This window comes from Perna viridis, chromosome 7 (assembly GCF_037379345.1).
Source record: "Perna viridis isolate PV_CMFRI_1.1 ecotype Kerala chromosome 7, ASM3737934v1, whole genome shotgun sequence".
NCBI classification, from domain to species: domain Eukaryota; kingdom Metazoa; phylum Mollusca; class Bivalvia; order Mytilida; family Mytilidae; genus Perna; species Perna viridis.
The window spans coordinates 15,558,976-15,631,064 of NC_142451.1; the positions used below are offsets into that span (position 1 = coordinate 15,558,976).

At 33.2% G+C, this 72,089-nt stretch overlaps 3 protein-coding genes and 2 long non-coding RNA genes across 11 annotated transcripts; 3 read left to right on the forward strand and 2 right to left on the reverse strand.

The window, feature by feature from the left end:
• The first annotated feature begins 5,671 nt into the window (after positions 1-5,671).
• On the forward strand, positions 5,672-19,304 carry LOC148611509 (uncharacterized). Of its 2 annotated transcripts, XM_088592112.1 has the most exons (3): positions 5,672-5,768; positions 11,831-11,893; positions 15,262-19,304. In XM_088592112.1, the coding sequence occupies exon 3, from the start codon at positions 15,370-15,372 to the stop codon at positions 18,712-18,714; it is 3,345 nt and encodes a 1,114-aa protein (XP_088448238.1). In that variant the 5' UTR covers positions 5,672-5,768; positions 11,831-11,893; positions 15,262-15,369; the 3' UTR covers positions 18,715-19,304. The 2 variants fall into 2 exon arrangements, with proteins under 2 accessions (XP_088448238.1, XP_088448237.1); XM_088592111.1 differs by lacking the exon at positions 11,831-11,893.
• Positions 10,553-25,480, reverse strand: LOC148611510 (uncharacterized). 4 transcript variants are annotated; one of them, XR_015924143.1, is made up of 9 exons: positions 25,321-25,461; positions 23,956-24,069; positions 22,574-22,732; positions 22,018-22,085; positions 21,526-21,766; positions 21,123-21,224; positions 20,646-20,770; positions 12,134-12,273; positions 10,556-10,781 (listed from the first exon to the last, which is right to left on the reverse strand). XR_015924143.1 is itself a non-coding variant. In XM_088592113.1 (8 exons), the coding sequence occupies exons 1-8, from the start codon at positions 25,451-25,453 to the stop codon at positions 14,755-14,757; spliced, it is 990 nt and encodes a 329-aa protein (XP_088448239.1). In that variant the 5' UTR covers positions 25,454-25,480; the 3' UTR covers positions 14,740-14,754. The 4 variants fall into 4 exon arrangements, 1 of the variants encoding a protein (XP_088448239.1); XR_015924141.1 differs by having other exon boundaries at positions 10,568-10,781; positions 23,936-24,069; positions 25,321-25,480; XR_015924142.1 differs by lacking the exons at positions 23,956-24,069; positions 25,321-25,461 and adding an exon at positions 23,350-23,436 and having other exon boundaries at positions 10,553-10,781.
• On the forward strand, positions 25,466-37,710 carry LOC148611511 (uncharacterized). 3 transcript variants are annotated; one of them, XR_015924144.1, is made up of 4 exons: positions 25,466-25,597; positions 31,250-31,356; positions 35,676-35,780; positions 36,827-37,710. It is a non-coding gene; the product is annotated as an uncharacterized LOC148611511 (long non-coding RNA). The 3 variants fall into 3 exon arrangements; XR_015924146.1 differs by having other exon boundaries at positions 37,525-37,710; XR_015924145.1 differs by having other exon boundaries at positions 25,498-25,643.
• Positions 37,711-44,430: 6,720 nt separating this feature from the next.
• LOC148611512 (uncharacterized) lies at positions 44,431-61,832 on the forward strand. The gene is made up of 2 exons (XM_088592119.1): positions 44,431-45,080; positions 61,460-61,832. Exons 1-2 carry the CDS (start codon positions 44,725-44,727, stop codon positions 61,521-61,523), a joined length of 420 nt encoding a protein of 139 aa, XP_088448245.1. The 5' UTR covers positions 44,431-44,724; the 3' UTR covers positions 61,524-61,832.
• On the reverse strand, positions 50,022-51,896 carry LOC148611513 (uncharacterized). Its single transcript, XR_015924147.1, has 3 exons — positions 51,342-51,896; positions 50,584-50,620; positions 50,022-50,090 (listed from the first exon to the last, which is right to left on the reverse strand). It is a non-coding gene; the product is annotated as an uncharacterized LOC148611513 (long non-coding RNA).
• Positions 61,833-72,089: the final 10,257 nt, after the last annotated feature.

Consider the following 72,089-nt stretch of genomic DNA (forward strand, 5'->3'; position numbering starts at 1 on the left):
TCTACCGATTGATTACTTCAAGACCACTGGATGCCAGGACGTGCATATGCGCGTGCAATCATCAATTTGATAATAACAGACGTACTTAATGATAATATAAACATATATCGCCCTTCCATGTTAATCTCCTAAGAAATGCATCACATTCTTCCATTTCTTAGGCAAATATGCTTTGGCAAAAATGCTGTTTTTCGACTGGATTAATTGATAAAATATCGCATAATAAGGAAACAATGGACTTGGAATAAATTACCTTTCATTGCAAGGTAAGTGGCAATTCTTTATTTGAAATTTGAAACAAAGACAGAGCTTTGTAAAAGAGCAAGACAAGGATGAACTGCGAAAATTGGCGTCGGCTATGCACTCTCTCCGCAGATTTTTTTTAAATAAATATGATTGCAAATATTAAATATGGCGCTTAACTACAACAATGCGCATATTAATGCAAAAGCTTGTACTGTAATAAAGCGTCGCCAAGGTATAAGGAAATGCATAATTTCACAATATTGCAGAGAATAGTTTATGATTTGCGTATCTTGATGTCTTCTCGGCAAAAAAGCAAAACAAAACAATGATACGTAATTTATTGTGTATAAAAAGTTTAAGAAATCACTATGTATTTTTTCTAAAGAGAAATGTTCTTTATGAATCTAGGAATTTTTTTCCACTTTTCTCGGTTTCGGGGGCCTGGAGGCAATGAAATATATATTTATTATTAAATTTAAAAAAATGGTTTTAATGGTTCAGCTAATATTTCTTTAGAGTCCCATAAATAAGATTTACGTTTCAATCTCGTTTTTCAGTTTATCCCACTTTGTTTATTCAACTACGTTGTGTACTGTACGTAATGCTGTACGAATCATTTGTCTCCATTTTGTTTTGTTCTGTTTTTTGTTACTATTTTTATTTGTGTCTATACTACATCAGGGACAGTATATGTTTGATCTACCTTCATAGTAAGAGAAATATGCTCTTGTTAGTTTTTTTTCTTCTTTTATTTTCAGTGTGCCACTTTCTTTTAAGGGTGTCACTGAAAGCTTAATTAGGTAGCGAGTGGCACATGCAATTTTTGTTTAAATCATCCGTTAGACGTTAAAAAATCATGTTTTCATATAAAATGAATGGTTGGTTATGTAATTTACTGAAATGGTAAAATTGAAATAAATTATATGGATAGCATTAGAAACTTTTAAGTAAAAAGAAATACCTATCAGATTTTTTTTCATTATTTTATTGATTTGACAGGGAACTTTGAAAATATATTTTATTTCATCCACTTTTGATACAGAAAAATCCATGTTCTCTCTGACATCATAATGATCATGATAAAAGGCTTAGTCATACAAGCTTTATATAACTTGTGATTCATCAATGTTTTTGACCTCAAGAATCCATTTACAATGAAGAATTTAATAGATAGTTTTAAGCTGTTAGATAATTGCGTTAAATCTCTACATCATTATTCTACCCTTTTATATACTTCGCGATATTATGTTCTAACTGTAAAACATACTACAGACTATTTGTTTGCGCCTGTCCCAAGTCAGGAATTTTTGGCCTCTGTATGTCTTGTTCCGATTTCACCTTTAGTTTATTTTTATGTTACTTGACTATATAGGGGTAACTCTTTCGCTGTACCTGTGTATAATGGTGTTTTGTGGCCAGATGCAGCCTGCCCTGTTGTGTCAGATTTCCTTGTCGTTTACTGAAGATGAATGGGGGACCTTGGGCTGACATCTTCATCCGGTGGGGTTGTTGTCTCTTTGACATATTCTTCATTCCTATTCTCGTTATACAAGTATAATACTTTATTCACCAATCATATGACGACTAAGGGCACACACGCACTCCCGAAATTATGGTAGATACATCTTTATCATGATGAGTATTTATATGTATTTTCATATTGATATTACTGTATAATTACATGTTTTACACAATACAAAATGCAATAAATATTTTTCACATTTTCATAAAAAAATGCCAGAAAAGTATGTCTCATGCCAGACGAAATATTTTAACATTTTCCAACTGCGATTTTCTGGAACACATTTAACTGCTCTTTTGCACTAACTTGAAATAAATAAACTCCCTAAATTAGATAACAACTATAAACACAAATACACAAATATCTTCAGCCATTGACAGGTGTGCTTCAACTGGTTATAATTGGAATACATATAGAATTTAGACGTCATAGTTGATATCTTTACGCCATATGTTACCTTTATACACTAATACCATTCACCCAGATCAACAGATACACCAGTGTTGCCTGTTGAGAGATTAGAAAACATAATCCTGCACAGTGTTTTGTAATGACATGGTATGAAAAAAATAGAAGTATCATTGATAAGCGGAAACTTGTACAGTAAAGATTAATAAGTTTTCACACACAAATCAGTGACGTAATAATAAATCGTAATCGAAAACCACTATCTGATGTAGGGCTAGATATGTATTTACATAATATATTTTCATAATTTATTCATTTATTTCACAATACATTTGTAACTTGTAAAACATAAAATGTTTCCAAACTGATAAAATGTTATACGATAGTACACCTGACAGTGCTAATGAAAACAGCATACGTTTTTGTATGTCATCTTCCTTATACAGTCACCTCTTTCTAATATCTCGTTGTTGAATTCTTCTTGGAGTTCCCTTTATTGGTAACGAATTTCTCCATTATCTCTGTTCGACAGATATATCAAGACTGACGTTTTGTGTTCACTTTATTAATAACACTAACTAAAACTCGCACCTTACATTTTACACTTATTTTATTTTTAACTATACAATGAACAAAACTCAGTATCATACAAACGTATTATGAAAGCAAAATTTATGTCAGTGGGCCCAACCGTTGAACAATATCTCAGATAAATCTGGCGCAAGCGTGCAATCTTTTTTTGAGTGCACAAACGTAATTCACCCATTAGAAAGCTTGTTGTAACAAATCAAACAAAATTATTTGCATATATAGATTAATTGTAACGTCATTAATTGTTTCTAATTTAAAACACCGATTAAAAAAAAAGAAAAATGTCATGTAAAATTAAAATCCAGGGAAACAGTTTATTTCGAGATATCTTATCTTCCTTTTGGTAAAAAGATCATGGTAATTGATTGGGAGACAGCTTCATATTTTTTTCTTATAAAAATGTATAACATTATGGTAAAAATAACTAAAAGTTTGTGTTTGCATCACATTGCATTTTCCCTACTGTGATGCAGGATAATAAGAAAATTACCGAACTGATAAAATCTATACAGTAGTCAAAAGGAATAGTCTTAAAGGAAAGTCTGTTATCGGGGCAAAACCCGGAAAGTTGAAAAACAATCGCAATTGTCCTGACATGGAATAGGCATTTCAAAATCAAAGGTGGGTTAAACCAGGTTTTATTGCCCGCTAAACCTCCCGTTTCCATTACTGTTCATTATTTCTGGTATATTTCAACATAAATGCTACTGTTTTTTCTATTCTGTTCCAAATCGGTGTAATCATTGAACCTGATTTCCTTTGCCTTTATGGGAAAATGATTTGGTTTATAAATATTCCTCTCCATATTTCATCATAAATTCAGATTACAGGATCCTAATCGAGGGGTAAGTTGTGATGTCAAAATACGTTTTAATCTTCCAATGTAAAAATCATCATATGACTTACTTTGATTAAGTTTTGCATAACGTTGTAATAAATAGATAAGAGCTTATCACTTTAAAGGCTACCTGGTGCTATATGTTTATGAATTATTGGATGATTGTCTCGTGGACATGTCATTCTATCTTTGCTTCAATAACATAAACCTATGTATGTTGAATTTTTATTTTAATATTAACATTGTTCATTTTTAAAAGCATAATACAATTTTTAAGTGAATGTTGTATAGTTATTGTTATCAGAATTTAAGCATTTGTTTAGGTAAATCATGAATGTTAGTTCAAGTTTTCTACGTCTATTCCAAATGCATAAAGCTTACTATGATGATGGAACTTTTAATGAGAAAGCGTGATTTTATCATATCGTAAGTTTAAGGAAGACCCAATGCATAACAAATATGCATTATCATATACGTATCGATTGGGAAATAATAAGTGTATTGTACCCGTAATACCCACTATTGGCCCAAGGGTAGCTACAATTTCCCCAGGCGTACCAACTATTGCCCCAGGGGTAGCCACTATTGCCCTAAGGCAAACTTACTATTCTCCGAATATCCAGTCAGTATAGGAGAAACACGAGGGACAAAATAAAGAAGACAACACGACATACCATAATTTGACCAAAGAAATAATATGTAGTCGAAAATATTGTGTAATTCTTAACGAAAAAAATTCTGTAGCGAAAATTTATTCTTAACAACAAATAATACATTGTACATGTATGAGTAACAAATAAAAAGGAAACAGTGAAAAAAATAAAAAAAATTCAAATCGAGATTCTTGAGGGTTTCTAGAAAAAATGTTCATGCTTATTATGTAAATCCACAGGAATTATCACATCCTTATTTGTAAAACACAAAGCCCAGGTTTGGAAATTTAAACCATTACTGCTTTGAACATCTCATTTGCAGTAGCAAAAGTTACACTGTTAATGATATCAATATCCCTTGATTGCATGAAATGTTTCTGGAGACCAAAACGGATGGTTGACATTGATTTGTATGCGTATAGGTACCATAAGATTTCCGTATTTCACTGTAAAATCTTCTAAGAACATTATTCATCACGTCGAGTTTAAGGACGCAATTCTACCTGCTATCATTTCGAGGCTTAAAATGTGTCGTCTGATGAAGTTTCGAAACTGCATATCCAAAATTGCTGATTATTCTTTAGCCAATCCCGGTACAGCATTGAAAAAATCCGGGAAATAGAATGACGCGACGATTTTCGCGTCGAAAAAAAACGATCGATTGACTGGTATTTTTTTTTATTTTGAAAACTATTGACCGGGCAATATTTGTTTGCGATAAATTCACCAGTATAGTAGCTATTTTATAAAATTTTATATAGAAGATTATATGATAAAACAAAACTGTGATCGCCAGCAGTAACCAGTGATTATAATTCAAAACGTGCGTTTAATAATAATTTAACCAGTCTTATATGACAGCGCAAACTGCCTAAATCAACCCCTTTTTACCTTACGGTATAGACTGGTGTTCCATTAACTAATACATCTTAACTAATATAGGAAGCTTATGTTTCATGAATAGTAGAAAAGTAGAAATTCACCACTTAAAGTTATACTTTACTGCAAATAACCTCTTTACCCTCCCAATTAATTTGATAAAGCCTGACAAAGCATAATATCTATTACCAGGGAAACATGGAATTATAGTTGAAGTTCTCCACAGGTACACTAATACTCGGTCGATAAAAATCATATTCTTATCAATGTACATGTTACCACCATCTCAAATCTAATATCTTTTATATTTATCAGCTATTTGCGCACTATGCGAGTGCCAAAATAAGCCATCTCGCTTGAAGACGTCTGGAAGATAATGTAAGTTGCTCAATACCAACTAAACCGTTCGTCTATTAACTTCTTTCAACAATTGAACGGTGAAATTAGCTTACTGTCCATCAAAACATTTACAAGGGCGTACTGATTCAACCCTTTATTTATTAATTACAGGAACTCCTTACGCCAAAATAGTTCACTACAGATTGCTACGTTTCGCTGTAGGATGTTTTTGGAGAAGTAAGGAGGAAAGAATGTCAGGAGAATTTTCTTGCAAATCACATCTAATTGAAAGGTAGGTTACAATAATTCTTTCATCATTGTAAAACAAATTTAAATAAAGACCCGTGAATGACAAATAACATAAAATATGCTTTGAAAAGTTATCCAGGATAATCTTTTAATGAGACAACATGTTGATTATGCAACAGGCTGTATAATGAATCAGCGCACACATATATACATTAACAAATCAAGTATGAGTTTGCACGAATTTAGTTTTACACATGCAGATTATATTGCATATTGTGCTGAAAGAAAAAAATGAAATATGCAATGAGTTTCCTTTTTGCATCTTTCGTTTACTTTACAATGTCTTTTGAATGTCATTGCATACATAAAATGTACATTCTTAATGCAGAATTGAAATTTGGACATTTTCATTTAAACCAAGGTAAGAATTTGATTAACACTATATATGTGTATAAGCTCTTACAACAAAGTACTATTTTATACAAGGATGTCACTTGTGAGATGTAACATGTGCAACACTTTAAATTATCAATCAGGAAATCTCCAATTTTAAATAATCATGACGCGTCCGTTATCTTTCTATGTTTAAAGATACTTCTTCCAACCAGCATTATACACGGCCTGCCAAGTTCTTTCACTATAACTGCCTTTTTATCATTAAGAAATTGACATGAAAGTGGTGCTCTTGATGAATTGTTTTAACAGCTCTTGCCGATTTCATCCGTTCAAAATATTTTGTTTACAAATCGTAACCACAGCAACCATGACGAAATCATTAATTGTGTTTGGCAACTGTGCAGAATGTTGCTGTTTATACCATAATTTTTGACATTATCGTGATATGTTGCATAATTCGAAACCTGCTATATTATGGATTTTTTTCCCTTTGCATTGTTTTTAACAGTTTATAAACGATAACTGCGTCTTACAAACCACCGTCAAAGATTGAGTGAACTGTGATGTCTATAATGCAAACTCGTCAAATTATGATACTTGACCAATCGTCGTAAAATCTTATTAAAACCATGTCTCATGGGATACCTGTACCAGTTTATATGCTTGCTTTGGTTTTTACATTTTTTTATTTTTTCTTTGTTAAGTTGAAGCCTTTGTTTAGTCCTCCGTTGTTCATTGTTCTACCAGCCCAACGAGATTTTATTAACTAACACGTTGTTAGATCTCGCACCAATTGCAATACTTTAAAAGGAGTACAATCAATTAACTGATGAATGTATATTTTATATACATATTTAAATCCTTGGAAGTATCCCCATTTCTAGAACTTTGCAAAACTTTGACCAAGTTGACAGAACACTAACGAAAAACCAACAATTTAGTTCTCTATAGTATAAAAATATGTCTTTTCATATTTACACCCCAAGTTTGATTAGGAGGCGTCCATACTTCTTTCCGTTACACAGAGGAATATCAATCTCGTATCCGTTGCTATTCCTACACTAATGAATAGAATATAATGAAACTTTTAAAACATATGTACTACATGTTCCCATTGCACACACAGATCCAGACACTTTGAAAAGGAGGGGTGCCTGCTGGGGTTTGTAAGAAAAAGGGGTTGGTAAGACAAAATTTACCATTTTTTGTAAATTTTACACATAAAGATGGCCAATTTTCCAAATTAAAACCTATGCTTTTACGACACTGTTTACTTCTATTCCACATACTCAGTTACAATCCAGACTTAAAAAATTATACATCGTTGTTTTTCCAAAAAAAGACGGTACAAATATATAGTTCTTGTTAGAGATTCCTCATACTTTGTAAGAAATATTTCCAATTCATCTTCCAAATATACAGAGTAAGATGTTTATTAAAATGCTGGAATTTTTAATCGACAACATATTTGTCCAATGTGGTGGACGCGTTTTTCAATGGGAACAAATTGTGCTCCTCTACTTGCTGACCTATTCCTTCAGTCTTATGATGCTGACTTAATAGCTGATTTGATCCAAAAGAAAGAATATCGGTTAGCTAGATCCTTTAATCTCAGCTTTTTCCGCTATATAGATGACGTATTATCTTTAAATAATCCTAATTTCGGGGATTTAATACATCGTATCTACCCCAAAGAACGAGATAATTTATACGATAGACACTGTGAAGTCAGCCTCATATCTTGACATACTCTTAGAAATTGATGGTTAAGGAAAACCATTGACCAAACTTTACGACAAACGTGATGATTTTTCATTCAGAATGGTCAACTTTCCTTTCATATGTGGCAACATCCCTTCTGCACCTGCGTATGGAGTGTTCATGTCAGTACTCGTACGTTAAGCCAGAACTTGCCAAAACTACGCAGAATTTTTGTATCGCGCTAGAATTCTAACAAATAGGCTTCTGGAACATGGTTATGTTGCTACAAGATTGAAGTCATCACTTCAGAAGTGTTATGGTCGCCATCATGAACTCGTGGATCTTTATGGTGTATCCATCTGCGTCATGAAAACTGATTTATTCAATGTGTTATAGTTTTCCTTTCCTCGATTGTCTATCTCGGACTTGACTTTTTATGAGCAACTCGGTGGGTGTTTCCAGAAAAACAGAGTGCACCTGCTCCATGCACCCAGTTTTTAGTGGAGTCCGAGTTGCTCATTTGCTTTTGTTACTTTGTATGTATGGTTTTAGTTACTTATGTTGTTTGTTGTGTATATCTGTTTTCTATGTCTGGTCTTTGTCCCTGGATTACATTCTTTTGATTACCCTACTACCTTGGTTCCCTTGATTATTCTTTCCAATTAAAAGAAGGGGTGTCATACCCAATCCTACTGCATTGTGCACCTTCTATTCAAGATTTTGGTTCGATTTGCAGGTCAAAAGATTCATGTTGAAATGGGGTAGGATATCAAGATTTTTCTAGCAAGAGGTCGTGTTTATGGTGATTAAAATGACTCTTTCACATTGAAGCTTTGCATATCATTTAGAATGGAACGCATGTTTTTTTATATTTAAAAAAATGTGATAAAATACGAATTAAAACTATATATATATATATGATCGATACTCTTAACAATTTTAATTAAAGCATCATCTAGTTGATATATAAAGTTGTATCATTAACAGTTAAAAGCAGCATTCAGAAAAATAAAAATTTAAAACCATTTTAAACGCTTTTATTGAATTAAGAAATTAAAGCAGTCATACCTTGGACAAGAGTAATCAAGGGAACAAAGGTTCTAGCGATAATCAAAAGAATGTAATCCAGGGACAAAGACCAGACATACACAACAAAGAACATAAAGTAACTAAAATAATACATACAAAGTAACAAAAGCAAAAAAGCTGGGAGCATGGACCAGGTGCACCGGTAGGGTAAGCGTCATCTTTTTATTTGCAATTCATGCTTTTTAACGACTACAAAAAGAGTGCTGTTCCTACCGCCGTCATAATCCGTGGGCACTTGATTTCCGTACTAAAATTTGAATATATGTAGGCTGATCTCTTTTATATCAAGGTTCCATACACAAAAGAAAAGTATTGATCTTGCGGGAGTGGAACTTTAACCTTTTAAGAATTAAGGACAAGACTTTCACAAAGTTAAACTATGTATTTCAAGTATACGTGAATAGCTCAAGTAAATAGTAACACAATGTTCTATACCACAGAGTTCAGACTAGATGTGATTTGGGGGTTATGACCTTATGTATCAAGGGCTAAACAGGTAATATCCAAAACGATTATTTGGTTTGGTTTTGAAAGAACAGTACGAGTAAAAGTACTCTAGAAATTGTACCACAAGGCTCCATACCACAAAGGGATAATTTGGATCTTTTGGAAATTGTAACTGTTTAGGAATTAAGGCTATAAAGGACCAGAAACAAGCATTTTATACCTTAATGATACAACTTACGCGAATGAATCACTAAGAAATTGTATCATAAGACCTATTCCACTGAAGTCAGAGTGGAAAAAATTTTGGTCTTATGACTTGAATAAAGAACTATGATCCATAAACAACCATTTTCCTTGATTCGAGGCAATTACCCAAGTTAAAGCGTATGAATCTTTTGGAAATAGTACTGTAAAGTTCAATACCAAAAGAAAAGGAAATTGGAGCTCGGGAATATACTTTCACGAGGTCGGGCTTGACTGGAACAAAAGAATTTGTATGTGTATGATGCGCATGTTCAGCATTCAGCGGAAGTTAACCTGTCGGGTTGAATGGTTACTCCCTGTTGCTCAAAAGTTTTAAAAACGAAGTCAAAATTGGGAATATGAAAAGAGTCTGTTGACAAATGACTTAAGGGTGCACTTTACATTTACATTAAGGCGAGCTGTTTCGCACACCAAGTTACCCCCGTCAAATTTTGTAAAACTTAAAATTAAAAGTTGAAATTTAGTGGATATATTGTTTAAATGTTGTTAAGCATTTATACACAGACAGAAGTAATGTATGTAATGGTAATCAGGTGTAATTTAAATGAAGAATGGTATCTGGAACGTTTGAGTCCCATGCCATATTAGGTTCTATCCTCAGCATCAGATGGCTGATTGTCAAAATACCTTATTTCGCACGAACCTTTGGGACTAAAATTGTGAGAGAATGAATAAAGAAAGGTCTTATTATTTTTACCATTTTTTCACCTATTCCTGTGGTAGTGTCTAGGTGCCTGATATTTTATAAAACAGTACTTACATATTTCTGTGCAGACTGCCTCAAAACAGCTTTATATCAACAAAATGAGACCAAATTTTCAGAAATGACCTAACTGTATTGTACTATCTAAAAACATAGACTTAATATGCCGGTTTTAATACAATTTTTTACACACTTAAAATAAGTTATGGTCGATGCATTCCACAATTTGTATCACCAACCAGTTTGCTTTTCCTTAATTTCTCCATGTTTAACAATCTCATAACCATCTGTTATTTTTGAAATTATTTGATCAGAATAATGAACAATCTTTCTTTAGTTCTTAATTTGTTTGGCAACGGTTAGCAAGAGGAGTAAACATTCTGATGTTTTGCTTGGCAGCCATAGGTATTTTCTGCAGATCTCCTTGTTTATTCCGCTGTCGTACACGCAAAAACACTAGAAAACAAAACAAAATTGTGTTCTTTTTATGGATTTACATTTGCTGACCAAAGTAAAAAAAGGAGGTCGCTTAACTTGTTAGTTAACCTGGTCTATATTCAAGGAGATGTTTGAGTCACTTAGCAAATTTAGCTTTTGCTGGCATTTTTAATATAATTTGTCGTCCTACGACAAAACGGTATAGACAGGAAGTTGCAATTTTCATGTTAAAAAAATGGAATAATGACGGGTACACAAAACGGACAAAAGAATAAAAAGTAAGTCACATAACCGAAGGAACTACTAGGTATACACCGAAACGAGCAGCATAAATTAAGGTCGAATGCTGTCCATTGAAGATCAAATTAGGATGAACTTATTTATTAAGGATGGAAGATGTTTGTCAAATTGAAAGAGTAATCAAGGAAACCAAGGTTATAGCGGTAATCAAAAGAATGTAATCCAGGGACAAAACCAGACATGGAAAACAAACATACACATACACAAGAACATAAAGTAACTAAAATCATACATACAAAGTAACAAAAGCAAATGAGCAACTCGGACTCCACTAAAAACTGGGAGCATGGACCAGATGCACCGGTAGGGTAAGCGTCCTCTGCTTTTCTAGAAACACCCGCCGAGTTAAATCAGACACGTTATGTCGGCAAAAACGTACAAGATAAAATGTCCATATGCCACAGCACATGGAGAAAGGGTAGTTGACAATGGAAAGTTTTTGGATTTTTTCATTTAGTTAAGTGGAAAGCTTTCATTCTTTTTTGCCAATTTTAGATAAAGATCAAGATAAGCGACATAAATCAGTGTGTCTTAGAAAATTCGTTGGGGACAGGTGTTCCAACATACCAGAGGAATACACATGGGAACAAAATGCGCGTAATTTTAGTCCAGTTTTTAATATAGTCGTTTTTACACAGGCTACTACAGAAGAGTAAAAAAAAAAACGACAAACCCATTCCTTTAAAATCAGTTTACGTTAAAAATATGAAGTTTCTTGCCTCTGTATGTTTCGTTTTCACCTTAAGTTATTTTTTATGCTACTGAAGTATAGGGAGCTTTTTCGCTGTACCTGAGTATAATGTTTTGGACCAACTTCAGACTGCCTTGAGGTACGTGGATTTCTTCATCGTTTATTGAAGACCAATAGGTAGCCTTGGCCTGACATTTTCATCCCGGTGGGGTTGTTGTCTCTTTGACATATACACCATACCTATTATCGTTATATTTATTGATTATGGGGATAACAGCCAAAAATCATTAGGAATAAGGGACCAATAAGTGGCAAAAAGACAAGCATCCTTAGAATACCTGAATCATTTATATTACTTATAAAAGCACGTTTTCCTCACCTTTAGTTTAGTCATATAATTCGTGTTTATGATGATGATGGTTATGACGCTTTCACATTGAATCCACTTCTCACACGTTTGAGACACATGGTTGTGATGTAACAAGAAACATTCTGATTAAACACGAATATGACCTATAACTACAAGATATATTTTGTAAAAAAACATTTTTAGTAGTAATAATAGTACAATATAACAATCTGATAAATGGAATAAAGAAGAATGTCAAATTTCACAAATAACAGAATACTTTTAATGTGTACAACAAGACCAATGGCAATGTAGTGAATTTCTACATAAGGGTTCATGCACTGATTTCATTTTGTTGAATGATGACAATTCTTTTTTTCCACTGTGAAAAATAATTGTATCAAAGTTAACTAATTATATCGCATACGTCACACACGCCACTTTGGGGGTAACTTTCTTTTGATTTCCCCTAGAACCTTGGTTCCCTTGATTACTCCTTTGCCCAAAGTCTGTCACGTGAGAGTAAATATTAGTTTGTTCTTAGGAAACGGTGGAAACTTCTATCACGAATTAGCCATCACATTTGTGTTATGCAATTTATGCTATCTGCATTCACTTGCATAATTACTGACGAAAACATTCACAAAACAAAAACTTATTTGCTTACTCGAGTTAAAAAAATAAATTCTAAAATGGCGTGATACGTTCGTTTTGTAAATAAAGGAAGTCTCATAAAAGCGTAAAACTCTCCTCGCACATGTGTAATCATTGTAATGAACTTGTCACTTTCCACTGTATTCATTGATCGTAATAATTTACTAATTATGAAAGGAACAAAGCAATTGATACTTCTCAGGATAGGACTCCTCTATTACGATCTTAGCGTACTACATAAGAACAAATAGAAATGTCAACGTGTTCAAAATACTAGTTGGCTATATGACGCATGTTAATGTTTCGTCCACATTGATATACATATTTTTAAAATATCAGGGGCGTAGCTAGGCCTGTTTTAGTTGTACGCAAAATTACGGCGAGGGGTCTTGGGGGGGGGTCGCTCAAGGCCCCCAGCGAGTCTGGCAAGGCAAAGCCCTGAGGAAAACTCCTGAATTTTAACGATTTTGGAGCCTGTTTTTCAGAGCCTATACTACGTCATGGTATGCATATGTGATAAATAACCTTTATTTCGTCTTTAAAATGTGTGGTTTTTTTTGTTACTTTTTTCGAAAGTACACAACTGCGTATTTGCGTATAGGCAGCTACGCCCCTGCATATTACTGTTGAATCGGTTGTAATAATTGTACTTTGTTGTAAAAACTAATATGGCGAGGAATGACTAAATGTTTTGTTTCCCAAAGGGGCGCCTCACTGACAAAAATGAATTTATTTAAAAAAGAAATAATTCCAAAATAAGCATAGAGCAGTAATTATTTCTTAGTTCGTGTTTATGATGATATTAATAACGCTTTCACACTGAATCCATGATATCATAATCGTGTGACGAATGGATTGTGATTTATCAAGGAACCATTCTGATAAAACACGAATTTTAAAACTTACATAACGAGTTCTTTTTAAGTATCCACTACATGTATTAAGGTAATTTCAACTGATCTTAACATATGTTTTTTGTAATTCTTTATAGCTTAATTTTAATTCAAAATTAAACGAGTAGTTTTTCAAACAGCGATTATGACGTCACAATCACATGACATAAATGTTTCTAAGAGATGTTAATCGAACAGATGTCAACAAATCAGATAAAATTTATGTATTTTGAAAAAAAAAAAAAAATACAATTATATCATTTGAAGATTTACTAAGATCAAGAAATTAATCCACATTTTCATAATTACCTGCAGTGTGCAAATTGTTTTAAAAGCTACATGGAAATATATAATGATTAAGGAATAAATATTAAATAGTTATTATACGTCCTAACTTTGCGGTTAGAAAGTGGTATAGTGCTGTCCTCGTCGTCCGTAGACAATCGATGTCCAAACTTGAATATATCTGTATAAACATCCATGAGATTGTTTCAAAAGGTGCCATACCACAACATGGAGGCCACCATTAGTTTTGGAGGGCTTGATATTGGAAATGTTTAGAAATTAGGGAGAGAAAACAATTATTGTCTTTATCTAGATTTAAGTAAAGTTGAATAGATCTCTTTAAACTGATACCAAAGGTAATATTCCACAAAAGGGAGGCTAGTATTTATAATCAGGGTTTGAGATTTGCATTATTTAGGAGTTAGAACCAAATAGGATGCAGATTTTTTTAACGAGTGAACAATAACTTTAGTAAAAGTTTATTGATATCGTTGTACAACAAGTGCAATACCACATAGGCATGCGTGGTTTGATTAACAGGTTGTTTCCTGAACCGTTTAGAAGTTAGGAATCAAAATTCTTATCCTGTGGAAAACATTCAATCACATTCCAAATTATGAGATTAACCAAGCTTGAATTAAATGTACATGCTTCAACAACTGTAAAGGATTTTGCGGTTGTGTCAAGCTGTGTTCAGCAAAGTTACTTTGAAAATATTGGGCAAAAGATATAAATATACTTAAATAAGCCAAAACCTATTCGACAAGTCCAGGTCAGCTATGTATTTTTTTTAAACTTCGTTGGACTTCTGTGTTTTCTTTAGCACCATTTGACTGTACTCTTGCGTCTACAATTATACTATCGTTTTGAAAAATATTACAAAGGATTATGTTATAGTTTATTTATTGCTTGATATCTCTTCTTGTAATATTTTTCCCATTTTATTGAAAATTTTGTTGTATTATCTGGACAGCAAACGTTTTAAATATAGAGGTACTATTTGAAAGTTCGAATTCGGGAACAATTTGGTTTGCTTTAATAATGCATAACTTCTTATGATACATAAAAACAATATCTGAACAATACTATTAGTAATGGACATATTTAAAAGCATTTAAGAAACAAAATCCTCATAAAGCAGAAAACTTTGAAACTCTTCTAAAAGGTACGAACAATATAAATCGACATGATTTAAAAATATTACTAATGCAACTATTGAGAGTTTACTCCTTGAAACATGTGTTCAGCATATACATATGCCATACATATGTTTGGTATTTTTAGTAATATTTGAAACTATTATAATAATTTCTTTATGTTTCACAGATAAAACATGATTATCACATGGCAAGAATACGGATGAAGTGTAAGGCTTGTTGGCGGATACAGTAAGAAAATTCAAATCTAAAACGAAAAAAGTTAATTCCCCTAAAAATGGGAAACTTGGGTTCTAAAAAGAAACAAAAAGCAGATGACGAAACGGTAACTGATGATGTATGGATAAAGTTAAATGATGGACAGCAAAAGTCACCAAAATCGAAAAAGAAGAAAAAGAAAAAGCGCAAAAAGAAAAGTAAAGGAGATTCTCCTGACAGAGAAGATGGAGATGCATCGCAATGTGACAGTTATTCCTACTCGACACTGAGTAGCCGAAGGCTGTCTGATAGTACGATTGCATCGACTGGTACTGTTACACAACAAAACAGCGATAAAACTAGCACTGTAAAACATATGCCTTACTATGTCGATGACCAGTCTAATGGGAGTATTGGATATGTGACAGCTTCTGATACATTTGCTACCCCACCGTCACCTAGAAAGGGCCATAAAGCTAAATTCTCTCCAGTTATTGCTAGAGATAGCCCAAGAGTAGTGAGAAGACTTCTTCAAAGTGAGAAAATTGTTGAGGCAAAAGACGAACCGAAAGAATACCTATCTCCGAGAGCAAAATTCTTCCTCACAACACCTGAGTTGATTAGTAAGAACACAGGATTTGAAAATCGGAAGTTCAATCGGCATAGTAGTGGTAGTTCAATAGAATCAAAAATGCAACTAAGACAAGCAGACGAGAAACCAAGTTACGAACACTCAGGCGAGAAAATACATCATGGTAACTTAGGCGAAAAACCAAAGGAAGTGCCAGTATTAAATTCGCGTGGCAGCGAAAATAGTTATATTACGAATGGGTCGCTCAAATTGAAATCTAGACAGGGAAATAAAAGTAGCTGTGATAGCAGAATTTCAAACAATAGTCTTGAAATGAGTGATAGTACACAGGAAAATCTCATACGGACTGGGGAAAAAGCAAAATGGGTGAGATATGACAGTGATAGTCTTTCGCCTTCCCAGAGAAGAAAATTCAAGTACGCTGAGTCAGAGCCCACAGACAAAAATACTGGCAACCAATGTTTCGACCAAACTTCTGCTTATCGTGCTGTTCCCGTTGTTCAGTCACCTTCAAAAACCCAAATAAGGTTTAATGATCCAGAGTTGAAGAAAGCAAATAAAGAGAATTTATTAAATGTTAACCAGACCAAAGAACATGTCCCACCCCCATCTCCTGCTTCCGGTATCACTTTATCCGAAGTTGACGAAAGCGAGGCAACAGTGAGTGAAGCGTCAGGGTCAATTTTGACTAAGGAGGACGAACTTTTCGGTGATTCCGTATGCAAGAGGCTGTCACTTCTTCTTGAAACGGAACATGACAGCTCAAAATTGGAAAGAACAGAGTTTCATGAATTTACTGATTCTCACTCGTCGTCACCTGGAATACCACAAGCGCCAGAAGAATTTTGTGATGAACAGTATTTTGATATAAATCCGGATACTTTAAATCCAGTTATCCATGAATGTCCACCACCAAAGCAGTTTCAGGATGCAACTGTCAAAACAGTCGCTGACGAACCATTTGGTAACGTAAATCAAATCCCTATTATGGTGAACAGACATGACATTTGTTCACCTGTTAAAACTCCACAAGGGAAGGAAAACGCATCTGTACTAGATGTAATGAATAATAACTTCAGAATGAAACCAGTCGGGGAAGCCTTTGCTGCCCATGCGGTACCTACAAATGTTGACTGTGCAAATGTTATGCACAAGTCAACGCATGAACCAAATAGAAATAGTCAATTTGATATTGAAAAACAAATGATAAATGACAACGAACTGAATGAAAAATTAATAGAAGAACAAATTAAAATGCTGAATAATATAATGCCAGTTCAAACTGACTCAAGTAAACGGAGTTCAACTCTATTCGCTGTTAATCACAAACATGCAAATGACCCAGATAACTATATTCTGGTAACGAAAAAAACATATTGTGTAAAACGTGGCATTCTGGTTGAACTTGTAGATGAAGAAAAGGATCTCATTAAGCGCGACGTAGTCAAAACTTTTGACGCCGAAAGCGACTGGATTCCGATTGGAAGTGAAGAAAAATATAGGCCTGAGTATATGGCGGTTGAAAAGGGTGGTAGTGTGAGTTGTCCGTCACTTCCGGTGTTAGAAAAAAACGATTTATCAGAATCTGATACAACTGAAAGTATTACAAGTCGTTCAGAGCCAGATTTAAGTCGCTCTGAGCCCGATTATGTAAATCTGGAAGATTTTGAGCGGCATGAACGTGAGTTTGAACGGGAAGAACAAGCTTTTAAACGTGTATGCTATGAGCTTGAATTGGAAAGGAAGGAAAGCAATGTAATAAAACAGCATCAAGACTACGACGAAATAGCGTCAACGGAAGAAGAAATTGACTACGATAATGTATTAAATAGGAGTCAAAGTCAGAGTGATAGTGACTATTCTGAAACGAGACCCAAACGGGAATCTGATATTCTATGTGATGTTATTCATTCTTACAAAGACGACGATTATTCAGATTACTCAGATTCAGACGGTGAAATACTATATGCTGATGAAAGAAACGAATCTGGGCGGACTATTGGTGTTTTGAGAACACCTTCAAAATTAGACCAATCATTGCAAAAAATATTTCAAGAAAAAGCTAAGCTAATTGCAGCAGCGAAGGAAAAAGACGAAAATAAACTTGAAGAATGTAGTGAAAATAGAGATAGCCCTGTCATTGAGGAGTTTGAAAAATCTCATGTTAACGAGGTGCATTCTCATTTTAGTGAATTAAGCCAATATCAACCAGAAGACAATATTGATAACACATGTAATCAAGCCTCAGGATATAGTCCTGTCGACTTGAACGAAAATATGTATGAGAATACTCAGCTAGTGGGTTATTATTCTCAAAAGTCCTCTGACAGCAGTAGACGATCACTAGCATACACCGAGTCGGATCTTGATGCATCGGAGCAATGGGATGACGATGATGCAAGTAACGATAGTATGTTAGCCGATGATGAAGACGATGACGACGACTTTTGTCAAATTATTTATAGTAAACCATATACACCCTGTGTAGACCATGAACAGAAGGTTGATGCCATGTTCAGTTTTAATATGGTAAAAACATTACCAGACAGCCCTGTTGTTTGGGAACCGGAAGCAGAAGACGATGATGTATTTCAAGATGATATTCCGGTTGGACCAAGTGTGTATAATCCGAATGACTCTTTCGATTTAGAGTCCTCTGATGAGGCATTTGATGACGCTAGGAAGCAAATGCAAGAAATACACGAACAATTACAAAGTTTGCGTGACCAAATGCATACTTTTGATGATGGCGACGACTCAAGTCTGCCGACGTCACCCTCGTCACCGTATGACGACAGATTACCTAATATTCCAAAACCTGCAGCACAATAATATAACAGTATAGTTGCGTTAAAATCTTGTTGATAGAAAACAATATACATATGTAGAGAACTTTATTAATTTCAAACCTCACATTCTACTATACTGATATAAGGGATTGTCTGAGGTTACGGAATCCTAATTAAGTAAGGGTTTAACGTATAGATTTTAGGTTTTCACTCCATAATGTCAGCTAGTAGAGATTCTTGTTTCCTCGATGATTTTGTTTTAGAATGTTTTCCTTTAAATCAACAATTGTCTCTTAAATATATTTGAATATTTTTTACAGGTCAGTCGTGAAGGAAATTTACAACTAATTAAAATTTTCTTAATAATAATGTTCCATATTACAATCATAAGATATTATCCATGCAAATATACGTTTTAAAGGATCTATTTCAAAATTCTAAAATTTAAACATCTTTTTCCGAGATATTGATCTATTGTTTGTGGTATATAATTCTCAAGCGTATAATTTGTTTTGTGATAGGGTCATGTCGAAGTATGCATATTCACTGTTGTCTTTCATATTTCATCAATTCATTTCATACACAAGGAGTTTTAATTTGAAGTCAGGGAATTAAAACTATAACAATTTATAATTGGTAGTGTGATTTACTTTGGTTTGAGTCAAGTGGGGTAATTGTCATATCATTTTTTTATCAACAAATAGGTTTGTATGCGAGATGGGAGTCCTACATAAAACAAAAAAAAGACATGATAGAAACGCAACTTATCACTTGTAATGTGTGGAATTCTTAAAAGAAATCTGCCGACAACTGAAACCTGACAAATTACAAATAGTCAATAAATTCAAGTTCCATAGGGCAATTTGCAAACTGATGAAAAATTGTTTCAATGCGTGCAGTAAAGCTACAGACTAGATAGTCATTGCTTATACGCAAGCAGGCACATATCACAGCTTGTGACTTTTTTCTATTGTAACGGAAGTAACTTTAAATTATATAATAAGTAATTTTCAACATTCACATGGGTAAGGGTACATGAGTACCATATTAAAAGACCAGTGATTTTGGGAGAAAGACAACTGTAAAAAGATCACAATGTAAAACATCACCAAAAAAATAGCTATTTAATCAATCAGAAATGTAGTTCAGACCATTGACATGGTGAATTTACCACTTTCATTCAAGAAGTGGAAAAAACATGATATGTGCTCCCACTATAAAAAGTGAGATAAAGGAAAACTGCGATTATAGCAAAAATAAAAAAATAAAGACAAAGACCAGGCAAACGAAAACAGAAAAACATAACCACAAAGAGAAACTGGTAACTAACAGTTAAACCAGATACCTGAAAAAACTAGGAAAATGGACTTGATGCACCGGTATGATCGTCGTCCTCTGCTGTTCTTAAAATTCCTAATGAGTTATCGAGAACATTTTGTACCGTAGCTATACATAATGAAGTTATGGATGTGGGTAACAACAAAATTACCGAACAATAATCCAATTCATAATCATGTCAAGTCCAAAATAAAATCGAAAGGGAACTTACGTCAATCGATATAAACAATTCACAAAAGTTTCAGTAAAGTTGGTGACAGTGTTTTTGAGTTAATGTCCGAAAACTTGAAAATACCCCTTTTTAAGTATAAAAATTCATTACACGGAAACGAAAAATCTGAAATTTATAAAAGTCTATAGGAAACTTATTTCAGTAGATATAGACAAGTCACCAAAGTTTCATAAAAGTAGGTGAAAGTGTTCTTGAGTTATTGTCCGAAGTGTTGACAATGGACGGACAAATGCCTTTTACGGGCAACGGTATACCATAATACGTCCCTTCTTAGACAGACGTATAAAAACCGCAAAATCGCTCCGAAGAAAAAGGTCAATTCTACCTAAACATTAATGCAAATGATTTAAATCAGTTGCACAAAGAAGCAAACATAATACTACTAGCTTTTATGCTTTAATAACAAATCAACCAGGACTTGACTGCTGATATTTCCCCCACAAGACACAATGACAACGTTTTGTCCAGCAAATCTCTGCTTATTTGTCATATATCCTCCAATAGATAAACCTGCAGCCCCTTCCACGGCCTAGAAAAAATATTAATTGAAATTATGAATGTTTTTTAATATACCTATTTGAATTCGGATTAATCGTTTTCACTGTAAAACGAATTTCCAATAATATTAAAAAGAAATGTAAATTATTTAATGATCGCTATGTTCGCAAATTTATGTGAAAAAAAACTTGACATATACATGTACAGCACTAGTAAATTTATATAAGTTTATGAACAATATCTTGTATTCATCTACCATGGGTAGAGACAAAACAATAAAATATACAAAAGCACAGACTAAGATCAATGAAAACATTTGCTACTTCAAAACTTATAAAACTTATAAAACAAATACACAATTACGTTGAAGGCTGCATATATACCTTATGGTGCTTGTCCATCATAAAAACAACAGCTTTAGCCATGTCATCCTCTTCTACCACAATCCATTCGTCAACATAGTCACGGCATAGCTCGAATGTTATCTGTGTATGAGTTAAAAGCATCTCTTTAGTTTAAAGATATCTTGCAGTCGTGAAAATGATACAAGTATTGACTGATATTTTTATAGGCATTGTTTTTTTATCAAGATTAAAAAAATATTCTTCTAAAAAGAGAATTATCATTACTATTTGTTGTTAGCATATTTATTTGAGAACAATTACAATGTAATAAATTTAAAAGTTGTTCGACTTAACATAGTTTTAAAAATCAAATCACTCATTCTTCGCTTATATATATATATTATTCTCAAATCAATCACAGCTGTTCATTTATATAACTTACAGAATTTTCCTCTATTCCACCAGCAGTGGCATCTGCCAAGGTAGGCAAAGAATCTTCCCATATTATCTTCTTGGCCTTTATTGATTCGTACATCACCTTAGAGTTCCTTGGTTGACAACCATAGATCTTTGTTGAAGGTTTTACTTGTTTAATGTATCGGGCTATTCCACCAATCAAACCGCCTCCTCCAACCGGAACGAGAACGGCATCAACAGACGGCAAAGATTCAAGAATTTCAATCCTGAAATGGGAGATTCGTTATCTTAAATCAGTTTGAGTTCATTTCTATTCAGAATAATGACTTCCTAAAATATCAAACAGATTGTCAAGGAGTCAAATATTCAAAAGCCAAATTCAGATTGCGGAAAGATGGTTCCTGAAAAAACGTATGTTCAATGCTATAATTGGTCAATTTTGTCCAACTCTGCACGAAATTTACAAAACCGTTTGATGCCCAGTACATGCACAAATGTATTTTACATAGGTACACACCCTACAGTTCCTTGGCCGGCAACAGTATCTGGATCGTTGTATGGCGGTATGTATTCTCCGCCAGTTGCCTGCAATATTTAAATCATTTTTAGGATACATCTATATGTATCTTCAATATGAATTATAGATCCATAATCTTTTATGTTTAAATAGGTTCGTTATAGTGTGAAATTGTTTCTTTTGCCAATTCAGTTTTCATAACACTTGTTCACTAACTGGAGGAAAGAAGTTGCATGTTTTTTTTCTGCCAATCCGAAGTTCGTAACATTTTTCCAATCGATATATAAATGTCATTTGACTCCTTTATTTCTTGACTTTGAAGTTTGATAATGGTCCATTGACTTTCCAATTAGCAAGACGTGTTATCGTTTGGCGGTTTTTAATCCTAATAAACCACACAGTTCTTAAACCTTTCATAAGTCAGAAGTTAAAATTGAAAATAACAAATTAACACAATACTACGGTATCGTACATCCCTTTAGAGTTCATTTTCATATTATATGTACCAGTGATATTAACTTTGGAGCAAACTAGACTTCTTAACTATCGGATATACCTTAGCTTCTGACCTGGCTTTGGTTTCTGCATGAAGACAATCTGTACCATGTAATCGCAGATTTGCATTTTCGTGCAGCAGGATTTCTTTTTTCTCAGGGTCCATATCTTCTCGGCAGTATATCGTCAAAGGAACGTTCAAGGTCTTACTAGCATGTAACTGGAATGAAAAAAATGAGATAATTATATCGATAAAAAGTTTTGTGCAAGGCAAATTCGTTTGAGTATCTTACAATACTGCAGTAAATTACTGGGGAAACAATTGAGTTTAAGGAGGGAATGCATGGATGATAGTGTTCCACGTTTTGTTGTTTTAATCTTTTTATTTTGAATTTTGTTGACTCAAAACAGATTATTTGTTCCCATTAACATTAATGAGATTCAAGACAAATGTCCTTTCATGAAAACGAATTAACATATTCTAAAACTTCGAGTTTCTGGTACAAACACAAGTCTATAAATCTTGTGATATTTAGAGTTTATATAAAATGATAGCGTTTGTACCTAACTTTTAGACCCTTCATTAAATGCAAAATGCCTTATTCATCTTTAATATGACAGTTCCAAAGCGTTATATATACAACGTTTTCTTATTAATCGTGCTACGAAATAAAACTTTTTTAATAATTGAAACACCATAAAACTTGCTTGTCACGTCACTTTGCTTTCAATTTGTAGCTTTTATATAAATATAATGAGATCAAGGATCAGAGTTTAGAATTGTTCCAGAAGTACATTTTGTAATCGGATGTAGTTTCCTGATCCAACTGTACATACTTTATCGATAAATACGGAAACCATTTCCCACTAGGTACCAGTATCGTATTGCATATCCCTGAGCGGGTGTACGTCAAAACATGGATGCTATAAAAATATAGTGCATTTTCTTTTTGCCTCTCTACAAACTAATATTTTGTCAAAAGATATGAACAATGACTTATAAAATAGAGCAAACATCACACTGTAAGATGAAGAACTTTTTTAAAAGAAAATCTAACATAATATCATAAAAATGTTCCACTGAAAAGGTTGGTTTGGTGAGTACACAACGAAAGTGAAAGTAGGGAAAATGGCTATTTATAGTTCGAGACTACTTTTCTGTCCGATCTTCGTGGACTCACCCTATTTTCTTTGCGGGAAATTATTTTTTCACATGTCCTTAGAAATGCTACATAAGTGAAAGTTTTATTGAATCAATTTACATATTTTTTAAAAAATCCTAAAAATACGCACTTCACTATAGAAGTCTATGGGAAAATTAATACGATACTGAGACCACTAGCAATCCAAACCCTTGATAATTGTAAGCATGCCACTATGGTCTAAATGTTAAACATAGGTGATAATAATTGGTCAAACTAACACAAGCTAATCCATGGTTACCGGAAGATGCAGTGTACGCATTTATCTCGTGACCATCTTTCTTTTCCTCTTTTAAGCGTGTCAACTTGTTGAAAGCTCCGCGAATCTTGAAGGACCCGGTTACTTGCTCATTTTCTAAAACCAAAAACGAATTATTTGACTAGCACTTAATGCATGTTGAAAAAAGGCTTTGTTTTTCATCTAGTCCATGTTTATATTAATTTTCAATGAAAAACAATAATAATAGTATGGCATGGTTGCGCCTTACACTGATTATTATTGTGGATCGGAAGCAAGCCTTGGGATAGCTGATATAAAGTTTGCACTTAAAGAAAAGAAGAATATATTGTAGAAAATCTTCAACTAGAACATTGGCAAAGGTACATATTTTCAATATGTATTTAAACAAAACGCAAAATTTGAATTGTATAGATTCAATAGTGCACTTATTGAGTTACATATTACAAAAATTGTTTTTTTTAAATATATAAAGGCAAAAATATGGCGAACTTCAATAAGCTAAAAAACGTAGGAATTAATATATAAAATTTCTCCATAATACGAGGTGTGATCTGCCACATGTCTATAATCACTGAGCAAAGTTTTAATGATATTGATAAAATAATTTCTGAAATACAGATTACATGTAGGTACCCCTAAGCGTTATAGACAGACGGAGAGAGTAGAGCAGCTACTTGACCTGCTATCACCGTTGGTGATGCCAGGAAGGTTAACTTTGTCGGAGTATGACAGAACTAATGAATGCATGGTCATATTATATATATATATATACATGCATGCCGTTGTCCTTTTCCTACGGATACTAAACTGCTACAATATTCCTTATCACGTAATAACAAAACCTGGAATCACTAAAGGTGACGCAGTTAAAACATATCCTGAGGAAAAGTCGGTTTCCATCTGTGCATCAAACATGTGTTGCATGTAAATCACAGCTTAGTCAGCTGTTTAAATAAAACAAAATAGTTTTCTAGGAACATTTTAAAAGACGTGATTTATACCAGCACGAGCATATTCCCATTGAAGGATTCGTTTTTCTTACGTATATGCAATGCATTTAAACAAGCGAATCGGCACGGTATTCATAATCATAATTGGAAGTACACTTGTTTAGGTATCAGACTGTTAGATTATCTAAGTTCCTACGTACACAATAAAGTCTACCTTGTACAAGTAGTATAGACAAAAGCATATTTATGTAATATATTTGATAAAATTAAACCAATAAAAATAAACTGTTAATTGCTGGTAAGCATTCGCCATGACTTACGTTATTATTTTCTGCAATAAATTGACATTTTCTACGCATGTATTTAAGAGACAAATCCACAACGAAGTTGTATGCTATTTATACATGTAACATACCTAATTTAATATACACGTTACAGTTGTTTTGTGGATCGCTCAAGTAAGAAGAGTACATCAAAGGGGTTTGCCATATATAAGGCCTAATCCGTTTAGCTGCGGCTAATATCTCCTGTGGGAAGTTGTCGTCCATCTTGTCCTATATATTAAACTGTATACACTATCATCATGCAACAATATATCTTTCAGTTTAAATGTTTTCAAGGACAACAACAAACAATATTCATTACAATGGGAGTCTCACAGTGGAGAGTCTAAGTGTGTGTGTGGAAACCAGGTTTGGCGATCATTTCAGGCTGAGTTATTTTCTCACTATATAATGAGTTCGTTTCATTTACGTGACTCTGAAATCACGATTCTTCAAAATGAAACAGAAACATGATTTCTTTTCATGAACGGCAAGTCTGTTCATCTATTTTTTAAATGGTTTAAACATTTTTACCAAATGTACCCAAGGTTAATTGGATGGTTTTCGATTTTCGGTGATTTTGCAACCTCCAAATAAAATATTTACATTTATTTTTCAGGTTTTTTCAATTTTGGATATTCTAAAATGCATGCAAGTGAACCCTGAGTAATATTGCCAAATTTTTTGCTTAACAGACAAAAGAAAACCATGGTTACGCTTTCATAGTTTCATCCAATTTCAATTATCAGTGCTTGTACTTTCGAATTCCTTTTAATACGAAAGCAGCAGGTAGGTCGAATAAACCTGATTTGTATTGATGGTGATAAATGCACAGTATCGCTCGGTAACACGTATTACTTTTGAAGAGGTGACTTATTGTAGTGTCCTGATTTTCAACTTGTGGTGTAGATGGCCTGACCTTAATGACTGACACGTTCATTATTATCATAGACCGTTGCACTGGTAATTTTATTTTGATTAGCCTAATTTGCTCCAAAATCTTATCTCTAGAAAGTTTAACAAGGTACAAAAATGGTCGTATACGGAATAAAGATGTAGAGCCAAGTCATTTTTCGTCAATTCGTATGAATATCAAGACCCGAGATAGACTTAACATATTATGTGGTATACTTTATGGATCTCTGAGAAATGTACGACTAAAGCAGTCTTTGAATTCAATATAGAATATAGAAAACCAGAAATACAATTCGGAAAATCATTTGATATGAAGATAGTCTTTTTGATCTCGGATAAATGTGAACGTTTTCACGTGTTCATTTAGTATTCATTTTATGTTAAAGTTTTTATTAAAAGTCTGCTTAAAAATTACTAAAACAGACAAAAAGAAGTAATCTCTATTTCTGCATCAGTAGTAGGTGGATGTCAATGAGTAAATCCTGATAATTTCTCCTTAAATAAAAAAAAAATGACAATCTTTCGACCTTATTAAATAAGGCTTATGTTAACACATAAAAGGAGCGAATAAAATCTGTGATTGTCTTTGTGTTGATGGACCATTCATCCGTCAAAGTACGTCATTGTACTTGATATGCCCTCAGTCTTTCTCAGTGTAAACAGTTATTCAGAACTCTGAATGAAAGTGTAATTTCGAATTTCACAGCGGGACGAACTTTCAGTTCGATATCACGTGATGCCTGTTCCGCACTAAATTCACATGGCATCGAACAAAAACTTCTGTCTTTCTATGTTAGGTTCATTTATAACTTAATTGAAACCTAATAATATCGTGTTAAGGCTAGTGTGTTTACATTGGGGAAATCATCATTAATTTCAACAATGGACAAGTACAAATATTAATTGAATTACGACCGAATATATGAGTTTCTACAAATTAAACGATGGAATTGTGCGTTATTTCAAATCACAATTTTTGGGAAAATTCAATGGTTTTACTCAAGTTCATAGAACTCAAAAATTGTATCTAAATGTCTATATATTTGTAATGACATGTATTTATGTTTATCTTTCCTGACTGGAAACAATCAGGGGTTGTAGATAATTGAACATGTAATTCAGTCGGTAAGGGAGGCTTTAAGTAATTTCTTAAATCTTTTTTTTTCTATTTGGCTAACTGCATCTCATTCATCTGTAGAAAGAGACAGATATGGTGAAATGCCACAAATGCAACATCGTATAATTTTTATATAAATAGTAAATACTTACAGATATTGAACAAGGATCCAGTTGTTCAGATTTATTCGCTGGACAAAAGCTGTATACTGGATAAGGCATCGACCATTTTTATCATGAAAGAGAGGTGGGATTTGATAAGAGTTTTTTTTTGTTGTTTTTTTTTTTTTTTTGCGGAAGATCAACTATTTTTTGTATCAACAGCTGCCCTTGTAGTAGAAAATCTGCCTTTTGAAGTAATGATGAAAACAAATTCATCATTTTTATTTGTTAATGGATGATTAAAGCATTCTTTTCTCCAAAATTTGGAATATATTCATATCTAAAAAAAAAAAAAAAACATCCCAGGCCCCCTTCGATGCCTTAGTCTAGTACAATCTATTAAGAATACATACGAATAAAATTTATCCAGTGGATATAGTTTTGAGCAACCGAGGCCTGTTTTTTTCACCGGGTTATTATTATGAATTTACTTAGTAGTATATGTCACCATAATGCTTGAGTATATACGTATATATTTGGTTTGCACACTATGTTTCACGATTACGTGAAATGTCTTTGTTCTGAAATGCCCTAGAACTTGCCAGTGTGCTTGCAAATTCGAGTTTGTACGTGATAAATGTACCCATGTAATTACTTTTGGTGTCTTTTGACAAAAAGTGAAAAATTAATTAGAAACTACAATGAGCGGTCGATGTTTGTCTAAGGATTATTGAATGTTGACACAGAATTTTAATAGATGATGGTTTACTTTAATAGGAAACATGGGCGTTGTCGCCTAAAATTTTGAAAACTTATTTTTGAAGGTCATATCACCTTGGGTAAAATTTCAGATTGATACTTTTCAGCGAAACGTGACACGATGACATTAGTCCGTGAAAATTTGCCTAATAGTAAAAACATCATGATATTGGGTCACAGACCTGTTTTTTCCTCTAAATTCTGATTGTTCAGCTGATTTGATAACAGGGGCGGATTCAGGTCATACTGCTCTATACAGTGTACTATTGAGACCCACACATGTTTTAAGATAGATAATGCTGAATCTTTACTAGCATTTCATGTTTAACACGGTCATATATCGTGAAGGCTGGACAATTGGGGTCAATCAACATAATCCCCACAAAAGTGCGACTGTGTTAGATCCGTATGGAAAGTCAAAGTCGTTACTATAACTTTCAGCAAGTCAAGAATTGATACACTTACAAAAATGTAATGCAACCCAGGATTTGAAAGGGATAAAAATAAGATTAATGTTTCAACAATGTTTTACCAAATGATATAAGAAGGTCTTTTAATGATACTTGCAGATCAATTTGTCCTTTTTAAGTTGCTGATGTTGTTCGAGTAATTTCAGTACTTTACAATCGCATATGATTTGAATAATTATATATTACTACTCCACATTAAGCTGCTGAGAACGGAAAGCTTACATTAAAAGAAGAAATGATCGGTTAGCATTTTCTGATTTAGACACAGGAGCTCGTTACAACTGACTATATAGGTCATACCATACATCGTGTACTAAGTTACAACCCTAGATTAATCCTACGAGGAGGAATCACCCGGCCATATAAAGCTATATTTGATATAGCCTACTTGGTCGAGTGGTCTAGGCGCTGGACTTTGTGCTGGTGGTGTTTGCCATAGATGTCACAGCGGCACGAATTCGAGTCCTGCGGAGGGAACGACCAAACATTTGCTCCAAATTTGACAGTTCTAACATCGTTGGGAATTTTCAGACCTTTCTATGCATACTTTATCTTCCCTGCATCAATTTGGATTTTCCTCAAATCCTTCATCAACTCAAAATTTTGACCAATTAGATCACATGAAATTGAAGATTTGAGGAAAACTCATCTTGAGATTTTATGAAACCCATCACAGATGAGTAACTGTATGTCAATCGTTTTAATACCGATTCTTAATGTGACGTTAAAGTGATTATATTCTACCAAATTTAAGAAATATGATTAGATTGAATTTTTCATTCGTCTTTAAATAAATTCCATCAGTACATTTTTTTAGTTAAGTCTCACGTGGATTATGAATCAACATACATTAATGTTCCATATGTTTCCCAATATCTGCAATGAAAAAGGAGAAGAGTAATTTAATTAAAATTTCTAAAGCCATGCTTATTTCACTAGATATGATACACAATGCATAAATGATTTATTCGGATTGCTCCTTATCGACATGAAAACTATGACCGATAAGGGCCCCTTAGGACATATCGGAATCATACATAGTAATTACGTGGTATCATACACATGCAACTTTTTCATAACTGTATCCAGATATTTCAAATGTCTGTAGTATACATTTGAGGCTCATCAAAATAATAAAAAGAGCTAAGATTTTACGATGAACTTCCTACTTGTATGCAGATCCTCTCTATCACAAAAAGGTGCTAAAAACCCCGAACTTTTTTAAACCGTTATGAGGAAGATTTTAGGTTCAGGGAATCAGCTGATGAACCAATTAATCTCTTTACTGTACATACCATTGCTGTCATATACATTTTTTTCTTCGAAAATTGGAACGTAATTTTTTTTTGTGAAAGAAAAGTTCTTAGCGTTAAGCATTGTACTGTTCAGCTTAGCCTATTGGTGTAACTGGTCCACGCACCCAGTTTTTTTGTGGAGTTCGAGTTGCTCATTTACTTTTGTTGTTGCTTTGTATGTTTTTCCATGTCTGGATTTTTGACCCTGGATTACGTTCTTTTGATTTCCGCTGGAATCCTGGTTCCCTTGATTACTCTTTCAAATAAATCGCATAATTCGTAGTCAAATTGAGTGAAAAAGGAATGATAAAATCGATATACGCATAATGGATATGCATTATTACCAACACCAGCTTTGACTTTATTTTTTTTTCAAACATGGCACTTAAATTTTTCGGATCAGTACTTACATATAAACACAAACAAGAAAATCATTACATGAAAGTTCAAAAATTCAACTTCTCATATCCCAAAAAATACCGAAGCGTCAAAATAAGAGGACAATTCAGAGCAATTCGATTAGAATGTTTTATTTAAAACTAAAGAGGAATATTGTAATTAAAGGGTGTATGATTCTCATTTTGAAGGCACATTATATCATAAGGTTTACCTCAAATATCGTTTATCAGAAAGCCTCATTTATCATAATCATTATCCACTCCACCAATTAAACGTCGAAATATCACTTACATAAAAAGTATATAATTATAATAAACTGATTGTTCTATCTTTAAATGTGATAGTGACAAGGGAAAGAAAATTATTAAGTGTAAGTTTTTTGTAAGTTTCAGGCAAAATAGGAACATGTTAAAATTCGGCCGATGTTACAGTATGATTTTATTTACGGATGCTTTCTCTATTTTAAAATGCCATTGTTACCGGATTTGGTGAGAACATTTTCAATAGAATGTGAGAAAAATGAGAATTTTTACAGAGTTATCTTCCCTTGAAATGTTCATTTTCAATGCATTTCAACGAAATTATAACTCATTTTACCAAAGTAATGTGAAGAATTATATTTTTTTTCCCATTCTGATAATGCAAACAATCGAATTAAGCTTCAAAATGGTGGATATTTTCATACCATGTTTCACCCACTGCCCGATTCTTACACATAGAACATTTATTAAGTTGCAGTCTTTATAAATACCGGACAGGAAATATTACATCTCTCTCATGCTTTATAAATATCAGACAGGAAAGTGAAACGTGTATGAAGAGACACAAAATTCACTTTTTTTTTCTAAATTAGAAATATTAGACCACATATTCGTTCCTAGTTTTCATTCGATTGTTTAAATTATGAGAAAAAAGTGTATAGATAAAAATATGGACTTTGTAAGAGTTATTTTTCTTGATTTCAGTGACATCAATGCATAGTTTCTCCAAAATACAGGTCTGTGTACAGAAGTGACTGTAGTTACGTATAAATACGGCGTAATGTATATCTAATAAAACCACAACTTGCTCGGTAAGTTTTCTTCACCTTGTTGACCTCTTCCAATGGCAGTGTCTAAATATTACATGGATTACCACTTACATATGTATCGAGTTTGAAAAACTGACCATGTTTTAAGTTAATCGTACTATAATAGCCATATTGATCTTTCAAAAAATAAAAAGAGACAAGTTTTGCTTATTTTTGTTGTTTACGCAGTACACTTCATTGACTTATTTAACTATTTAAAAGTATTTTAATTATATTTTTTGTCAATCTAAAAAAAACGCTTAAATAAAAAAATATCTTTGCTCTTTTAATGCAAGGACTGTTATTTTGTGTTTATTGTGCTTTCGATTCAAATGCTAGTAAAACATCTTTCAGTAGTTGTCTATATCTTGCATGTTTACATTCTGGCTTTCCATCCTACTATAATGTTGCTGAAAAGTTAGACACATTTGTTCAGGTGTAGGAGTGATGGGTCTAAGCAACGATAAGTGCATTGATTTTTTTTTGTTTTTCGCTTATGTATTTTAATTACTAACTGGATTTATCATTTAGTCGTTTGTCACTTTTTAAAGCGACAATATCCATTAAAAATCTTCACAAAAACATGTTAAACAAATTAGATGTCAATCGCAATTCCATGCTTGATTGAAAGAATAATTAAGGCGTTGTATACATGCGATATGTTTGTGTTTTAAGAGTTATTATAACAAAATATGCATCAGTAGTTTGGGGCTATAAACACTATGACTTTACAGGCAACTTACATCAAAGGACTTTTATTAACAACTCGAAGGGTGTTTCTAGAAAACAGAGGAACTTACCCTACCGGTGCACCTGGTCCATGCTCCCAGTTCTTAGTTGAGTCCCGAGTTGCTCATTTACTTTTGTTACCTTATGTATATTATTTTGGTAATATTATGTTCTTTGTTGTGTGTGTGTCTGGTTTTTGTCCCTGTATTACATGCTTTTGATTTCCGCTAGAATCTTGGTTCCCATGATTACTCTTTCAATTTTGGAGCGGGCAAGAGAACGTCTTTCACAAACCTGAGTGGAGAAACTGGGTGGCTAAATATGCAGTTACATTGTCAACTGAACATGATTCATCTGTGGTTGAGAAAAATAAAAATGCCGGAGAAAGGACAACCAAAAATGTATTTATGTGGGACAAGATCAACTATCATAAAAATAGCAGGCCAAATAAAGGGAAAATACTGTACTAACTTAAGGTGATCAAATCGAATGCTTCCAGGAAAATGCAACACTTGGAGTATGTGATCAGACATCAACTTTGTTAAACGAACACTTGTAAATCACAATCTCAAAATAGTCTGATCGATTATTTTAATTAAAAATTTCTGATCGAAGTCTGATCAATCAGTGATTACTTTGGAAAAAAATTGAAGTTAATTAATTTTGTTGATTAAATTGCATTAAAATGTATATTAAAAAGTATATTTTTAGACATATTGAACCATTCCTGACTACTAAACAACAATTTAATATTGTAATCGATCATTTGTCAAAAGAACCGACCGCTTTTTAATCATAAACAACATCGATCAATCGCTGTATGGAGTTCGATCGATAATTGTTCGATTAACAGAGCTAATAAATCAATCACCATTCGATTTGTAACCGATAACTGATGATCAGTTTGATCGATTAGTTATGTCGGGAAGATTTATACTTTCTTTGGTTGTATGATTTGATATGCATAAGAAATCTAATAGGGTGACTATGTACTTGATTTTAGTTCATTACTGTAGATTAAGCCATTAACATTTTAGAATCAGGTTTTTGTGTAGCATGTAGTGGAATATGAATTTTGAAGATAAAATATACTTGAGACAACTACTGATATTATAATCAACTTACAAACAAGAATCAACACACCTATACATTTTTTCAAAAATAAACCAAACATATTGGCCAAGAAGTTGATAATCACCGACAGTTTAATTAAATGTACATTAGACAACAAACGTAAACTCAAACTTTTCAAATAAAAATGCACAAAAAGATGACCAACTTAAACGGTAAATAGTAAAATATGAAATATGGCTAACAAATAATTATATATGAAAGTAACTTGGCCATTTTATCTAGAATTTTAATAATTGCGTAAATGTCAAAATTGTCTTTACCTTCTTCCCCCACCCCACAAAAAAAAAACAAAACAAATTGTTTAAAAAAAAAACAAAAATTAGCAACAAAAATCGTTGAAATACAATGTAAACATTTTTGCTCTAAATTCAACACTTTAAGTCGGGAATATCCGAAGAAGCATCAATGCAACCATTTCAGTGTCTAGTTTTTCTTTTTCTGCAGAGCCACCTGAAAACTCGAATCTTGCCCCTGGATATGAGGGATTTCTCTGTCTTGCACTCTCAGCGGTGTCGGATTCTTAATATCACGGATTGTTATATGACTCATAATTAGTAAATTCAACAATAATGACTTACAATGTGAAGTTATTACTACATTGTTATCTTTTCCCATTTATAAGATATTTAAGACTAGTGTAGGTGACGTGTGTAACGACTCAATTACATATATTCCATAGAGACGTATTAAGGATAGACACTGGTAAAGCAGAAAGTACGAAAAATAGATATTACGTCATTATTTTTAGTCATTTAGCTAACGTTAACTCGGTACATAAATGTGTCATGAAGCATGGGTTACCAATAACAAATATATAAACTTGATATTCAATTACTATGGCCGAAATGTTAAGCAAATAATCATTTTAAAATATTTTTTTTATACTAACCAGTTTGGTAATCAACATGTACATTTAGAGAGACAAAATGTTCGATTTGCATAACAGAACACACACTTCTACAATACAAACCATACTGGAACAACATACAAATAATGAAATTTGGATTTTAAAACTGAATTATGAAAATGCCCGATGGTCTGTTGCACCGGGTTCATAACGTATATAAATGGCAAAGGACACTTTAGTTTGTACCGACAAAATGAACTTAATAAATATTAACAAAGAAAAATCGAATGAGAATCTTTGTGTCTGAGCACCATTTTTGTGTGTTTGTTTGTTTTTGTTTTGATTGTTTTGCTTTGTTTTGTTTTGTTTTTTGTTTGTTTGTTTTTACTTGGTTGGTTTTTCTTTTGGAGGAGGGCATATTATCGCTTAATTTTATGTAATTTTATGATTACTAATCTACTAATCCGGTCAATCTGATTTATCTTTTTGTATTTAATTCATGCTTATAATACCACTTAATTTTCCCATCAAAAGCTCAATTAACACTTAGTAAAAACATATGGTTGTTTTAATGCTAATTTATGTACTTCATGTAATCGTTTATGGAAGGAAACTATATTCTCTAAAATGCCTCTTAGGAGTTCATATGTTCACTTGTGTAGTGGTTTAAATAATGCTTTAAACGAAAATTTAGTTTCTTGTGTGCACGATCAGTGCATACTGATATGATTATTATACTCGTCAGAACAAAAATTTAGAAGTCGAAGTAGACTTAGCACTTTATGCTAGTTGTTCAGTTAACTTTGAAACAAAGTTAATACACATTTTGGCCCTGAATCTTGCCACTGTCATCAGTACGTCAATGTCCCTATATAAGTAAGGCATTGTTTTAGGATTAAGATACTGTCCATTTAGAAACCAGGTAGTTCCTATGACATGTATGGCACATGGCAAATTTTATTCCACGAATTTATTGTTCCAATGTAATGTTTATATCATATATATGTCCAATAGTACAAAGATCTCTTTTGAATGGGCAATCGATGGCTCAGAAAATAATTTTACAGTTCCCTAAGAAAGAAACCAAATTTGACACATAATGAAAGAGTTATCCCCTTTTTTTTCAATGAATTTCATTGCTTTCTATTCAAATTATTACTCTTTACTTGCTGTAGTTAATCAAAAACCAACATTCAACTTCGAGAAAGGATGCATTTGCGATATGAAATAGATGAATAATTTTGAAAACTAAATTTTTCATGTGCCACTCAATGCCTGTTTTTGCTTAGACGCCCTCCTTAGGTATAATGATAAAGTATGATGTTTCTGTAAATAACACCTTAACGAGAGCTTAAAAATGATACACTGTATAAATTTAAATTAAGCAACGAACTAAGAAATATCAGTAGGCTGCGATGGACGTGTCGAAAGTAATTGTGCCATATGTCAGGTATACCGCAGACAATTAATCTGTGTAAAAAGTAATCTTTTATTGCACCTATATTTTGTATTGTAATTTCAACACTAATCTACTTCTTCCATAAAAGTACAATTTTTTTTTCTCAAACTGTTTTTTTTTTCATATCTAACTGTTGATGTTTACTACTTTTAGTCTTCCGAAATTTTGCCATTGAACAGAGATGGACATTATTGCCACCACTTGTGTGGATAATTGCGTTTGTCTGCAAACATGGATGTTATTTTATGAAAGACCCAGGTAAGATTGACCCAAATATGTTCACTTAGGTTTTAAAATTATACTTTGTCATCAGTCCTTAATTACAATATATTTTTTTCTAATAAAGTATCTTGCAAACGGAAGGTGAATCTCATTTGACAGAAAGTAAAAACAAAAAGAACGCAATTAGAACGAGGATCATAATATCAATGATCCATGGGCGGGACAAAGACGAAACCAAGAAAACAATATCCATGATCCAGTAAAAAAGATGAAACCAAGAGGACAATATCCATGACCCAGGGACGAAGAAGAGACCAATATCAAAATATCCATGATCCTGGGACAAAAATGAAACCAAGAAGACAATATCCATGATCAAGTGACGGGACAAAGATGAAACCAAGAAGACAATATTCATGACCCAGGGACGAAGAAGAAATGAGACTAGGAAGACAACCAAAACACAATAAAGAACACAAAATTTCAAAAGAAAAATGAGTCATCCGGCTTCTATAGAAGTGGAAGTAGGGCCAGCAATGCAGTAAGGTAAGGGTCTTCTGAAGTTCTAGAAACACTGCCGAAGTGCTCGTATGAATTCGGGTTAGAACGAAGGAAATGTTTTCATTGTATACAAAGCAAACATAAGCGACATTAAGTATAAATATGAGAATATGAGTTGGTATGATTGATAAATGTAGTTAAGAGCTAAATATTGATAATGAGATTGGTTCTTCATTAAAGGTGTCATTATTCTTCACTTATATTTTCTAACGCATGCAAGAAGGTGATGTAAATGAACTGCGGTTTCCACAAATTGTTTGCATAATATGTATTATTGTTATATTATTGCTGTGACAAATAAACCCTTGATTGTTCTCACAGGCCAAGCTGTAGGACATTATTAAAAGTAATTCGTTACTTTATCCCAAAATCGAAATACAAACAATGTTAATCTTGATTGCACGCAGTATCCTGTGTATGTACGTGAGTGTCTAGGGGTTGCCAATTCTATGTCGTGAGTATAATCTTCAGAATCTCACAATATATTAAACCCTATATCATGTTTTGAATTTATTTTCTAGCGTTCTAGTATGAGTGTTCGATTACTTTGTGTCTGCTCATTGCATTGTTTTACATCAAGATGTCTGAAAAAAAACCAACTGGTTCTGTGCGTCACTCCATTTACCTAATCCGGTATTACTGAGCACATATTGACATTTATTTTACATCCATTGGATAATTCCATAATCCACAGTATGTTGTTAAAAATATCGAATGATAATCAAAATATCCATCATATAAAATAAATATGATACAAATTTATAGATTTCGGTAAAAATGAATCCTGTACACGTGTTTCATAGCAAAACTTCTCATCTGCATCATTAGAATCCAATACTTAGGAAGTTCAAGATCCAAAAATTACGTATATACAAGAAGTGTTCAAAACATAAAATGTCGAACTAGAAAGTACCGGTTTGTTATATTAAACTAGACTCCGAAATATGTCAACTTTTTTGCTTCACTTTCTATCACATGTTGACAGAATTAAATACGGTAAATGAATTCGGTTCCTGATGGTCTGAATAGTACCTTGGGAAATTAATGTTATACTTTAGCAAATTTCATTCATAAACTGATGCTACTTTAAGATATTTTGTATCTAGAAACAAACTTTAAAACGACAAAATGGCGTGCAGTAACTGATAAAATGGATATTCAATGCATATGGGGTCATTCATTCTACTGTTAGTGTAAATTTATTTTTAATATTTTGTAGGCGTAAAATGTTCTGCCTGGAATAACATTAAATACTAGATTTAAACCAAATGATTGGGTAGTGCTACACTGTATACGTTGGAAACGTACTATTCTTACCCGTTTTATCATAATAACGGACAGCTACGTCCATTTTTGTAATAATTGTACTTTCTTGTTTGCTAAATAAAAACAATTGATCGCTTTGTGTACGGATATTTTCACTTGTATTTAAAACATAATGATAATGATAAAAGATAAACGTGTTTTTTATCACTTTTTTTGAATATGCAAATCAATTCATATCAATTCAATTATTTACTAGCATTCCATAACTATAGTAGTGAATTGGAAACGTCGTGTATTTGCTCTTGTGTACACATCAGCACTCCTATTGTTACTATGCAAACCATAAAACCTGGTTTGACCCACCATTTCACTTTGAAAGGTCTGTACCAAGTCAGGAACGTTGTGGCTTATTTCAATTTCCCTGTCTATCCTTTATTTAATTTCCATGGCTATTATTATCCCCTTCCAGAAAAGTGATTATGAGTTTGGTCATTTTGTTCATTTTTATTTGTATATTGGCTGATCATTATCAATGGCATTGTCATATGCATGTAACATCTTTACATATTTGAAAAATTATAATTCTTATCTTATTTGTATGAAGTAAAAGTATGAAGTAAAGTAATATATTTTTATATGAAAATAGGAGTATGTTTCGATTAAAATATCAAACCCCTCGGTGTATTCAATTATATTTACTTTATGTGTGTGTGTGTGTGTGAGTGTTAAATAATCACATTTCGGTTTTCTTGACGTCACTGTTCGTTTACTGAACTCGGAAGCATGTTTAGAAATGTCAGGCACAATATCCCTTCCTGGAATTACTGCATGCTTAACTCGCCAACGTTATTGTCATCGGTCTGTGACGCTAGATAGTTGATATGTATCCCAGGACTTCAAAACATTGCAACGTTTGTGACGTCACAACAGGAAGTTATATACAGTCATTACAGTTTATCTCTTGTAAATATGCGGTCAATGCAAAACAAAACAAACAAACAAACAAAAAAACAAAAAACGGTTTCAGTATAACCTGTGAAATCACTATGAGTGTGCGATTAATATCATTCTCTATGATTTTGTCGTTTTATCATATTCTCAGTTGCTAGATAAGTGTGATGTCACACCATAGGCAATGTAATACAAACGATATGATGCATTATAAAACAATCGCCAAAGGAATGAATGTGCCGTGCTGATGATTTTAAATGGGTGAAAAAAAAACGTTGTAGTTCACCAGGCGTTCTTCTCCCGTAGTATTCACGTGGTGACGCAAGGTCCACACATCAGCAGTTCGTTTTCTCTCTTAGTAACGTAAAAAAAACGAAATTTTTATACATCATTCAAATCAAATGGAGTTTAACAATCGGATAACATCGCGTAAAATCATTCCTTTTTTCCCGTCTTGCATTTTCTGAGAGGACTGACTGCAGAGTCTAGAGTGAGTTTTGACGTCAAATGTTGTTTGGAGCTAGTTGTGACGTAATTGGCGGACGATCGCAAGGTTTTCTGCCAAGCCAGAGACAAAATGTCAAGTGCTCAAATACTCGAAAGTTTTTAATTGAGAAAATGCTATTATGACTATTAAATACCTTGACGCAATGGCTATTCACTTTCGTTTATAACTCTATTACTGGTAGGGATTAACATAGTATTCTATATTTATTTAACAAGAATCTGTTTATAAAACCAAACGCTACTTGTGGTCATTTTAAAGACTGATTAGATACTTTTAATCGCAGAGTTTAAATACAACCAGTTCTTTTTTCTTCCAAAATATTATAAAGATCTGCATGTGTTTTATGCGTACAGACTTGTAACGATGAGGTAGGGAAAAGGTAAATGTTGGCATTTTCTCTATCCATACGTGGGTTTGTTTTGGTAATTGGGAGCATATCAACTGCAAAGATATGGAAAGGAAATGTTTTTAACATTTTACAAACGCCAACATTTTTTAGTCATTTAAGACTCTATATTTCTTGATGGGGAAATGCAGTCCAAAAATGATAAATTCATACCAATTATGTATTATTTATATGATAATTATATAAATATTAAAAGCAGTTCATGTATATTTTTATAAATATCAAAATCATCTGCAGGTATTAAATGCCTGGGAGGAATATAAATTTAACACAATGGATCACACGAGTTTCATTATGACAAAGGCTCCAACATTCAATTTTGCAATGAAGTCTACAACTACGTGTTGCTATGTAATGGAAATATTTTTTTTAAGTTATGAAGCATTTAATACACCCAGAAAGTCTACTCTCCGTTGCTGCATTTAGATATATAACGGTAAATTATTCTTTTTTTTTTCAAGAAAATATATTTACTAATTACGTTTTGTATTTTTCGAAAATCCAATGAGTTGATAAATCTTTTGAATCACGAAAATAAATGCACTCATTGTATTGCAGATACTTTTTTATAAGTTCCAGGATTTCTTATATAAGTTCGTGCTTAGCGGTAATATTTCTCTATAGTGTCATTAACGTTTTCATGCTCATCCTACATATCATTTCTTTTATTTCGAACATTTATTTCATCCTAGTGAATTTGCTTTATTTATATCTGAAATGGGCAAAGCAATATCAGCGTATTTATTTTTTCTTTTTTGTTTTTATCAAAAAATATTTTATACCTTAATATTCTTCATTTAATAGGTACTATTAGAACTTTTGGTTATGCCTTTGTAAGTCTCGTTGAATTTTATTTTGTCTTTAATACTCTGAATATGTGTTGCAGTAATCATATGTTTTAAATCTCTTATTGAATAGCCAAATATATTCTGTGTTAAATATTTGTTTTACGTTGTATGCTTTCTTCACGTCAAAGTCATTCGGGTGATACACGACTTTCTATGCAACTTCTCAACTTTGATATGGAATGCGTCACAATATTTGAGGTTATGTGTGTTGTATTTCGTGTGCCGTCATGTACCATGGTAAAACATTTATAACACAAAACATTGGGGTTGAGTTTAGACATTTTCAATGACTTGTATACGAGGCAAAGATAACATCTTCAAAGCAAACATTCTCATGGAGCTAGGCAAGTTCATGAATGAAATAACTTAAGCTAATCCTTATTTCATTAAAGACTATTCTGATAATACTATACGTCATAATCGGAAATAGGAAATATTCACTAACGTCATGTTCGTATATTTCTGCCTACATTGTGATTACATTTGTGGTTCATCATTTAAAAAAAATAAAAGCTGAATGTGCAACTATACATGTATTTAAGGCATTGCATTATAATTTGTGGCTGTAATGTGTAATTATGATTAAAAGATATGCAACATTTACTTCGGTCGTCCAATGACTTGATTAAGCAAGATGTTGTAAGATTCATCAAGTGAACCGAGATTCGAGCGGAAATCAAAGGAATATATTCCAAGGAAAAAGACAAGACAGGAAAAACAGACTTAAATTAAATTCCCGACGTTGACCGTTGTGTGAACCACCCGAATACACAAATTATCCTAATAAGGAATAGAACTTCATCTTACAAATCTTAATATCAATATTAGGTTATTTACATTTGCTGGTCCCCCTGTGCAGGTCCGGGTGTTAAAAGAATAAGCCTGCAGCAGCGCTAAGCTTGTCGTAAAAGGCGACTAAATAGTGCTCAGAACCCTAGCCGGGGGCTAGGGTGCTCTGCCCACAGAGCAACTGGGATGTGTGTCCCAGGTGGTGGAATGGGGTACCCCTGGCGTGTTACATGCTGGGGTTGTCAGGCTATAATACGGAAAACCTGACCGCAAACCATAGTGGTGCACCGTGTTGGGAAAGATGCCACGTTCCTCGCACGTTAAAGAACCCTACTGTGGTATTCTCCAGGAGTAGGAACCATAGGGCTCCGCCACAGGAGGCTAAATTGCCCGACCCTACCCGCCTCTCCTTATTTCGAGTGGCAATCAAAATTTGTCGACCCCATTGTCCTTGTGTGCCATCCCTTCATTTCATCATCATTTCATGTTCATTTTATCATCCATTTCATGTTCATCGTCTGAATATAGCTGAAATATTGCTGCTCGGACGTTAAACCGCAACAAACAAACAAACAAACAAACAAAATACATTTGCTTTGGTCAAACAAGATACTTTTTGAGTAATTAAGTAACAGGCTTTGTAAGAATCATGCAAAATCTGAAAAATGTGATACACCCCAAAAAGGCTACATATTTTTATTTTTGTAATTAAGTTGTTTTATGGGTCTATACTATGAAATATGTAATTATTCATTCAAATCTGCCTGCTCTTAGGAGATAATCAATATTGAAATTTCAATAGATTCTATTGTATTTGAGAGTCATTTACAGAGTTACCTCCCTTAATTTTGAAATCTACTGTGCATTCTATATAATTTTTATCGCCTAAGAACACGGGTTATATGAAGAACTGAATGTAAATTTCTGTTTACTGTGGCTATTCAAACAAAATATAAAAAATAAAAAATATGTAGACTTTTTACCCATGAATCACATTTTGCATGATTCTTAGCTGGAGTACTACTTAAAATTTTAATATGTTTCGACCATAAATTGTATTAAAACAAAATACTTATTCAATGACTGTTAATTGGTATTTATTTACAATATTTTCAACTGATTTGTCCTGGCTGGCTAATTACACGTAATCTATTCATTTTGGCGATTTAGCTATTATATAAAAGAGGAAATTCTTAAAACAATTCATTTAAGTTTTTCAAATAAAAAATACACACATTTAAACAAAAAAAAAAGACAATAATTCTGTCCGAACTCATTTTACAATATCTTCTTTCTACGGAATTCAATATTTGGTTATTAATTAATGATAAGTAAATACAGGGTCAGTTGTAGAATGGTTATTATTAAGAAAGTCATATATTCGATTACGGCACAAGCATAGATATTTTCACAATTATATACAAACGCCATTTGATGAAACCGCCTTCCCATGTGAATAGAAGAAATTCGCGATAGAAACAAATTCATATTTAAACAATAGTAAACATTATATTTTTTGTGTATTATTAGTAACATGTGAAAAAAAATGCACTTAATGTCATAGAAAGGACAAATATAAAAATCAGTAAGGATGAGCATTCCAAATCACACAATAACCTTATATTTAGGCCCTGGCACCACGACAGTTACAAAACGTCTGAGAATATTCTTAATTTCCATGGTAACTTCAGTAAAAGTATTTGATTTTGATGACGCAACAAACAGTTAATAGTTTTCAAACTTACGTAATTTTTCACGTTTTGTGGTGCTGTGGCCAGAAATATTGCTTGATTTAATTGTGGTTATCATTTGCAAAATTCGACATGAGTTTTTGCAGGGTCGAGAAAAATACCACTCCATTCAAATTGAAAATTTAAAGTGAGAGATTTTGTTATGTTCATGAATTTTTCAATACTAAATCATCAAAATTCTATAAAAGAAGTACTAATAAACAATTTTGCATTGCAAATAGGTTACAAATCTACTTATACTTAAAAGACACATGAACATAGTTCAATAGGTTAAATACAAAAAATACCAATTGTATATTTTGTAAATTTCGATATACTGTACACGAGCTTCAATGAGTAATCTGTCATCAGTAGAGTTAGAATCAAATATGTAGGAAGATTATAATCCAAAACAGTTTGTTTACAAAAGGTAAGCAAAACCAAATATATTGAATAGTAAGCCAAATCCATCACAGAGTTATTCTACTATATGTAATACAAGGAACGAATCGTCGGTGTTTTAAATATTTTGTTTATAATACTGCAAAATTTGATAAATATGATAAATAAAATGAAAGGAAAAATATTTAAAGAGACAAAATTCTTGTTTAGGATTCCAACCTTTATATTTGGTAGGAGGGTGGAAATACATGTAAGAAATGAATCTGCAAAAATTGCACAAATAAATATAAAACGGAAATTTCCTTTTTGCAATTGTTTAATTATGTTTCCTTTAATCTTAATTATTTTTAACAGATTGTTTATACAGAGAATCTTCTGTGCATTGATTTTGTTATTGATCAACTGTGAAACAAGATGCCACTTTAAAAGTAAACGTTCTTTTCTATTTACACAATTGGTCCTTTTGAAGGGATTTACTTCTGAAGTTACTTTCATCTTATTTGCGATACACAGTTACTTGGACAATATTTTACGTGAACTTTCGTATCGTTTCCAATAAACGATTGAAAACGCCCTAAACCAATTCATATTCTGTATCCAATGAAGTCCTTTCTATTTCTTAATTCCATTTCCAAATGACGCAGAATTAGAGTTTGCAAGGATTACTCAGTAATTTTGCTTATTCCTTAAATACAATTACTAAGCTATTTAAATTCAACATGTCTTTACATTCAAGATATGTCCTGTTTGTTGTAGAAAACAAATCGGAAGTTTCAAAAAACAGTTTTCCATATTGCCTCTAATCCTGGTGGATTTGGTTTGCGTACACCAACACGTCTCTAAAGCCAAATTAAATTAACTTGTATCACTGATTCCAGGAAATTACTGGTAACTCAGTGAAAGAGTTTAAGCCGCGATGTTTCCGGTTTTGCAGTTGTATCAATTGTTAAATATCAACATACGCGACTCTGCCAGTTGAACCATGAAATAAACTAACTGACGCATGCAATAGAAACGTTTTTAATTGAAAACATCTAATTATGTATGTAACTTAGATGTAATTTTTCCTTTTTGTAAGCCATATTTGGAAAAGATAAATTATGACCACTATTCCGAAACGTGGGACGGATTTTGAATATTCACTAATTAAATTCTGCCAACCAGTAAAATCTCTCGATCAGATTCACCGACAGTATTTATTGCAAAGAATTCATTTATGAAATGACATCTGAGCACCGTCTGACGTTGGAAAGGTGTGTATCGATAAACCTATTCAATTAGGAACAGAAGCTTAACCAGAAGATAGGTGGTTAAAAAAGAAAAGACTACATACCCGCGTTGCTGGGGTAAAAGAAAGATTTATTATTCAAACTTATCAGGTATTAGCGGTTCAATCAGGGTGACTGATATAAATATCCGAGTTAAAACTTTAGGACAAAAATAAACAATCTTATAAGCATTGGTTGTTTAAAGTAGAAGTTTAAACCTGTGGACTAGAATTAGTAGAATAGTGTAAAAAATGACAAACATAGTTTCAACAGTTTTGAAAACACTATGTCTAGTTTTAGTGTTATCGAGTATTGTTCATGCTGGATTTCTCGAAATGTTTTGTAAATCAAAATGTAATTTAGGACGTGGTGGGAACTTGTGTAAATGTAACGGATTTCATTTTGCTGGAAAACGGACGATGTCGGACAAATATTTATTACAAAACAACCCAGATTTATTTAAACAATTTGAGTTGGAAAGGAAACCAGTGGAAAAGCATGAGTCTTCGTACCGCTATAAGGATGATGACGAAACAATGAACAGATTAACAGAAATGCAGTTAGCACAAACATTTTTAAAATGGCTTATTTCTTCGATAGAGAGGAGGTAAGATTCAGAGAATTTACTAACAGTAATTTCATGGAGATCAATTTTCGTGGATTTCAGAACAATTTAGTCGAATCTTCTTTCCACAAAGGTTATATTAAACTGTGAGAGTCGGGGTGTTGACATTTTTCGCAGGATAGCTAGAATATAAACTTTGCCGAAAAAGACCCTGATGAGCAAATGAAATTGGACGCATCAAATGAAAGTTTTACTTCAATTTTTGACTTTGCAATCGTCGAGGTTGTGAAAAAAAAACCTTTTTTCAGAGAAAGAATTGTTAACTTGCAAAAACACGTGTTTTGATAAATATTTGACATATTTTTGTTGATAAAATATTTGGTACGACAATACATCTGTTTAAGATAAAACTGTCATTTACAAATTTGTAGTTTTTGTTTGCTTTGATGCATTTTATCATCTAAACTTTAATCCCGAAAATTGGTATCTAACACACATATTTCTTTTTTTAATTGAGCTTGTAGTTGATCTAATTAAATGGTTTGTCTGAAGTTTATTTGGACTGCAACGTTTCAACATTGATATTGAGTATAAAATAATTGCTACGAAAGTACACCAATACCTTAATAACTTATCTATCAAGAGATATATAAACAAAACATTTAAGGTAATCAAGAGAAAAGTAGGAGGTTCAAAGAAGTAATTTTGTAAAGACAACATATATCTCATGGCTCATAAAGGTTATAAAACGTCATGTTCTAGTTGGCAAATCATCAATTTGGTAAAAAATAAGAACAAGTTTATTTTGAATAGTTCGGTTTTTCAACCGCCAACCCATTCCCCCCTCAAAAATGAGTTTATCAATCATCTACTCTATAGCTCCTTCCATAGAAACAGTTACCTTTTCATTATACACTGAAGTAAAATTTTGGAGTTGATGCAGAAAATTTGAAACTGCAGGTGTACCACTATCTCAAGTATGCAGAATATGACATGCACACTCGTTATAGGGTCTTAAAATATGTTCCCCATGCATCAAATTAGTTTAGAAATGTAACTGACAGCAATTTCATTATTCTCATTTCATGCAAAATATTTGCGTTTTTCTTGCGCTGATCCTTTTAAAAAACTTTTGCAACTTGACAAATCTGGGGTAGACCATTTACTTGGCAGTAGGTAGTTTCTACGAACTATTGTTTTGACTCATAGTTTAGTCTTGGTATTTAATAGAATTATAATAGCTTATATGTGTTTGCAGATATTTCTTTCTCAATACCTGTATTTTAATAGCTTTTGTCTTGTAAATTCAAGATTGCTGTAGGCAATGTATGGCATTTTATTAATGAAAAACCAATGTTTGATGCCTTGAAGCAATGGCAATTTCATATTTTTGAAGTATCATTTTATGTTTTACTTGTCATTGATTGTTGGTGGAAATTAACGTCATATTAATATGTGGAATGTATACCTTTGTTAAACTACTAAACTGTAATGGAAAACGATACCTGTTCTCGTTTGTTTTGTTTTTTTCATTCAAAAAGGAAACACCAACGGTGAAAAATCCTTTCTTAGTCTTATTTATCTATTATTTTTTTGAAACATACTCCAGTTACACATATGACTAAAAAAGCTTTCGTAGATTCTATTAATTGGTAAGAATGTTGTAAGAAAGAGTAAGCTAGAGAGAATGATCGATAGTGTGGTCTGGGTAAATATATACTAATGATAAAAACTGATAATTACGTGTATAATTGTTTCTATCTTTGATAGGTTGTCAAATGTTTAAGATAATAAGGAATGGATGAAATGATTTTTGATAGAGGTAATGCGTAGCGGTAGCCTTAGTAGAGACTTGCTGTAAGTGAATTTGAAGGAGGCTCACTGTTAAGACTTCAACAATTTAAGTTTACAGCCACCATTTTATTGTTGTAGTCTTTGCAAGTTAATTCGATTTAAGAGTAAAGAATTTTAGCTCAGAATGAGTACTTCTACAATTTCATAGCAATTTTGCAATTTTCATAGTTTCCTTACTTATGTTACTCAGTTACTTTAAATGGTGATCTTTAACATGCTATTAAAATTTTCTGGTTAACATTTGAAAAAAAATTCATATCGTGTACAAAGATAAACAAACGACTTTATCCATAACTTAAGAAGCGGAAAACTAATTTTTCATATATACCAAAGCAAGCTTATACTCATTTCACGCATAGCTCAGATTAACTCTTTCTTCCAATGAAACATATAGCAATCTTTAACAATGTGTCACTATGCTTTAATTGAAATCTGAGAATAACAAAGACTGTGAAATAATATGGTTCTATTGAATATAATTCCATGCCAATCAACATCATGCTAATCTAAACATTATTATCCAATAAAACGTCAATTCAACAAAAATAAAAGAATCCCATATCGTGATTAGGTTATTATCATTCGATCATTATAGTAGTGATGATATGGTGAAAATGCACGAACGGTTTAAGAAACCGTCGACCATCATGGTTTCTAATTACATAATAGGTTAAAAGGAAATTAGTACAAATTGCTTTAAGTTTTTTTATACATTTACTTAGCTTTTTCTTTTCAACTAGGTTACGTGTCAGTAATTTTCTGCCAAACAATTTATGTGGCTCATTTTTATTACTATAATTACTTTTATTATCATTTACTTCTTTATTTTTGTTTGCCTTATTTTTTCCTTTTTTTTGGTCTGAGTGTAGTGTCTATCCCTTTGGTTTAACGTGTCCGAATTTCAAATTGTTGAGAGCATTTTATCATATCGAGGTGTCAAGTTTGATCATCATAGTTATTTCTGTAAAACGTTCTGTGACCTCAAAACTGTACCCCGTTCCTAAATTTTGGGATTGAATATTATATAACTTCTGTTTGCATATACGAACATTAAATCTAACCAGTTTTTGTGATATTTTGCACGTTATTTATATCACTTAAAAATCAAATAAATTATCTGCGAGAGATTCATAATTTATATTTAAATTGACATTTTCGACGCTATCGAAGGTGTGTTGCCGATGTGCAACTACTTATCCATGTCTTTAGTTTGTCAGTTTGGTAATAAATATCTAACTCTGAAATGAAGCATTCAATGATTATTTAAATATTACGTGCTTATCGACAATTATGTAACAAGCATGTTTGATCATTTTGTCGTGCAAAGTTTTGTTCTGCCTCTTGTCAGTCATTTCCGAGACAAACAAAAAGAGATAACAGAAAATAACAAAGACCAAATAATTAGGCCAAACACTTTATTGTTATAATTGTTGAAGTTATGCTTGTAAAGATTTAAATAATAACAATACATAAGTGGTGTTACAACACTGGAGCCTAAATGTGTTAGGATGTGTTATAATGATATATCAGAAAGCATTTGATTAAATTACGTTACCCTGACCTGGTTATACATCATGTAATAATCCTTTCTTTACATGACATTACATAAATATATATATAAAGTAAGTTTTTACCATTCTAACGAATGTTTGAAATGAAGATTTTCCAAATCAATTTGAATAAATACATGAGAGGTTTAAACAGGAAAAATCAAAAGCCTGGATCGTTATGATGTATCCATCAGCACCATGAAAACTGATTTATTCAACGGGTCATAGTTTGCCTTTCCTCGTTTGTCTACCCCGGACTTGACTTTTTATGAGCAACTCGGCGAGTGTTTCTAGAAAAGCAGAGGATGCTTACTCTACCGGTGCACCTGGTCCATGCTCCCAGTTTTTAGTGGAGTCCGAGTTGCTCATTTACTTTTGTTACTTTGTATGTATGATTTTAGTTACTTTATGTTCTTTGTTGTGTGTGTCTGTTTTCCATGTCTGGTCTTTGTCCATGGATTACATTCTTTTGATTACCGCTATAACCTTGGTTCCCTTGATTACTCTGCCATGTCAGGTCTTTGTCCCTGGATTACATTTTTTTTATTACCGCTATAACATTGGTTCCCTTGATTACTCTTTGATTACCGTTATAACCTTGGTTCCCTTGATCACTCTTTGATTACCGCTATAACCTAGGTTTCCTTGATTACTCTTTGATAAGTGTCTGACTTTTGCATTCACATCAAAATGAAAACAAGAAACTTAAAAAAATCAATACTTTAATAAATGAACTCGTTCAAATCTTTAGTATAAAATACGGTATCTGCCAGTTACTGTATAAACTAATGGTATCCACCAATATTCTTACATTATCGATACACGCTCATCAACTACTTCTTAACACTTAACAAGAACTAGCAAATTGTGCTCATTTCACTTTTGTACCATCCCTTGTATACTATCTTACATAAACCTTATATTACTTACATAACCCGTCATATAGCAATAACAAACCAAACATAGCCCCTTACAACATCAAATTGATCATTTTATAAATACGCACCAAAATATACAGTCTACAACAAAATGTGAATTGTCACAAAAACTCACTGTCACAATACAATCATTTTACATTCCTCTCAAGTCATTACACGAGTTTTCATAATGTTGTCATTTCACAAATCTTAAAAACAATAACATCAATCCACCAGCCTCCTCATACATACAATCTGCACCAACATTATATGTTCCCTTGATCGCCTGAAAGACTTCACGAGTACCAGTATTTGAAGCATCCGCCTGTACTATGAATGTATTCTCAAAATCTGACCAATATAAAATTGGTGTTTTACCCATTGCTTCCTTCAGCAGTTTACAAGATTACTGCTGATGTTCCTCCCCTAACATTTTATTTGGTTGACCAGTTTGTCAATGGTGCTGTTATCGCAGCATAGTCAGGGTTGAACTTTTTGTAAAATCTTGGGAGTAGGAAATAGGAGCTAGTGCATCACGTATCTTAGCCACTTTATCTAGTTCCATCTTCAATTATCATTATAGAGAGATAAGACCTCTCACCAAAGAGATAATGGAAAACCAAAAATCCGTGCTATACTCTTTTGTGCTATACTCTTTTGGTCTCTCTACTATAGACGATGATTGCGGTCTACCGTCTATACTGGATGCCTAAACTCCACACGAATCCAAGCTAAAATAAAAGAATCTTGAAAGCAGCTATAAGAAGAATAACCATACAAAAAAGGAAACCAAAACACAAATAAGTCAAAAATGACAGCTTTGAAGAGGGAAATTGGTATGACAAAAACTCTTTGCCACACTCGTCATATTTCTCATTTCATGAACGGAATTATAAGAAAGAAGAAAACTTTCACTCGAGAAATAACCCTTACGTAGTTTGGCATTATCTAAATACAAAAATTACATAATATTGCATATTTCGATCTGCTGTTCAAGTGTTTCAAGGAGTAACCTCTCATTGGCAGTATTAGAATTAAATACATAGGAATATTTAAATCCAAATAGTAAATGTAGAAATCAAAAAAAAGGTTCTACCGTTTGCAATACAAGGAATTAGGCCACGGTGTATTGCATATTTGAAAATTGTACTACTGCAAATTTTGATTAAAAAATGTGATATAATTCGGGGTCCAGACAGGTTTTTTTACTGATTTGGTGAATACCTTCTTGTGCCTTTGGTCCACCATCGGAAACATCGATCTAAAGGTTATTAAATACAAATAATACCCATCAAATTTATAATTAAAATTGCAAATTTCGATGTTTTAAACGTGTTCAAGGAAATTACTTTAGCAGAATAAGAATTAAATACATAGGAAGATTTTAATCCGAATTATAATTGTACAAAAGAAGTACTCAAAAGCAAAGTTATAGAAATAGAGAGTCGTATCTACTAGTATAATAGGCTCTACCATGTGCAATACAAAGTACAGTGTCGGGTCTTGGAGTGACACGTGAAGCTAATGTTTTTAGAAAAATGTTTTACATCAAAAATTCTAGTTAGGTAATTTTAACTACAATGTATGATCATGTAATCCACGCTTGTTGAATAAAATAAAGTTTACTTTTGGGTTTAGTGTTATGCTCAGACATGCTCAATTTATTTGCCAGGATTTGTTTAAATTATTTAAAATAATCATCAAACTCAATAAGCGCACGCGAAGGGCCATCATATGTTGTTTTAAGTGTAATACTTTAAGGTTACAGACCACCAATTCAACCAGTGAGCATTTGGAACGTACGCAAAAATAGTCCTACGCGGAAATTACCCTATGTTCCTCATAGCGCGGTGAAAAAAGTTCTTGTTTTATTTTTTAAATTTAAACAGTTTCTGAAAGGAAATACATTGCTGTACATTTTGTAAGTGTATTTTGCTTCTTGTTATATGAAGCCTAATCTCCATAATGATTTCTAAATATACCCCTATCTTGTGAAAACACTGGGATTTCCCGTGCTATTTATAGACCCTTCACTTCCGGTGACCAGTACTGCACTGCAAGTCTGCTAACCCCACATGCCATTCTGAAGATTGTGAGCTGACATATGTAAAATCATGCTGATATATAGTCCTCTGCAGGTTAAAGTTAAGGTAAAGTTCAGAGAAGCCATTGAATATTGTGAAATTAGCATTGAAGCCTATGGGAAGTGGAATTAGTGGTTGCTAGCTTTTATGTCCATACAATTTCCTTGTGGATCTCGACAAATCCATGTTTTGAAGGCAGGAGTTGATTATTTAAATTTGTTTATTTTCTGTCCATTTCTCGCTGATATGTCCTCTATGTATAACTTAAGTGCACAAACCACTCTGTACTCAAAAGTTAGTGACGTTAATGTTGCACCTCGGCTATTTCAGTGAACTGCATGGTGAAGGTCGAAAAAGCTTTTTTACTTGCTCAATCTGATACCAATATCACTTCTACTGGCTAGGGGGATAAAACTAATGCGGTAAAGTCCATTCAATGAACATTTTACGTTGTATATCGCTACTTACGTGATTTTTATGTCTTTTATACAACTGTGGTCCATAATCTATTATAGGACGTTGTAGATATATAGTTCGTCACAAATCCATGAAAAGAAAACGATTTAAAGGTCGAGTTGTGCTACATCATGAGCAGTGATTGAGTAAATGATAAAGCATTCAATTTCCCACTTCTCTCATTTTACAACTGTAATTTGAAAATTCATAGTTTGAAACATTGTTTATATATTGAATTCATTTTATTTCAACCGTGTGGTTGGATTTATCAATTGATTGTTCAACGAAATTTATTTTGATTTGTTTTAATGTATCACAAATTGATTTTGAGAGGAAGTGTTTTAGCGCTGATACTAATGGAATGTAGTGATTAAAGTGAAGAAATCAGATTTAACGATAATATAAATAAAAACATGATGAATTTGATAATCACTAAACTATGATCAAATGAATGACAGCAAGTTTTTGTGGTTTCATCAAACATAAGCGTACAAAATATCAGCTTGATTTGCCGAAAAGGGAATTATGAACAAGACAAAATTCGGAGAAAACGGTCCTACCTGTCGCTGGTTAAAACCATTGTTTTCGAAACATCGTTTCTGTAAAATTAATAAAAATGAAAAGTAAACGGTTATAAAGATAAAAATCAACCAGTTTTGATTATGTTATAATTTCATGATATACAGTGAATACTGTCTGAACGGAACCCTATACAATCCGAAAATCTTTTTAAAGTATTTTTGTGTCAGTTAAAATGTATATAAAGCTTTTGTAAACCAAACACCTTTCTAAACCGAACCAATTTAGAGGTCCAGATTGGGTTCAGTTCATAAAGGTTTCACAAGCTCCGAAACAGCGCCTGACGTTCGAAATTCACTCTAGACGCTGCAGCCAGCCTTCTCAGAAATTTCATTTATTTTAAAAAGTCGGGAAAAAGTGTATGATTTTACGCGACGTTATCCGATTGTCAAACAACGTTTGATTTTAATAATGTCCGAGGATTTCGAAAGGCCTGTCTGCAGCGGCAAGTAAGAGAGGAAACGAACGACTATCGCTGCGTGGAGCTTGACAGGTTTCACTGTATATATGATTGGGGCGAAAATGTATATAACTTTCAAAAATTTTCACACAAGCAAAAGTCATTACTCTTTGATCACACGTGTGCATATTTTCATTTTTTACTATTTCGATTGAATATATAGCAAACTGATTTCTTCATAATTTCTGACTTGAATTTTAAAAGTATGTCTTTTTCCTTTTTTTTGCATTAAGCTTGTTCTGATATAACGAAATAGATGCATCGTCCTCAAGTCCTCAAACAAACTGTTCTGCGTTAACCCATCCATTTTCAGTCCATTTATGCAGAAGAATATTTCAAAAAAAACTTTTTGCATAGGTTATCATATATATTTATTTTTCCTAATGGATTACTCAATCTTTGGAAAAGAATTCCCTCTCTTACCAAACGGGTCTGTAATCCACTCCTGATTATATCCCGGAAACCTTTCGACATTAAAATGATTACTTGTGTTTGGATGAGATACCGTACAATAAGGTCTTAAACAAGTGATTAATTACCTATTACCAGCAGTTTATTTTGTGTAAATAATTGTATTTTCTGTGATTTCATTACTTTGTCAATCCAGACAATGTTAAATACAGCGAGAGTTGGAATTAAAAATCGGAAAATAGCGACATTGTGTAAATCGAAATTTATGTCCATGAAATATTATATTTGTAAATAATGAAAAGATTCAACTTGTTCTAAGCTGTTTACATGGAACGAGACAACATATTTGATAATTACACGTTGTATCAGTGATTTTAACGATCTTTTTCGCTTCATTTTCCATAGTAATACATTATCTATAGTCATACATTAGCTGTAGTCATACATTTCCTTTAGTCATACATTTGCTATAGTCATACATTTGGCCCCGTGCAGGTCCGGGTGTTAAAAGAATAGGCCTGCAGCAGCGCTAAGCTTGTCGTAAAAGGCGACTAAATAGTGCTCAGAACCCTAGCCGGGGGCTAGGGCGCTTTGCCCACAGAGCAACTGGGATGTGTGCCCCAGGTGGTTCAATGGGGTATCCCTGGCGTGTTACATGCTGGGGTTGTCAGGCTATAATACGGAAAACCTGACCGCAAACCATAGTAGTGCACCGTGTTGGGAAAGATGCCACGTTCCTCGCACGTTAAAGAACCCTACTGTGGTATTCTCCCGGAGTAGGAACCATAGGGCTCCGCCACAGGAGGCTAAATTGCCCAACCCTACCCACCTCTCCCAATTTCCAGTGGCAATCAAAATTTGTCGACCCCATTGTCCTTATGTCCCATCCCTTTTTCATTTCATCATCATTTCATGTTCTTTTATCATCAATTTCATGTTCATCGTCTGAATATAGCTGAAATATTGCTGCTCGGACGTTAAACCCCAACAAACAAACTAACAAACAAACAAGCTATAGTCATACATTTTGTTTAGTCATACATCTTTTTAAGTCATACATTAACTATAGTCATACATTTCCTTTAGTCATACATTATTTATAGTCATACATTTGCGAAACAAAGTACCGAGAAAGTAAGCAAGATTTGATGATTTTGTTTGAAATATTTCTGTGAAAGATAAATTATATACTTACAACACATAATTTCAAATAATAAATATGTCAGCAAATTCTCATATAATCTTCCTCTAAGAGGGTATATTCGCTATTTTAAGGTTTTTACACCCTACAAGATCTCGGCGTGATACGGAGTAAATAGGGTAGCGAAAGTACGAGGAGATTCGTCCTCATATGGATGTACTTGTTCTGTGAATATTGATACAGATGTTTAGGAGTAATTAATAGACAATGGGTTTGTCTAATCTTTTAATTCATATCACGTAATCATCTTGCCGCCATTCCATGTTCTTGTTATGAGATTTGTTTGAATAATTCTTGTTTCTTAACTCCTATTATCTGGAAGTAATAACTCGCATTCCTTTGACAGTTTGTATTAATTCATATTAATGACACTAGAACTTTGAAGTCTTCTTTCACTGCGTAAGATCGAGCAAATTTGTATAGTATCCAAATTATGACCGATGTTTTGATTAGTGTTCAATCAAGCCCTTTGTGTCAAGTTGTCCTTCTTAACCATTAGATTAAGACCCGTATGAAAAAAGCACGCGTTCGAAATCTTATGATCTACAATTGTATGTAAAAAAAGATGTTATTATAATACACTATAATTTTTGATCCAACACAGCGTTCCCATGACTTATACACATGAAACACTTGCAGATCCCATACCATTTTCTTTCCTCTCCCATTAAATCAGGAATAAACGTAAATATAATTGATGATTATGTTAAATTGAACTAAAAAATGTTGCTGATGTTTGGAGCACTTTCTTATTTAAAGGAAGAAAACAACAATACGGGTCTTTTCATAACTATTTAAAAAAAATACATGCTTTTCTTGTACTATAAACCATGACGTTTGTAACTTTCTTAGTAGTAAAAAGATTTATTATATTACATGCTAATATTAAAGTATTATTAGTTATTTAGCACGTTATCAATCATACTCCCCCATATCAACTTCTCAATACTCATCAGGGTCAAAACCTGATATCACGCTATATCACATCATATAATGATTGATTGATTAGTTATGGTTTAACACACTATCAATATAACGAGGATGGCGTGTTATTATCTCGACTGCACTACCAGATAACCAAAATTGCGCCCATATCTGTGTATCCTCAAATAGGTCGACAAAACAAAACAACCTCTGAATAGATTGATAAAAGAATTGTTAAATAATTACCACATCAATTAAATAAATGGAAGAAAATTACCATATTCTATTATTTTATATTTTGTAAGGGAACAAAACAACGCATTTTCAATTTAAAATTTTGTCACGCAAGTTCTAAGCACAGACAATTTGTTTATGCTACTCCTTTGATGTTTTGTTAATTTTACTTTAACTTACCATACGTGAGGTTTGCTACATGCAATACTTTTTTTATTTTATTCAGTTTAAAGCAAAACATGCTTAATGCAAATATTTGTTACTTTTGTTATTTGTTTGTTTTTGTTTTGTTTTGTGTTTTTTTCTACTTTGTTTTACTTGCACATCGCCCATATATTTTCGTAAATAACTACAAAATATTGTCTATAAAGAAATTATGATATCAGCTAGTAGAGAGCGGAGAACCACTCCATAATTTTTTTCGGCTTCAATGTACAACTCTTGCTTTGGTCAAGCAAGTGTTTATCGCTTCATTGTATAACGAAATAGATATGGTGAATATGTCAAAGAGACAGAAACCCCTAGTTTTGGTCTAGGTTTTTTTTTTTGTTTTTTTTGTTTTTTTGTTTTGTTTTTGTTTTTGTTTTTTGTTTTTTTTTGTTTTTTTTCGTCGTTGAAGGTTTGGTCAATCTAACACTTTAACGGTTCATTCTGTGTTCGGTTTAGTAGACGAAAAGAGAAACATTCTTAAATTCCCGATAGCTTCTTCCAAATACCCGCTTCAATAATAATCCTGAAGACTTTGCTTTGATGAAATACATCTGAAATTAGCTGAACTATCATTGACATTATGGAAATTTAAACAAGCCTCAAATTATTTATTGTACTAATGAAAGAAACTAAATCCAAAATCTACAGGATCGTATCTGCCATCTGCGCCTATAATTTAATTAAGCATGATTTATGATGATGCAGACACTTATTTGCATTGCATTGCTTTAAGGTTTAATGTTTTGCCTATGTCACCGTATATACCAACTTGTATTTTCCATTTTATTCTGAACATATAATGATCGGAATCCCAAAGGTAAAACACGGTATCTGTTTCACACTGCTTTGGCTAACTTTCGACAACGCTTGGTAATTTATACTCATATAGTTTGACGATACGATTTTCAAGCTTCCATTGATACTTCAAGTAACATCCAGTTAAAAAGTACAAATTCGAACCAGCAACTCATTTGTCAAAGAACATCGGGAGCAAAAACAAGACGTTTGCATCAAAACATAACCAAAACATTTTATTGCCCCTTTCATGCCCGGTAGGATATCTTCCATTTCATATTCAAGTAGAGCAATTTTGCAGGTATGTTTATCGGAATCATTGAACGTTTATCCTACAAGTGCATCTCATCTACATTCTAACTGTTTGAAAGGGTCCGACGACTAATGATTATCATTTTAATCGCGATATTACTGTCAGTGTTAATTCTGTTTATGTTTAAGAATTACTCCATATAATGTTCTGACAATTTATATATACATCTGACACTGCTCTTAGTCAATCTATATAAAGTTCTGACACTGCCCGTGGCCAATTTATATATACATCTGACACTGCTCTTAGTCAATCTATATAAAGTTCTGACACTGCCCGTGGTCAATCTATATAAAGTTCTGACACTGCCCTTGGGTAATCTATATAAAGTTCTGACACTGCCCTTGGGTAATATATATAAAGTTTTGACACTGGCCGTGGTCAATCTATATAAAGTTCAGATACTGCCCTTGGGTAATATATATAAAGTTTTGACACTGCCCGTGGTCAATCTATATAAAGTTCAGATACTGCCCTTGGGTAATATATATAAAGTTTTGACACTGCCCGTGGCCAATCTATATAAAGTTCTGACACTGCCCTTGGGTAATCTATATAAAATTCTGACACTGGCCTAGGTCAATCTATATACAGTTCTGACACTGCCCGTGGTCAATTTATATAAAGTTCTGACACTGCCATAAAATGGAAAACATGGTAACCATAAAAAGATGACTTTTTCCAATCTATATAGGCCAGATTTTTACTTCAACATAGTTGTTTTTGCCAGCAGATCTGTACAATGACAAACTAAGACTATTTTTTATGGTCTGTAACTGTTCTTAAGTTAAACATAAACGTGGACTTTGTGGGTTTTGACATGCATGTGTCACCTCCTATCTGATATCTATAAAGAATGCACTTTACTATATTTGTTACTTTGAATTCTAATTTTCAATATCGTTTTATCTGTATATTTCCCTTTGATATTTTTGTGGTTCATCCCTTTTTACAAATATCATTTATGTTATAGGGTTTCCTGGTGTATTTTATCCATTTAAGCCGCCTCCGATAAGTAGATAATATTAAAAAAATGTTTAAATTTCTTTTTTTTTGTTTGTAGTTCTTCCGGTTATTTAATGACAGTTACGGTAACTAAGTGCTTCAAGTATTCATATGTCAAATAGTTTAAAATAGTCCGGTTCACAATTTACCACTGTTGTCATATTAAAAGCATGCAATTATCTGAAGCAAAACCCAACAATGAAAACATGTGACATTTCTGCAAACTGTTTAATGTTAAGCAAATAGTTGATTCTAAGCATCCATATCAGCCAGACCTTTCGTACTCATCCTTACAGCTTTTGACAAGCAGCCAATCGGAATGAAAAGTAAATATAAACGTTACTTGTGAAACAATTCTGTCCTTTCGGTTGAAATACTCAGTATCGTATTCCAAATTAACTCAGAAATGAGTTAATTAGGAGAACTCTGAATCATTCAGAGATTTGTACGTCTAATGACAATTGTGTACTATCTTTATTTGTACTAATTTCCCATGTGCTTTTGAAATGTATAGAATGATGAAACAAATTGATGTACATTGGTTTCCAATATTATTTAATTATCTAATCACTGAAGAAGTAATCCAAAAATAAATATCATATCTGCGATAGATAACCTCTATGAAGGTACCATAGAATTTTATTAAAAATATATTAGACGCTAGGCGTTCATTGTGAAGGTACCATCACATTAATCATTTATAGCATGTTTAAATAACATCAAATGGAGGTCTGCTCCATTCGTGTACTTTAATGTAGACTGACATCTGACTGGTCATTTTGTTTTTATACTCCGTGGTACTGTAAAAATAAAATTAAAAGAGGATTTACAGAGTCTATTATCGATAAAGGGTGTATCTATGATTAAACTTGATGTTAATGTCGGTTAGAATATATCGATTTTCTTGACTGTATACTTTAGGTACTCTATATTTATATTAAAGATACTAAAAAGTTAAGTGATGTTATGTAGGCATACGATTTATCTAACTTTTGGAAGTTAATTTTATAATATGAATAGTTCGTAGTATAACCGCACACTACTTTACTTCTCAAAACACACACGTAGCAGTTTAATCCATTCATGTGATCCATTTCATTTCCTTCGGTGTTTTTACACACGTTGTTTAGAATAACTTGTTACATACCTTGTCTAGAATACCTTGTTACATTCCTTGTCCAGAATATCTTGTTACATACCTTGTCCAGAATACCTTATTACATTCCTTGTCTAGAATACCTTGTTACATTCCTTGTCCAGAATACCTTGTCCAGAATACCATGTTACATACCTTGTCCAGAATACCTTGTTACATACCTTGTCTAGAATACCTTGTTACATTCCTTTTGTAGAATACCTTGTTACATTCCTTGTCTAGAGTACCTTGTTACATATCTTGTCTAGAATACCTTGTTACATACCTTGTATAGAATACCTTGTTACATACCTTGTCTGGAATACCTTGTTACATTCCTAGTCTAGAATACTGTGTTACATCTTACTAAATGTTTAAAGCCTATATAAAAAATATATTTAGGTGAACAAACATTTGAATCTGTGTAATGTTGTTACGAGTGATATGGGAAGTAAAGAAGCATTCAATTGCATATAGATAAAAACCACCATACACTAGTACTGACTGTATAGTGTTGCTATTAATAGAAGTCCCCATACTGGTTATCTGTAATAATTTTACCCTTGAGCTTATACGTTTCTACTGGAGCATGTAAACTGGTTACCTAAATGGCTAACATTAGTATGTATAGTAAAATCCCGGTCAATAACCAATAATACGGAGTAAGGATCTTACTAGTTTCGTATCTTTAATTTTAACATGTAGCCCATACTTCAAAGTTATATAAAGTTATGAAGAAATATAAATCCTAGTTTATTTAAAACTATAAAGCATAATTATTCCTATAGAACTTCGTACTCTTACAGATTACACCTGCATTATATTAAGCTCAAATGAATGGTGCAAAAATCAAAACTGATCAATCTATTTCTATGAAGGATCCTTCCAAGAATGTTGTATATTGGTTGTCGATTTGTAGCTTAGATTTTAAAGCAGTAATGAGTTGAATTTCATCTTCCATGTAGAAATTATATTTGTCTATCTCTGATATCCCAGTCTTGACATTGAACATACTAACTAATTAATACTGGAAACTTAGATTAGGGCAGGCGACATTAGAAAATTTGGTTATACAGTGTAACCTTTATAAACCGATCCCCTTTCAGACTTTAAAATGTGTTAGGTCTAGCAAGGTCCAATCGCATTTAAATTGATATTAAGGGACAGTAACATTGTTTGGTATAGACAAGGTTTTAGATTATTCAAAGTTCGTGTTAGACAGGTTTTATTGTATATGCTGATATATACGTGAATAATTAATCAGCCCAAGGTTTTTACATGTATTCAGCATACGCATTTAAGTCAGTCTAACATTAACTACTTGATAGAAATTGTTTTTTTTTTGAAAGCTGTAATAATTGCAAATCACATTTTTCGACGAACGAAAATTCGTACTTCTTATCTAAACTTGTCACTTCACATTGTGATTTTCCCCTGTAATTTTCGAATAATAATATTTCTCTTGAACTGTGTGTCTTCAAACTGATATTTTCTCGACATTTCTGGTAAAGCAGAGTAGATATTTCTCAAACACAATTTCAATTAGAAGGTTGAGTTATTCTTGTTTTACTTACGTCTTACAAAATAGTGTACCTATATAGTCATGGAAGAACTCTCGACATTGTGCAGAAAAAGGTGACCAACGACAAGAAAAAAAAATGAAGGAGATACGGTAATGGAAAAAAAATCTTGGTCGATTTTCATTAAAACTTTAAGGGTGCATATCCCTTTTCGTGCAGCTGTTGCATGCTTCTTTCTCTGAGTAGCTTCAATTTATTGTATTTTTGTGGGTGTACATTTTCCGTTATGTATATAACTCCTCCATAGATCATACAAAGACTTCCTGGTTTTCTACTAATCACTTCAATGACATTAGTCGGGATATGATTTTTAGCAAACATCTGCTTAATCTCTTCATGTGTATTGTGCATCTGTATAATTCGTGTTTATTGTGCATCTGTATAATTCGTGTGTATTGTACAATTATAAATTTTGAAAAGGAGCAAGGTGTTTCGTTCTTAACATATACAAAATGTAATTGACAAGCTCTGGCCAGTATTTCCTCGATTTGGTCGCTTTTGTTTTTTGGTCTTGAGTTACTAGTACATGTTCGGTAAGCAATTGATTGACTGACTAATCAGCTGATTTAAATAACGTTCTTGAAATGTGAGAAGAATTAAAATCGCATAAATTTAAAAGAGGATCGAAGACTTTAAGCCTTATATTTTAATGTGTGAAAAACTCTTTAGTTCATCAATTTATTCTGTATATGTTTGTCTTTTTTATTTTACAGACGAGAAGATTCTGATGGAAGTTATCTTGGTTACAAAGATGACAATCCTATTGGAGGATCATAGAGTCAGTATAACATTATCATGTATCCGCTGTTAGAAATATGTGGAGAAGAAAACACACTCACTTTTGTGGACACTACTCTGAATTAGATATAGGGACGATGCAATTTTCACGGATAGTTTCGGGCGCTTCTTTACACGGATTCATCAATAGTTAATTTTACTCATATTTTGGCAATATCGGGACTGTTGTTTAATATAAAAGATTTAGTTTGATGAAAAATTTTCTTTATTTAGCCTATGAGAGCTTGTTCAAGGACTTGTTCAATTGGAGTTCTATATTGTTGAATTAAAATACAAAGTTTGCTTGTACTTGGTTATTAACTGCACTTTTAAATAGTTAATTCAAGTTCGTAATGCCCAATATTTTTTATCACTTTAGATATATCTGCCAAAAAAATACCGAAACGTCAGCAGTTTGATGATTCAAATACGTCAAAATAAAAAAATAACATGACCTAAACCGGAGAGGTCTACATACACAATGTAGCAAACCGAATGAAAAAAAAAAGATTATACATAAAAACTAAAGATAAAGAAAAAGAGACACCAGATAAGAAACTAAAGCAGTATGAACTCAAACAACTGGAGTGACATCAGGTTCTCCGGGATGGTAAGCATGTCCCGCTCCGCCAGCGACTGCCACCATATTACAAGTGAGAATAATCGCACGAGGATATTTCTGTCGATCAACGGTTACCAGAGATCCCCCGCATATAGTGCCAGATGATTGCGTACTAAATTTACACATATTGGAGTTTATTTATATCTACTTTCACTTTACCAAAAACGTGGGGTTTTTTGCATAGAAAATAAAAGGATTTTTTTTTTTGCCGAAAAGTTATCACTAAATGCATGTAATTACACACACACACAGGTACACTTACACACATATTTATATATAAATAAAGGATTTAAAACTGTTTAATTAATGTAATATATTAGATTGAAACCCCGATTCATAGATATAATTATTAAGTGAATCCTTTTTTTATAAAAGTGTTTGTTTGTTTGTTTGTTTGTTGGGGTTTAACGTCCGAGCAGCAATATTTCAGCTATATTCAGACGATGAACATGAAGTGGATGATAAAATGAACATGAAATGATGAAATGAAAAAGGAATGGGACACAAGGGCAACAGGGTCGACAAATTTAGATTACCACCAGAAAAAGGGAGGGATGGGTAGGGTCGGGCAATTTAGCCTCCTGTGGCGGAGCGCAAAGGTTCCTACTCGTATCGAATACCACAGCAGGGTTCTTGAACGTGCGAGGAACGTGGCATCTTTCCCAACACGGTGCACCACTATGGTTTGCGGTCATGTTTTCCGTATTATAGCCTGACAACCCCAGCATGTAACATGCCAGGGGTACCCCATTCCACCACCTGGGGCACACATCCCAGTTGCTCTGTGGGCAGAGCGCCTAGCTCCCGGCTAGGTTTCTGAGCACTATTTAGTCGCCTTATACGACAAGCTTAGCGCTGCTGCAGGCCTATTCTTTTGACACCCGGACCTGCACGGGGCTTTATAAAAGTGAGAAATTTTAATTCTTAAGAGGTTCTAAGTAGATGATACAGCTATAAACAGCTTATAAAGGACTGTTTATTCTATATGTTGGAACAAATACATATAGATATAACATTAGGTTACCCATGGTAGGAGCAAACATATAATATTGTGTTACCAATGGTCCCCCATAGGAACAAACATATAGATATAACATTGGGTTACCCTTGGCCATATATAGGAACATACATATAGATATAATATTGGTTACCAATGGTCCTCTATAGGAAGATATTTAAGATATAACATCGGGTTACACGTGGCCCACTAGAAGAAAAAACATATAGATATTACATTGGGTTACCTTTGCTGGCAAAAGAAGCGCAGAGAGCTCTGATATGATAGGAACTGCATGGAACACGGATAATAAAGGCAGTTTTCAAAACGAAAGAGAAAAGGATCAACATGAACATCATACAGTGCTATGCCCCAACAAATGACAGTGAAGAAGAAGATAAAATACAGTTTTATGAAAGACTTCAAACATTGATGAACAAAAATGACAGCGTCTCCAGCCTAACATGTTTATACTTTACACAGTGAATCCTGCGTACAGGTTAAATTGAGGATTATTGCGCTTGCAGAAGTATTACTTACGCTCTAAAAACCAGTTGCGTACAAAAGGGGGAAGGGTTACAGACACAATGACATTTTTCATCACTGTAATCAATACACGTTATGACTTTATGTTAAGTGTATATAAAGTTACGGTTCTCATTTGTAGGGTATTCAGATTCAAATTTGTCATCATGTCAAGTTTTTGTCATTCTGAATGTCTACATTCAGATTATACTAATTATATCTAGTTAAACACTTTGAATCAAATAATATAATTTAAAAAAAAACATATCATAAATAATGAATTATTAAAAGGAGTAACTCCCTTATACACAAAACTCTGTGCTTAGATCATTTTCGCTCTACTGGTAAGGTGAGGTCCTTTCGGCTATTTGTTCTCCATCAGTTCTTGACATATTTTGGTCGTTCGGAAAATACATCTCACAAGCATCTAGATACTTCTCTAAACTATCTAGAAACTTCTCACAGGCATCTGGAAACTTTGCAGAAGCATCCAGTTGCTCTTTACAACTACTTAGATAGTTCTCAGAAGCATCTAGATGCTCCCCACAACTATCTATAGATACTTCTTACAAGCATCTAGATGCTTCTAACAAATATCTAGATATTTCTCACAACTATCTTACTGGGTACTTCGCACAAGCATCTAGATGCTTCTTACAACTATCCAGTCACTTTTCAAGGCTTCTAGATGCTTCTCAAAACTATCTAGAAACGTCTCACAAGTATCTAGATGCTTGCCTTATCCACATGTACCTAGATACTTCATACAACTATCTAGACACTGCTAGAAATTTCATAAAATTATGCAAAACGGATGAATAATTGGAATAATATACGTCTCCGCCAATAAAATGCACTGTTTCCTTATCCTAAAAAATAAGCTTATGTAACTTGGTTATGCTGTCGTTAATCTAACATACCATGATCGCCATCACGAATGTATTGATAAATGGATGATTATACAGCGTTATCATATCTGCTATGAGGACGGACTTATTTGTTTCCTGTACCAAAGTTTTCCACGGACTTGACATACGAGCGACTCAGCGAATGATGCAAAATAGCAACCCAGTAACACCAACCCCCGAATTCACAACTCTCTCCAAGACCGTCATTATCTGTAGAAGATCGTAGTGGAATCGTGGTAAAACAATGTCATTGTAGAGCTACATGTACGCTGAGTTCAACAAAATACGACCGCAAACCTTAATTTGGGGACTAAGTCGGATACTTTATAATATTTTACGCACATTGAAAATGGCGGACTTCTTAGGCACCGACCATTTTTTATCCTGGGATGAAGTATGAAGTACACGTACATTTACCAATATAATTGTGAGGATTATTTATATATGTGTGAGAAATATTTAGATAGTTGTGAGAAGCATTTAGGTGACTTTGAAAAGTATCTAGATACTTGTGAGAAGTATCTAGATACTTTAAATAAGTATGTAGACAGTTGTGAGAAGCATCTAGATGTTTCTCACAACTATCTAAATATTTTTCACACACATATAGATGATCCTCAGAATTATACTGGTACATGTACTTCACATGAATACGATACCACCAAATAATATCATCGATGTACCTTCGATAAGTATCTTCATAGTTGTGTTAGCATTTAGATGTTTTTGCAACTACTTAGATACTTTTGATAAGTATGTAGATGCTTTTGCGAGTTAAATACTTATGAGAAGTATATGTCGATATACGTGATATGTATCTAAATAGTTGTGAGAAGCATCTATATTCTTTTGCGAAGTATTTAAATACTTTTCAGGAGCATCGAAATGCCGTTGAGAAGTATCTAGATAGTTGTGCAAAGCATCTAGATGCTTTTGCGAAGATCTAGACAGTTGTTATATGCATCTAAATGCCTTTGCGAGGTATCTTGTGGGAATAATCTAGATACCTGAAAGATGTATTTAGATACTTTTGATAAGTATCTAGATAATTGTGAGAAGCATATGGATTCTTTTGCGAAGTATCTAGATATTGTTGGAAGCATCTAGATGCTTTTGAAAAGTATATAGATACCAGTAAGAAGTATCTAAATATATAATTTGTTAGCAGCACCTAGACAGTTGTGGGAAGTATCTATATAGTGTGAGAAGCATTTAGATGCTTTTGCGAAGTATCTAGATATTTATGAGAAGCATTTAGATGTTTTTTTAAGTTTCTGGATACTTGTAAGAATTTTTGTGTATCTAGATACATGTAAAAGGCAGCTAGATACTAGTTAAAAGTATCTAGATGTTAGTGCGAAGTATCTAGATAGTTTAGATACGTATCTATATGTATGTTCCTATATGGGACCATGGGTAACCCAATATATATATATAGGTCGGTCTGAAAAATTCCCAACGATGTTAGAACTGTCAAATTTGCGATGCAAATTTTTGGTCGTTCCCTCCGCGGGACTCGAACTCGTACCGCTGTGACATCTATGGCAACACCGACTGCACAAAGTCCAGCGCCCTAGACCACTCGACCACTTAGAAGTTAAAGTCTATGTTAAAAACCCGGTAACAATTTTTACTTCGAACTGAATATATAACGATCCAACAATAATGGTTGACGTCTTACCTATTACCAGTACCCGTTTTTCACCCCAATTAACTAATCACGGCATTTACTTCAGATATTATAAGTCATTTGATGTTTATCTAGGAAGCAAAACCCTATGAGATTATAAATAGTCATCAATCCTAGAAAGGAAAATATAAGGAGGGATGCTGAGTACCAATCGGAAGTTAGTCTTCAAATTTCATACAGGGCCAATCCCAATATTTACAAAAATGTGGTGATTCCGATAAAATAAACGGGGGAAGGGGCGGGATCCATGCTATTATTTGCTCATTTTTGCAAAATTCTACCCCAACTTATAAACAAAAGGGTGGTCCAAAACCGAAACTACCCTGATACATCCTTGACAATTTCGAGCATTTCAGAACAGCACATCTGAAGTCTTCAAAGTTGCTTATCGTCAAATATTCTATGCTGCTAATTTTGGCTTGTTTTCAACATCCAGAAGAATTCAATGATCTACTGAAAGATTTTAGGTCGATTGATAATATACATTCATGTTCTTTTCCACTTCATATTCATTGACATATCGTATACTTTTGTACATTACCAGCAAAATAAGTGTATTCTTTTTTTTTTCGAAAACAATTTTGACACTTTAGAACGTTTCAAAGGTTATGTCGGTTTAAAAAGCTCATTAGAGCTGTGTTGTAATGTTTTATATGTACTGACTTTACTTTTGAACTTTGAACTTTGTTGTGTAATGCAACAATTCGTCAATCGGCTAAGATGTGCAAACTTCGAGTGAAGTTTGGATATGCTCTATTTAAAATCGGGTGACTTTGTAACCGTGATGACCCAAATGTTTGTCAAAACAAATAGGAGACTAGGCGTTTCTCAGCTATATAACAGAAAATTCAATGCTAACCGATCATTTCATCTTTTAATGTAAACTTCCTGCTCTCATACAAGTAAAAAAACACACATAGAACACATGTACACGCATCGTATTTAAGAGGTACGTTTTGATCTCGTATGAAGCTAGAATTGACGGTTCTTCGGGACGGATCAGCAGCATTAGATGGTGTAGTAATATTTAATTGTGCTTATACGAATGTACAGTACTAAAATTACGAGTGCAAGATAATATTAGCGACGGAACCTTTTTTGCATTAGACCGTTATGCCGAAAAGGTACGTTCTATTATTTATGACAACAGAAGACATTTCTTACCCCATTTCCATCTGAATAAAAAAAAAATTACACCGAAACACACGAACTATATTGAAAACAAGTTTGTGTATTGTTTTAATCTTAACATATTTTAGTACGGTTATTGCCTCACTACATCCGAAGAAAATGAAATTTATATATTTATATAGAACTTTGTTTTCGAAAACGAAGGCATAGTAATTTTCCCAGGAACGGTTCCATTTAGACTGGAATTATTATCATTGGAGAACTTGATCTCGAACTTGATACCACAAAGCAATAAATCACGCGATAAAAATTAAAGAAGGGTCAAATTTCAAAAGGAAGATCAGAATTGATATCGCAGTCGCCAGAGCCTATGGATTTGTAAAGCCTGTCAGCATCTGCAACTATCTAATACACCGCCGCAGGAAACTAGTTCTATTGGCATATCCCGTTAAATTTCAAATGCAAAAACAAAGGTTCCCGTTACAGTTACACTTGTATTTATAAAATATGAAGTTAAAGTCTATGTTAAATACCCGATAACAATTTTTACATCGAACTGAATATATAACGATCCAACAATAATAGTGGACGTCTTACCGAATTAACTAGTCACGGCGTTTACTTCAGATGTTATAAGTCAATTGATGTTTAGCTAGGAAGCAAAACCCTATGAGATTATAAAATTACACCGAAACACACGAACTATATTGAAAACAAGTTTGTGTATTGATTTTAATCTTAACATATTTTAGTACGGTTATTGCCTCGCTACATCGGAAGAAGATGAAATATATATATTTATCTAGAACTTTGTCTCCGAAAACGAAGGCATAGTAATTTTCCCAGGAATGGTTCCTGTCTACGGTCTGGTGTTATTCCTATTTGTAATAATAGTTCGATATTGGCTATTTACCTCTAGAAACCAGTAGTAAGATCAACTTGTAGTTTGTAGTTCAATTATGCAGGATGTCGGAAAGTTCTTTGTTCATTCATCCACCTGTTCGATGTAAACCGACAACATACCTGAATATTACGCAAACTGGCATACTGCTACGATGCCACGTGAATTTCTGTGTGATATTTTAAAGATAAATTTAATGCAGTTCGTAATCAGAGTGGGGAATGCCATTTATACATACACAAGAAGTTACAATATATATTACAAATAAATATTATGGTCTTTCACAATTTTTTTTCACAAATTTTACAAACACAGAGAAGTTACAATCTATATTGTGTGTAAGGTTGATAAGTTTGCGTATGAACAAGGAGGTTATATGGAAGAACTGACAACAGAAGGAGAAAGTGCAGTAACAGACCAGAGACTACCACAAATGTACTAGGTAACATAACCAGTAGGTAGTAAAAGTCTCAATAAGCATGCCAATAGAAGGCAAAAACAACAATATATTAAGTACAGGATGAGAATAACAGCATAGAAGAGGAAAAAGACATTTTCAAGAATTTCTTAAAAGGTTATCATTAATTCGCTTGCAATTATGTACAGATCTAGATTAAAAGAAGAACTTTGAGTGGTCTATAACAAATGAAGAAGGAAAGGGTACCTGCAGTCGTATTCACAGAAACTCGTTAGTTTAATATTAGTCGTAAGTTAAGGATCCACAAATCAGGAGACTTGACAAATTATAACAACAGGAGGTGAAATACCTTACTTTCAATATTTGTTTCAATTATCAGAGATCAGAAGATATGAATGAGAAAGAATAATCAAGGAAACCAAGGCTATAGCGGTAATCAAAAGAATGTAATCCAGGGACAAAGACCAGACATGGAAAACAAACATACACAACAAAGAACATAAAGTAACTAAAATCATACATACTAAGTAACAAAAGCATGAATGAGCAACTCGGACTCCACTAAAAACTGGGAGCATGGACCAGGTGCACCGGTAGAGTAAGCGTCCTCGGCCTTTCTAGAAACAACCGCCGAGATACTCATAAAAAGTCAAGTCTGGGGTAGACAAAAGAGGAAAGGAAAACTATGATACGTTGAACAAATCACTTTTCATGGCGCAGATGGATACAACGTAACGATCCACGAGTTCATAATGAGACTACGGAATGCCTAGTAAAACTCCGTAACTCAACAAGATTTACCACAACAATTTCTACCATTAACTCTGAAGGGGATATTAAATTTCGCTATCACCAACAATATGAGGCAGGTATAACCTGTTGGAAGTTTAGTATCTATATTTTACGCCTTTTACAGCTTTACACTTAAGACGAAGATCCATTTTTGGTCATAATTTAACAAAATTTTCAGATGTGAGCTATGGACATTCTGTTTTGGTTAAACATAAGAAACTAGTAAAGACCATTTCTCGGTATTACAGGTTAACTTCCTGACAGACTGAAATCGGCTTCCTCGGTATTATAGGTTAACTTCCTGACAGACTGAAATCGGCTTCTGCGGTATTACAGGTTAACTTCCTAACAGACTGAAATCGGCTTCCTCGGTTAGACAGGTTAACTTCTTGACAGAGTGAAATCGGGCTCTCAGTGCTTTTAAGTAAAGAAACAACATCAAAATTTACTTAGTCGCAGTTCAAAGACAATAGTACTAAAATGGAGACGCTCGTATTTTTCCGCATTATTGACAATATTATCTCAAAAGAGTAACCATTTAATAACCAATATAATCTGACGTCATTTTTGGAGGTATTGTCTTAGGAGTTATTTAATTAATTTAGAGCTTCTTTCTATGATGGCTTTTAAGTTAGCAGCCCAAACAAGCTAAACTCAACAAAGTCAAGGACAATAACTCCTGTAAAGATTCGACTCAATGGAAACTTTTATAGGGCTTGTCATCATGATCATTTCATCAATACAAAAGCTACTTCCTGTCAATAACTTTTACGATTGAAACCAACAACAACTAAAATCGTAATAGTTTTTATCGTTCAATGGTATAACCGCAATGAGGAGTTGCCATGTGAAAATCATGTGGGAGATATACATAATTGAAAATAAGAAAGGTATAAATGGCAAAACTTTCATAGTTCTTGGTAGAGATTCCTCATAAATTGTAAGAAATAATTCCAAATCATCTTCCTAATATACAGAAGAAGATATTTCAAAATGCTGGAATTTTTTTATCGACAACATATTTGTCCACTGTAGTGGACGTGTTTTTCAACAAACGGTCGGCATTCCAATGAAAACAAATTGTGCTCATCTACCTGCTGACCTATTCCTTCACTCTTATGAGGCTAACTTTATGGCTGATCTGATTCGAAAGAAAGAATATCGTTTAGCTAGATCATTTAATCTCAGTTTCCGCTATATAGATGACGTATTATCTACCCTAAAGGATACTACAGACACTATGAAGTCAGCCTCGTATCTTGACATACACTTAAAAATCGACGGTAAGGGAAAACTATTGACCAAACTTTACGACAAACGTGATGACTTTTCATTCAGAATTGTAAACTTTCCTTTCATCTGTGGCAACATCTCTTCAGTACCTACGTATGGAGTGTTTATATCACAACTCATACGCCATGCCAGAGCTTGCCGAATCTACGCAGACTTTTTGTATCGCGCTAGAATCTAACAAATAGGCTTCTGGAACAGGGTTATGTTGCTACAAGATTGAAGTCATCACTAAAGAAGTTTTATGGTCGCATCGTGAACTCGTGGATCGTTACGGTATATCCATCTGTGCATTGAAAACTGATTTGTTCGTGTCATATATAGTTATTCTTTCCTCTTTCGTCTACCCCGACTTCACTTTTTATGAGCAACTCGGCGGGTGTTTCTAGGAAAGCAGAGGACTTTATCCTTCCTGTGCACTTGGTTCATACTCCAAGTTTTTAGTGCAGTCTGAGTTGCTCATTTGCTGTTCTTACTTTGTATGTATTATTTTAGTTACCTTATGTTCTTTATTGTGTATGTCTGTTTCCCATGCCTGGTCTTTGTCCCTGGATTACATTCTTTTGATTACCGCTATAACCTCGGTTCCCTTGATTACTCATTATTAGTATCAGTTAATATCATAATCTAAAAATGACACACTTGCGAAAAAAACAAATAAGCTTACCTATCATTGTATAGCCGATAGTGGGCTTTAAGGTTACTATTTCGAGTTAAATGGAGTACTGTTGTTTTGGATGCTTATTTCGAAAGAAATTTAGAAGTATCCCCCTTGTGTTTCCTTAGTTTCATATTGTTGTACTGAATGGCAAAAAAATATTCGACCATCTAAACGACATTCTTACGAAAAATATCTAATCGTTTCACAAACTATCTTTACTGCCAAAATTATATTCACTTGGCAAATACCATTTCAGAAGGGATCGAATTCTGATAAACATATACATCATTTTTATCGTTAAATCTTTTTACCGGAAGAACACCAAATATTCTAAAAACCTTTACTATGATGCCACGTGTGAAAAGTTGAAACTTAGTGCAAGGAAACTGCCAACTTTCTAATCTCTTTATCATCGACAATTTAAGCCTGTGTCGAACGTGAAAAACTCTTTATTTGAAAAGTTTCGTTTGAAGCATCATATCACACAAAACCTGCGAAAAAAATTGAAGTTGTAAGGAAAACCTGACGCAAACCATAGTGGTGCACCGTGTTGGAAAAGATGCCACGTTCCTCGCACGTTAAAAAACCCTGCTGTGGTATTCGATAAGAGTAGGAACCTTTGCGCTCCGCC

Bases quoted from the DNA above. Each gene is read 5' to 3' on its own strand.
- LOC148611509 (XM_088592112.1), top strand. From the start codon at position 15,370: ATGGGAAACTTGGGTTCTAAAAAGAAACAAAAAGCAGATGACGAAACG.
- LOC148611510 (XM_088592113.1), bottom strand. From the start codon at position 25,453: ATGGACGACAACTTCCCACAGGAGATATTAGCCGCAGCTAAACGGATT. The intron at 24,070-25,320 runs GTATGTTACATG...TTTTGGTTTTAG, and splicing joins TAACGTGTATATTAAATTAG to AAAATGAGCAAGTAACCGGG. The intron at 20,771-21,122 runs GTATATATGCAG...TATTTTTTCTAG, and splicing joins TGATGGACAAGCACCATAAG to GCCGTGGAAGGGGCTGCAGG.
- LOC148611512 (XM_088592119.1), top strand. From the start codon at position 44,725: ATGACAAACATAGTTTCAACAGTTTTGAAAACACTATGTCTAGTTTTA. The intron at 45,081-61,459 runs GTAAGATTCAGA...TTTATTTTACAG, and splicing joins ATTTCTTCGATAGAGAGGAG to ACGAGAAGATTCTGATGGAA.